Source organism: Stegostoma tigrinum, unplaced genomic scaffold, assembly GCF_030684315.1.
Source record: "Stegostoma tigrinum isolate sSteTig4 unplaced genomic scaffold, sSteTig4.hap1 scaffold_215, whole genome shotgun sequence".
Lineage (NCBI taxonomy): Eukaryota > Metazoa > Chordata > Chondrichthyes > Orectolobiformes > Stegostomatidae > Stegostoma > Stegostoma tigrinum.
This window is the reverse complement of record NW_026728152.1, coordinates 1-72089: the sequence shown is the minus strand read 5'-3', so window position 1 is coordinate 72089 and position 72089 is coordinate 1. Positions and strand designations below refer to the sequence as shown.

The 72089-nt window shown below is 46.3% G+C and overlaps 1 long non-coding RNA gene across 1 annotated transcript; it reads left to right on the top strand.

Moving 5' to 3' along the window:
- The first annotated feature begins 29850 nt into the window (after positions 1-29850).
- Positions 29851-67759, top strand: LOC132207935 (uncharacterized). The gene is made up of 3 exons (XR_009444024.1): positions 29851-29966; positions 34378-34490; positions 67569-67759. It is a non-coding gene; the product is annotated as an uncharacterized LOC132207935 (long non-coding RNA).
- Positions 67760-72089: the final 4330 nt, after the last annotated feature.

Sequence of the window (72089 nt, the reverse complement as noted above, 5' to 3'; positions counted from 1 at the left end):
TGCAAAGCCTTCCTTATTAACATCTGCACCAAAATAGGGAGAGCTGTTCCACAAACGAGGCAATCAACAACCTGTCATTCTCATGCTCACTGAGTCATAGCGGACAGACAATAACCCAGACACCACCATTACCACCCTGGGTGTGCCCGGTCCAACAGGACAGACCTGACAGAGATGGTAGCACAGAAACTACAGCCAAGAAGCAATTACCCTGCGAGTCCCTGGTTTTGATTCTAGCCCATATGAAGTCTGATGGCGTCAAATCAAACATGAGCAAGGAAACATCCCACTGATTACTACCTACAACCACTCCTCACCCTTTCTCCACAGCTGCTCCATGTTGAACATCACTTGGAGGTGGCATCGAGGGTGTTAAAGGCACACAGGGCTCTCTGGGTGAGGGACTTCACTACTAACTCTGCTCTGGACTGTTTCATTAAGTACCCTACTGATCGAATTGGTCAAGTCTGAAAGGACGAGCCTGCTTGACTGGATCTGCGGCAGGTGCTGAAAGAACCAACAAGAGGGAAAAATCTATTTGATCTTGTTCTTACCAAGAGGTGTCTGTCCCTGATTGTATTGGTGAGAGAGACCACTGCACAGTCTTTGCGGAGACAAAGTCTTGTTTTGGCTTTGAGTGTACCCTCCATTTTGTCATGTGGCACTAACACCATGGTAGATGGGACAGGCTTCAAACACATCTAGCAGCTCAAGACTGGGCATTCCAAAAGGGCATCAGCTTAAGACTGGGCATTCAGAAGGGGCATCAACAGCAGCGGAATTTTACTCTTACATCATCACATCCAGACATATCCCCCACTCTACCCTTACCATCAAACTAGGGCAACAACCCTTCTTCCGTGAAAAGGGCAGGAGGACATGCTAGAAGCAATGCCAGACATAGCTAAAAATGAGGTGTCAACCTGGTGAAGCCACAACATGGGACTACTTGCATGCCATTCAGTGATAGACAGAGCTAAGGTCAGCCCAGAAACAAATCAGCTCTAAGCTCTGCTTTCCCAGCACATCCAAACAGCTGACAGCAAACTGGGGCCACTGTCTTGATTAGTATAACCCCAACAATACTTGAGCAGTGTGACTCCAGCCCAGCTAAAACAACCCACTTGATTGGTACCCCATCCACCAACTTCAACAGTCATGCCCTCCAACCACAGGATGGACAGTGACAGCTACCATGTGGAAAAAGCAGTGAAATACTCTCTATAGCTCCTTTGACAGTACCTTCCAAATCTGCGACCTCTCCCAGCTCGAAGGATTGGGCCAGTAGATACATAGGATCACCACCACCTGCAGGTTCCCCTCCGAGTCACACATGATCCTGACTCAGAAATATTTATCATTATTCCTTCACTGTCAACTGGGGCAAAATCCTGGAAATACCTTTCATGTGGTGTTTCTACATTTCAGAACATGCAGTGATTCAAAAAATGCTTCTCACTACCTTCGCTGGAAGTCAAAGGTGATTATCGATGAACAATCAATGTTAATGTAGCCAGAGATTCCCAGGTCCCGTGAATGAATTTAAAAAAAATAGATTTCCTAACTTGATTCTGTATTCCTTACTACCCTTACCTAAATAAATAAACTCAGATTTGAGATTTTCAGTTGATCCTCACATTTAACAGCTTTTTGAGGGGGTTTGAGTTGGTGGGGGTGAGGTCCCAATTTCAGGATTCAACTCTGCAGTGGGTGAAGAAATGCTTTCTGACATCAGCCTGAACAGCCTAGCTCTAAGTTTAACATTATATTCCCTTATTTCAGACTGTATGACCAGAAAAAAATAGTTTCCCTTCATATACCTCATCAAATCATTTTAAGCAGATCAATTTGTAAACTCCCTAATCTTCTAAATTTGGGAATTAAGCCAAGTTTTTGCAGCCTGCCCCACACTTTAACTCTTGTAGCCCCAATATCATTGTGCAGACAAAAACATCCCAAATACCCTCTGATAATCTGGAATTGTTAAGCAAAGCTGACAGAAAAATATTGACCTACACTGTATTCAAACTTGGGCACTGCTACTGAATTTCTTGAAATAATACCATGAAATATTCAATCCAATGTTGAGGTTGAAATTGACTGATTCCTGGGATGGCAGGATTGTTGTGTGAAGAGAGTCAAGATCAATTAGAACTGTATTCAGTGCTGTTCAGCAGATTGGGGGTGGGGGGCGGGGAGGGGTGCGTCCGAAACACCTGTAAAATTCTAACTGGAATAGGCAGAGTAAACCCAAAGGATATTTCTGAGGAGTGGGGAGTTCAGAACCAGGAATGATAATGTAAAGATATGGGTAGGCCATTTAGGACTGAGATGAGGAGAGATTCCTTCACGCAGAGAGTGGTGAGCCTGTGGAATTCACTGCCAAAGAAATCAGCTGGGGCCAATACATTGAATATTTTCAAGAAGGAGACAAGCATAGTTCCTGCAGTGAAAGGGATGAGACAGTATAGTTAAAAGAGGGAACAGGGTACTTGAGTTGGATGACCAGCACGATCATAATGGCAGAGCTGGCTCAAAGGGCTGAATGGCCTACTCCTATTCCTATTTTTTTGTGTTTCTATCCAGAAAGGGTATAATAGAACAAAAACAAAGATGCTGGAAAAGCTCAGCAGGTCTGGCAGCATCTGCAAAGGGAAAAACAGAGTTAATGTTTCGGGTCCAGTGACCATTCCTCAGAACTCTTCAGGTTTTTTTAATATGGGAGTATGATAGAATTGGTTTTTGCCAGCTCAGTCTCATCATGGCCTTCTCAATGTTTCATCGTACAGGATATATTTCCTGACTCCTGTGTAGAATTATGTTGAATTTACAGCACAGAAACAGGCCATTCTGCTCAACTAGGGTAAGCTGCTATTTATACTTCGTATGAGTCCTCATACCTTCCTCATCTTCACTTTATCAGCACGTCCTTCTGCTCCTTTTTTATTCATGTACTTGTCTAACTTCCATTGTAAGCCCACCATTGTCAGTCACCATCATCAGCCATCCCTGCATTTGAGGATGATGTCTACTCAGGATTGCAAATTTCTGCTGTGGGTCTTCATGTGGCTGAACTGTAATCAACATGGCTTAGAGTAGGATTTCCAACCTTCTCGGATTTCTCTGGAATTCCTTGAGGATTGAAGATTGTGAGAGAAAAATCCAGGGACGTTGAAAATGGTGTTTCTTTGAATACTTCAATTTCTTAATGAAACAAATTTTGGAAATAGAGGAAAACAGTCCAGTACTTGGACATCTTGTGTGATTATAGTCCAAGAATATGTTCAGTGGCAATTCCGGTTGACAGTCATGCGGTAAAAGTTCTTTATCCTGGTAAAAGAAATTTCAATGTTTTGCAATGTGTTTTTGTAAAAAAATAACTCATGGGATGTTGGTGACAAAGTCGACATTTGCTGATCATTGTTTATTGAACTTGCGAAAGGGGCTGCCTTGCTGAATTGCTGGCAGTTTGTGCAGTGAAAGTGCTCTCAGTGATGCTGATAGATGGGGTGGTTTCCGAACTCATTGCAAAACATGCATTTACAATGCAATTTCTACACATGGAGCTCTGAAACCAGCTGGAACTCACTGATGTCAGGCCCAGCGAGCTCAGGACCCTCAATGTCAGTTTCATCCTATTGCAGCTCAAGGAGCGTGTAACCTTGAAATCAGAGCTAGGCTGTTCCAGACGTACTTCTTGAACAAAGGTTGCTGAAAGCATTGGAAAGCTCTTCCCCTCAAAACCTATCGAGGTGGGAGATCAATCCTTTTTGTCTGTTTGAGTTTGGAATGCATATTTATTGTTCATCCCTATCTGCGCTTGAGAAAAAGGTCATGAACTGCCTTCTTGAACGTCTGCTTTTGATGTGGTGTAGGACATCACAGTGTTGTCAGGGAGGGAGTTTGAAGGATCTGACTCAGCAGCAAAGAAGCAGCGATATAGTTCCAAGTACGTATAGTGAGTGATTTTAAGGTGGTGCTCCCATGAGTCAGTTCTCCTTGTTTATCTAAATAGTAGTGATCACCAGTTTGGAAGGTGATTGAGATTTTATAAGAGTCTTGTTGAAGCAAGTTGGGCTTTTGGAGTTAAATCAGAGAACAGTCATGATGTAATTGAACAGTGGAAGAAGTTCAAGGACTGAATGGCCTCCTGTTCTTATTTTCTGGACAGATAAAACGGAGCACGTGCACACACAACTCAACTTTCCTGTGTATGACTGACCGCCTCAGTCAAAAGGTTGAAAATTAAGTGTGAAGTAAAAGTGCCATTATAATTCACACAAAACCAAAGCAATCAATTTGTACGATTAAGCACCAACTTCCCTGTTTGAGTGCAAGTGTTCCTTCTCTTCATTGTTGAACTTTGATTGCATTTTTAAATTTTTTAAAATGACCTTTGGTTTGCTTAGTTCTTTAACTAAATGAGACATTAGATTTTCATCCCAAGTACAGAAAAACCTCATGCATAGATTGTTATGTGGCCTATTTTCAACCAGCTATTGTTTCAAATCTGGCCTTGCTACTGTTCCAGGCTGTCAGAAATCTAATGACTTTGTAGTATTTTATTCAGGAAAGCTGCTGCTGTTTCTAAGACACAAGGAGCCTAAAGGTTTACGGTGACTTAAATAGACCTGGCAACAGCAACACAGCAATGTCACATGCTGACTATCAGTTGTCACCCTTCTATTGACAAGTGTTTTTGTTTCCCATTGTAATTAGTTCCGTTCAATGCAATGTGTTTTCCTAGCTAGCTCAATGACGAGGTGAAGATCTCTGCCCTTAGAGTCCTGGATGATTGTCAAATAAACAGATATTCTGATCTGTCTTTATGAGAGCAGATTTTTCTTTAACTCTTGATTTATTTCTGTTTTGTTCAATCAACAAACTTCTGGTTTGGCAACATTTTTTGTTTCTCTCCGAGTGTGAATGTTATTGATAAGTGGACCAAAATGATGCTTTCCAGGATTAAGTAAATGCAGTCAAGTGTCTGGATGATCCTAAGGGCTAATCTTTAGGAACCTATCAGCAGAGCTGCTAAAACTGGCACGAACTAACAGATTCTGTACACTTCACATTCACTTGTCATCTGTAATCAAAGTTGCATTTGTATAGTGCCTTTGCCATAGCTACCAAGCCCCAAGGCATGTCAGAGGAGCAGAATCAAACAGGGAGCCATACTGAGTGAAAGAAAGTGTTTGAGAAGTATCTTATAGGAGGAGACAGGGATAAAGAGGTCTCTGGAATGAATTCCAAACCTCAGGTTGGAAATGGCTAAATGCTTGACCAGCAATGGGTCAAAGGAGTAAGGCTTGCACACAAGGCCTGAGTTGTAGGAGATCAGAGATCTGCTTGTTTAAGAGGAGGTTGTAGAAGTAGTGTCCTCATCAACTGACCAAATGCAGCTTTGCAGAATACCACACTGCCTACATGAAAATCTGTTGGATGTACTACTTCTACATATCTAAAGCCAGTAATCAACAGTAACAATGCATTTAGCTGTAGCTGCTCTTGTATGCTAAATGCTGATTTCTGATATGTGCTCATTTATCAGAGTGTGGCTAGAAGATGTTTTGATTTATCTCATGTAAAGTTTGAAGATCAGGTCCTCCTCACTGATAATTCAGTTCGTAGAATGCCCACAGAATGGAAGCAGACCATGCGACCCATTCAGCTCACACTGACCTTCCAAAGAGTATCCCACCCAAACCCAACCCCCTGTCACCGTAACCCTGCATTTCCCATGGTTAACCCACCCAGCTTGCGCATCCCTGGGCACTATGGACAATTTAGCATGGCCAATCCACCTAACCTGCACTTGTTTGAACTGTGGAGAAAACCAAAGCACCTGGAGGAAACCTACACAGACAGAGGGAGAACGTGCAAACTGCACACAGACACTCATCTGCGAACCTGGGTCTCTGGCACTTGAGGCCTAACCACTGAGTCACCATACTGCCCCTTCCGCTGTATATCAGAAACCCAATTTTTCTCCTTTATCTCATTGGTTCTACATTGCTACAGGCCAAGAAGCATTCTCATTTCCTTTGCCGTTTTCACAAGTTTCTTCCTGAGAGGTGGAAGGACTGTTCACACACAATAGCCAATGGCCTCAATCCAGTTTTTAGACGGCCCACTGGTCAGTGTTGAATCTTTTCAGAATGCCATCTTTGCATCTGTATATTCTGTTGGTGCAGAACCAATTTTGACAACAGAAAATGGGGTCTTGTTTGCTTCCAAATGTTTCGTGGCTATTTTGTGCTGGAGAATTGTGATAATAGCTGTATATTTGTCTTGGACTTCACCTCAATCCAAGCTGACCCAAAGCCCCGTTTGAGATTCTGTGAAATTCCAGCACTGACAGATTTAATGCAAAGAACGGCACAGATCCGTAACCATCGGCTTAACGGAGCTTTCATCAACTTAAGTTCAGAAGACTATTTTTAACTTCTCTCTAATCTGTCTATATTGCAGTATAATTTTTTTTCTAATGTTTCTACTGTAAAAATGAACTTGTATCCAAACAATGCAACATTGTTTTCCATGACCACTTAATGAATATATGGCAGAGATCCTGAAAGCTTGCAATCACGTCATTGTTATTATATTTTCGTCATATGAGGAATCCGATATTGTGCTCGATTTTTCATCTCCCTTTTGTCGTGATTCTATTCTGTATTGCAAACCATTATCTTCAAACCCAAAACAAACTACGCTTCCTGGCCACAGATTCCTTTTCCTGGCGTCTGTCAGAGGCTGGAGCCTGTTTGCGCACTCGGTGGTGTCATATGTGACTCTGAGTTGAGCTTCCAATCACTTATCCACAACGTAGAGTCAGACCTGCCCAATTCCCCCTTTGTAACATCATTTGATTTTGCCCCTCTGAGCTCTTTCCTACCACCAACGTCACCTCCAACCCACTCCTTTTTTGTGTCTCTGTTTGATTAAAACCTGTATAATTTTTTTTTAGTTCCCCACCGCATCCCAAAACCAGTTCAGTTCGTCCCCTCCCCCCACTGCACGACACAACCAGCCCAGCTCTTTCCCTCCACCCACTGCATCCCAAAACCAGTCCAGCCCGTCTCTGCCTCCCTAAACTTTTGGGATGCAGTGGGTGAAGGGGAAGAGCTGGGCTGGTTGTGTGGTGCAGTGGGGGGAGGGGACGAACTGGGCCCAGTTCGTCCCCTCCCCCGACTGCACCACACCCATCCCTTCCTCCCACCCCAAGCCACACCTCCATCTCCTACCTACTTACCTCATCCCACTTCCTTGACCTGTCTGTCTTCCCTGGACTGACCTATCCCCTCCCTACCTCCCCACCTATACTCTCCTCTCCACTTATTTTCTTTTCTCTCCATCTTCGGTGTGCCACCCCCTCTCTCCCTATTTATTCCAGAACCCTCACCCCATTCCCCTCTCTGATGAAGGGTCTCGGCCCAAGCGTCAGCTTTTGTGCTCCTGAGATGCTGCTGGGCCTGCTGTGTTCATCCAGCTTCACACTTTATTATCTTGGATTCTCCAACATCTGCAGTTCCCATTATCACTTTGCTTCACCTGCTGGTCTATTTTAGACATGACTGGCAGAACACTCTAAAGACATGAGCCCCTGGCGTTGCCTTCAATGTTCCAAGTGTCTTTCATGGAAACCCGTGGCTCCTTCATGATTGAAAATCAGTAAGTAAGTGGTCTCTCAGTGCATGCTGGAAACAACAGACTGGCATCAGGAAATGACGACAAAAGCTTTTGGTTTGTCGCAAACTCCTAAATGGCATCCTGATATCTGTCAGGCAAGCCACCACGCTAGTCTGCATTTGTTGTATTTTCTGCAGTGAACAACATTTCCACACAAGATGGTTGACATAAGCAGTAGGAACTGCAGATGGTGGAGAATCTGAGATAACAAGGTGTAGAGCTGGATGAACACTGCAGGCCAAGCAGCATCATAGGAGCAGGAGACCTGATGTTTCGGGCCTAGGCCCTTCTTCAGAAATTTCTGAAGAGGGGCCTAGGCCCAAAACGTCAGCTTCCCTGCTCCTATGATGCTGCTTGGCCTGCTGTGTTCATCCAACTCTACACCTTGTTATCTCTGGCTGAGATAGGAACAGGAACTGGACCTCAGTCTGTTACTCAAACTCTTCAAGTGCCTGAAACCACTGCACTGCTTGTAGGAGGGAGTAGCAGGGTTGTGTCTGGGCTCTTGCCTGGGGCTCACCCACTCCCATCTGTTTTCTTTCACTTTTTATTCTTTTTATTTCTGCTTTTTTTTCCTGGATTATCTTTTTGGCGTGTGAGTCACCCGGATTGACGTTGCAGTGAGCACGGGCCACGTGAAGACTGGCAGCTGCTTCCTGGCAGTCAGAAACCATGGCAATGGCATCAGGGACGTCCTCACGTGGGGCCAGCAGCTGCTGTGCACGCTTCAAGATGGCGGCACCGGCAAGACAACACCTTGGGTGAAGGCAGCCAGAGCGAGGCTCTTGGCGAGGTGGTCGCCAGCAGAGCCAGGGACTCCTAGATGTGGTGGGCCTAGAGTGGGAACTCCTGGCATCATCAAGGTGGCAGTGCGGGCAGGCACCGCTGATTGCAGGCCTGGAGCAGGGACCCCTGGTTATTGGCAAGGTGGCGACGGATTGCAATCGGGAATTCCCGTATGTGGTGCGATTATGTGTTGAGCACGGGACTTGGTGACAGTGATGTGAGCCCCGTGGCAAGGCTCCTGAAGAGTGGCGACACCTATGTTGGTGGACCTGGCACAGATGGTGCAAGACGGCGCAAGAGGGCTGGCAGTGCAGATGTCTTTGGTGAGCCGGCTCAGAGTCATCCTGGAGGCAGTGGAACAAAAACTTTCTTTTTATTCTCAGACCATCCATAATGGCACTGTATTGCGGAAACAGTTGGAGCTTTTCACTGTATCTTACCGTATTATTCACTGCAAGTGACAATAAATAATTCAATACAATTCACTGCGGGCAGCTAGAGGTGGGCTTTAAATATGGGTATAGCTACCATCACTGAAAACCCACCAATTAATAATGGACCAGGAGCTGTATGAAAATCTATCATGCTAGTACCGCTATAAAATACAAGACACAAACCGTTCAGTGTTGTTTTTTTACTTCGCTTAATGTCCATCACTTCCATTAAATTCAGCGTTCAGCAATTGTGCTTTCTGTGTTTGAATTTTCATTTGGAACGTTTTTGCATTTCTCACTGAAATTTCTTCACATGGCGCTTTCATCTTTTGGTGCTCTCTCTCTCTCTCTCTCTCTCTCTCTGAGTCTCTCCAGCAGCGTTAGCTGTTGCTTGTCCTTTGAATGCAGAAACTTGGTCATTTCTGCACAAACATGATGAAAAGGTTCTGTGTCTAAGGGGAAATCCATTGATACATCAGGACAGTTTCTGCAAGTTATTATCTCCTACCCTCAGAAGTGAAATTTATGAGATATATTGCCTGGTAGTTCAGGGGTTCAAATCCCACAGCAGGGGACGACATATAGAGTGCCACACTGCCTGAGGTATTGTAATTAAGATGAAACATTAACCCTCTCAGCTCGATGCAAAAAATCCCACATGTAATCATGGACATTCTTCTTGCTAATCTGGCTGGGATTTATTCCCACAATAAGTATCATGAAAGCAAACAAAAAAAAACAGATTTTCTAGTCGTTGTCATGTTACTGTGTGTGTGTTCTTATGTTTATTTTTATTCAGTTGTGGGACGTGGGCCATCACTATCTGGGTCAGCATTATTGCCCGTCCCTGGTTGCCCTTGGGAAGGTGGTGGTGAGCTGCCTTCTTGAACCACTGCAATCCGCATGCTGGAGGTTGACCCACAATGCTGTTAGGGAGGGAATTCCAGGCTTTTGACCTAGCAACAGTGGAAAAAAAAACAGTGATATATTTCCAAGTCAGGATGCTGAGTGGCTCGGAGGGGAACAGGCATGTGGTGGTGTTCCCATGTATTTGCTATGCTTGTCCTAGATGGAATTGGTAGTGGATTTGGAAGGTGCTGTCTGAGAGTCTTTGGTGAATTTCTGCAGTGCATCTTGTAGATAGTACAGAGTGCTGCTACTGAGTGTCAGTAGTCGTGGGAAAGGATATGGGACCAATCAAGCATGCTGCTTTGTCCTGGAAGGTGTCAAGTTTCTTGAATGTTGGAGCTGCACCTGTCCAGGCGAGAAGGGTGTATTCCATCATATTCCTGACTTGTGTCTTGTCGACGATGCACAGGCTTTAGGGAGTCAAGAGGTAAATTATTCACCACAGTATTCCTCGCCTCTGATGTGCTCTTGTAGCCAATCTATTTGTGTGCCAAGCCTAGTTGAGTTTCTAGTCAATGGTAACCCCCAGGAGATAATGGGAACTGCAGATGCTGGAGAATCCAAGAGAATAAAGTGTGAAGCTGGATAAACACAGCAGGCCAAGCAGCAGCTCGGGAGCACAAAAACTGACGTTTCAGGTGCAGACCCTTCATCAGAGAGGGGGATGGGGAGAGGGTTCGGGAATGAAAAGGGGGAGAGGGGGAGGCGGACCGAAGATGGAGAGAAAAGAAGATAGGTGGAGAGGAGAGTATAGGTGGGGAGGTAGGGAGGGGATAGGTCAGTCCAGGGAAGACGGACAGGTCAAGGAGGCGGGATGAGGTAGCAGGTAGGAAATGGAGGTGCGGCTTGAGGTAGGAGGAAGGGATGGGTGAGAGGAAGAACAGGCTAGGGAAGCGGAGACCGGCTGGACTGGTTTTGGGTTGCAGTGGGGGGAGGGAATGAGCTGGGCTGGTTTTGGGATGCGGTGGGGGAAGAGGAGATTTTGAAGCTGGTGAAGTCCACGTTGATTCCATTGGGCTGCAGGGTTCCCAAGCGGAATATGAGTTGCTGTTACTACAACCTTGGGGTGGCATTATTGTGGCACTGCAGGAGGCCCATGATGGACATGTCATCTGAAGAATGGGAGGGGGAGTTAAATTGGTTCGCGACTGGGAGGTGCAGTTGGTATACTGTATCCATTGTACCCTGTGTGGCGTCCTCTACATTGGGGAAACCAAGCGGAGGCTTGGGGACCGCTTTGCAGAACACCTCCGCTCGGTTCACAATAAACAACTGCAACTCCCAGTCGCGAACCATTTTAACTCCCCCTCCCGTTCCTCAGACGACATGTCCATCCTGGGCCTCCTGCAATGCCACAATGATACCACCCGAAGGTTGCAGGAACAGCAACTCGTATTCCGCTTGGGAACCCTGAAGCCCAATGGTATCAATGTGGACTTCACCAGCTTCAAAATCTCCCCTTCCCCCACCGCATCCCAAAACCAGCCCAGTTCGTCCCCTCCCCCCACTGCATCACACAACCAGCCCAGCCTGTCTCTGCCTCCCTAACCTGTTCTTCCTCTCACCCATCCCTTCCTCCCACCTCAAGCCGCACCTCCATTTTCTGCCTCTGAACCTCATCCCACCTCCTTGACCTGTCCGTCTTCCCTGGACTGGCCTATCACCTCCCTACCTCCCCACCTATACTCTCCTCTCCACCTATATTATTTTCTCTCCATCTTCGGTCCGCCTCCCCCTCTCTCCCTATGTATTCCAGAGCCCTCTCCCCATCCCCCTCTCTGATGAAGGGTCTAGGCCCGAAACGTCAGCTTTTGTGCTCCTGAGATGCTGCTGGGCCTGCTGTGTTCATCCAGCCCCACATTTTGTTGTCTTCCTTTAGTTTGTTGTTTGATTACGAAATATACATGGTGAAAGGATTACCACATAGCACATTTTGCAGCATACCACATTAGTGGCGCCGATACGGTCATCAATGTAACGGAGGAAGAGATGGGGTTTAGGGCCAGTGTAGCTATGGAAGAGGGATCGTTCCATGTAACCTGCAAAGAGGCAGGCATAGCTTGGGCCCATGTGGATACCCTGGCCACCCACTTTGCCTGTAGGAGGTGGGAGGATTTGAAAGAGAAGTTTTAGTTTTCAAGGACCGCAACTACCCCCCACCCCCCCCGCAGTGGTCGAAAACACCCTAGACCGGGTCACCCACATTTCCCACAACTCACCCCTCACACCCGCTCCCCGTAACAACAACCAAAACAGAGTCCTCCTCGCCCTCACGTACCACCCCACCAACCTTCGGATTCAATGCATCATCGCCGACACTTCTGCCATCTGCACTCTGACCCTACCACCGAAGACATTTTTTCCCTCGCCACCCTTAGGTGACTCCCTTATGCGCTCCACACTCCCCTCCAGCACCCCGTACACGCGGCACTTTTCCCTGCAACTGCAGGAAGTGCTTTACCTGTCTCGATACCTCCCCCCTCACCCCCATCCCAGGGGCCAAGAAGAAATTTCCACATCAAGCAGATGTTCACCTGCACACCTGCTAATGTGATATACTGTATTCGCTGTTCCCATTGTAGCCGCCTCTACATCGGGGAAACCAAGCGGAGGCTTCGGGACCTTTGCAAGTCACTAATGCACGAAAGAACTGCACCTACCAGTTGCGAACCGTTTCAACTCTCCCTCCCAATCCTCAGATTATATGTCCATCCTGGGTCTCCTGCAGTGCCACCAGAAGATTGCAGGAGCAGCACCTCATATTCCGCTTGGGAACCCTGCAGCTCAGTGGTATCAATGTGGACTTCACAAGCTTCAAAATCTCCCCTCCTGCTCCCGCAACCCAAAACCAACCCACCTATTCCATCCTGCCACCTCAAGCCCCACCCCCACCTCCTACCTACTAGCCTCTTCCCGCCCCCTTGACCTGTTCGTCCTCTCTGGACTGCCCTGTCTGCTCCCTAACTTCCCACCTGCACTCCATCCATGCTTCTTTGACCTGCCTGTCTCCTGTCCACCTATCTTTTCCTTTATCCAACTTCTATCCGCCTCCCGCTCTCTCCCTATTTATTTCAGAACCCCCTCTCCCTCCTCCATTTCTGAAGAAGTGTCTAGGCCTGAAACGTCAGCCTTCCTGTTGCTCTGATGCTGCTTGGCCGGCTGTTTTCGTCCAGCTGTACACCTTGTTACCTCAAAGAAAATCTCAGTGGCCCTGACCAGTTTTTCAATTCCTCTCACAAGGGAAGTACCAGAGGGTTGGAGAACAGAATGTGGTTTGACTTATCAAGATAAATGCAAAACTATTCAATTCCACTGGAGGTTTGAGATGCAGTGTTGATGTTTGTTCTATGTAGTAGCCTGGCCTTAACTTGTCCTGTGGTGAGATGTAATTTGAAGGGGATGCTGTGCTTTTTTTTTCTCGTTTTGGTACGGTATGTGTTACTTGACCTTGTCAGCCTATTTTATAGAGTCATAGTCGTACAGCGTGGAAATGGGCCCTTAGGTCCAACATAATCCCAAACTAAACTAGTCCCAACTGCCTCTTCGTGGCCCATATCCCTTCAGCCTTGTCCTATTTATAAACCTCGATCAGGTCACCTTTTATCCCCTTTGCTCCAGTGAAAAAAGTTCCAGCTGACCCAACCTTCCTTTATCACTGAAACCTTCCATGCTCAGCAACAATCTGGTAAATTTCTTCTGTGCCCACTCTTGCTTAATAATATCCTTCTAAAATAGGGCAACTGTAAATTTGTACTGTAGAAATCTTCAAGACGAGAAAAACATTAAAAGCAAACAAACCAGGAAATGAAGGGATCAAATTGTAGTTCAGGAAGTGGAAAAATGGAAGTGGCTTGAGTGCAGCATGTTCTGGACTAACGTGCACTGTAGTTCTGAAAGGGCATTGCACCGGTGTGAGTGGAATGTTGTAGATGAAATAGTGACTTGAATCTTCAAGTACGCTCTCTCTCCAATTGATGTTGGAAACTCCTTCATGTTTCTAATGACGAATCCCAGGTTTCGCTGCTGTTGTCTAGCTGATAGCCAGCCTTCAAACTGTTTCAAAGAGGAAAAGAACAAACAAAATTACAGCACAGGAACAGGCCCTTTGGCCCTCCAAGCATGCGCCGTTCCAGATCCTTGATGTAAACCTGTCGCCTGTTTTCCAAGGATCTGTTCCCTTTGCTCCCTGCCCATTCATGTTTCTGTCTAGATACATCTTAAATGACGCTATTGTGCCCGCCTCGAACGCCTGCGTTGACAACGCGTTTCAGGCACCCACGACTCTCTGCATGAAGAACTTTCCACTCATATACCTTAAACTTTTCCCCTCTCACCTTGAAATTGTGACGTCTAGTAATCCCCCCACTCTGAGATGGAAAGCTTCTTGCTATCCACCCTGCCTATACCTCTCATGATTTTGTCGACATCAATCAGGTCCCCCCCTTCAACCTCCGTGTTTCTCATGTAAATAATCCCAATCTACTCAACCTCTGTTCATAGCTAGTGCCCTCCATACCAGGTAACATCCTGGTGAACCTCCTCTGCACCATCTCCAAAGTATTCACGTCCTATTGGTAATGTAGCGACCAGAACTGTACGCCGTATTCCAAATGTGAATCAAAGTCCTATAAAACTGCAACATGACATGCCAACTCTTATACTTGATACCCCGTCTGATGAATGAAAGCATGCCGTATGCCTTCTTGACCACTCTATTGACCTGCGTTGCCACCGTCTGGGTGCAATGGACCTGAACACCCAGATCTCTCTGTGCATCAATTTTCCCCAGGGCTTTTCTATTTCCCGTACAGTTCGCTCTTGAATTGGATCTTCCAAAATGCATCACCTCGCATTTGCCCGGATTGAACTCCATCTGCCATTTCTCCACCTAACTCTCCAATCTGTCTATATTCTGCATTCTCCAACAGTCCCCTTCGCTATCCGCTACTATCTGTTTTGCATCGGTTTTGCACAAAACTAGATTTCTGTTCTATTTTTGCAAGTGAATTGTTTCAAATTAGTTGCTGTTCTTTGTAAATCACAATCATGAATGCACATCCAAGCAGTGGGGAGAGGGGGAGAATGGATTGGAGACGTCATGAAGTCGGAGATTTGTTATAATCAGCAAATATTGTCATGATAATTTTTAAAATTCACGAGCATGTCATTGATGTTGCTTTCTTGGGCTGCATTTGCTATCCATCCAGAATTGCTGTTGAGAAGGTTGTGGAGAATTGGCCTGTTGAATAGCTGCAATGCACGTGGTATGAATATATTAATGAACTACTGAGGACAGGAGATGAATTGCTTTTACTCAGTGGAAATGAAGTAACAGTCATACAGTTCCAGATCAGGATTCTGCTGATTTTGACAGGGAACATGCAGATTCTGGAGCTGCTGTTTAAATATTTTTGGGTGGTAGGGTTCACACAATTATCAGGTACTGTGGAAGGAGTTTGATGAATTGGTGCATTGTAACTCCCCATCTCAAACAACAGTTCATTCTAGATCCATTGTTAATTGTAAATTTTCAGTTCGACCGAAAGGAAAAACAGTATTGAGGGATATGGACCAAAGGCAATATGGAGGTAGGCCACAATTAAGTTATAACCTCATTGGATGGTAGAAAGTGTTTGAAGGGTTGAATGGCTGACTTGTTTTCCTATATCCTTACGTAAGAAGGGGGATCAATCAATGGGATGATTTGACTGCATTGCTGTCGTTTATCGATAGTGTTGTCGGAGTCGCACTCGTTCAGCTGAGTGAAGAGTATTTCATTGACACCCGGATTTGGAGTTTATCGGCAGTGGACAGATGTTGAGAAGTCTACTTGCTGTAGAATCTATTGTCTCTGATCTACGGTTCCAGTCACATTGATGAACATAGATCCAAGAACACTTCAGCAGAGGAACAGGCCCTTTGGCATGCAATGTTGTGCTAAACATGATGCCAAATTTAGCTAAAGCCTTCTGAATGTCCTTGATTCATATCCCTACATTCCTTGTATATTCATGTACGTATATAAAAGTGTCTTAAACGGCCCTATTGTATCTGCTTCCACAGCCACCCCGGCAGTGCTTTTCAGACTCCTACCACTCTCTGTATATAAGAATTGTCTCTGACATCTCCTTTGAACTTTCCCCCTCTCACCTTAAATACATGCCCCCAGTTTTAGACATTTCAAATCTGGGAGAAGGGTTACAGTCAGAATCTGTCTATGCATGTCATAAATTTGTAAACCTCTATCAAGTCTTCCCTCAACCTCTGCCACTGCAGAGAAAACAGCCTGAGTCTTTCCAGCCTCTCCTTTCTAGCTCAAGCCCTCAAATCCAGGCAACCTCTTTTGCACCGTATTCAAAACCTCCACGTCCTTCCTGTAACATGACGACCAGAATTGGATACAATTCTTAAGAGTGCAATACTTAAGGCCGAACCAAAGTGTTCTAAAGCTGGAACATGACATCCTGATTCTTGTGCTCGATTCCCGAACTAATAAAGGCAAGCATGCCATGCGTCTTCTTTGCCACTCTATCAACTTGTGTGGCCCCTTTCGGGGAGCTATGAACTGAATCCCAAGATCCCTGTGTACACAAATGCTGCTCAGGGTCCTGCCATTAACTGTATATTTTTCCTTAACATTTAATTTCCCAAAGTGGAGCACTTCACACTTAATGGATTAAAATTCACTTGCCATTTCTGCAATGGATCTGTATCCTTTTATGACTTTCTACCCTAACTACCACTCTACCAATCATTCTATTGTCTAAAAACTTACTAACCCATCCATCTATCTTGTCACCTCAGTCATTTTATATATATACCACAACAGCAGAGGTCCCAGTACAGATCCCTGCAGAACACAATAGTCCTGGATCTGCAGCCTAAAAAGCACGTTTCCACCACCACCCTCTGCCTTCTCTGGGCAAGCCAGTTGTGAATCCAAGCAGCTAAGTGACCACGGACCCCATGGATCTTAATCTTCTGGATGATCCTACGGTGAAGCGCCTTGTTTTAAGCCTTGCTAACATCCATGTCAACAATATCCACCACTCTATCTTCAATGATCACATTAGTTACCTCCTCAAAAAATTCAATCAATTTAGTAAGACATGACCTGCCCTGCACAAAGCCATGCTGACTGTCCCTAATTGGGCCATGCTGTTCCAAATACAGATAAATACAATCCCTAAGAATTCTGTCCAATAGCTTCCCAATGAACGATGAGAGACTCTCTAGTCTATAGTTTCCTGGATTGACCCGATTTACCTTCTTGAACAGAAGAAGAACATTTAGCAACTTGCTCGTCCTCAGTACATCTCCAGTGGTTACCAAGGATACAAAGATATTGCTGAATGCCCCGACAATCTCCTCTCTGACCTCGCTCAAAATCCTTGAGTAGATACCATTGGGTCCTGAGGACTTATCCACCTTAATGCTCTTTCTTGATCTCAAAATGCTGTTATCATATGAGCATGCTCCACACAAATCCCACTATCCTCCACACCCTTCGCCTGAGTGAATAGTGATGCACAGTACTCATTTCGGATCTTGCCCATATCCTCTGCTTCCGTACACAAGTTCCCTCCTTTATCCTGAATGATCCTACTTTCTCACTATTTATCCCCTTGTTTTTGATGTATGCACAGAATGCCTTGGGATTTCCTTCAACCCTCCTTGCCAAGGTCATTTCATCGCCCTTTCTTTTTCTGCTTTTTCTAATGTCGACCCTGTTCGATTTTAGTTTCCTAAACCTGACATATTTCTGTTTTTGTCCCTTTTGACTAACTTCACAACCTCCCCAATTATCCAAGGGTCTTTACCTCGCCATCCTTGTCCTTCCTCCTTCCTGATCCTAAACTCATAAGCAGGCCTTTAAACAATTCCCATATGGCAAATGTGACAGCTCCCCCCAATTAACACTCCCCAGCTCCTACCTAAAATTGATATAATTTACTCTCCCCCAAGGTCCTGACTTATCCTTCTTCATAGCAATCTTAAAATTGAAGGAGTTGTGATCACGATTTCCAAAATGCTTTCCCACACTTCTCACCAGTTACCTGACCAGGACAAAGTCCAGCATGGCCCATCTTCTATCCATATACTGTGTCAAGAAACTCTCTTGGATAGACTTAATTAAATTCTTAAGCTCACGGATTCTGTGACAGTCAAAGAGAAGCAGTGAATTTTTCTAACCTCATTTCCAACACCTGGCGCATAGCCTTGCATGGCTTGGATAGCACTTGTACATTTAAAACAAAAATGTAAGGATGATGTTCAGGTAAGGACATGGAATTTTGTCATGTGGTCATATTCTCTCTTGTTGGAGCTGATTGCTGTTTAGCACTTGTGTGGTGCAAATGTTAATTATCGTTTATCAGGCCAAGCCTGATCGTTGTGCAAGTCTCACTGTATTTTCTCATCGTTGATTTCACTGTTGGAAAAGTCATGAATTCTGCTGGACACCTGGACAATATTCAATGAACATTCATGTCTTCACTTTGGTTCAAATGAAGACATGACTTCAGCCAGTGCAGGTATCCAGTGAATGCCACTGACTCAATTTTCTATTCGTCTGCTTCACACCACATTCAATCAGAAGTTGCCAGGGTGGAAATGACAGATTGCAGTTTCCTTCCTTTTCAAGCTCAGGATCTCTGATCGTAGTTGTGGTAAATCCTGAATGAGGTTATGAGAAGTGTGAGCCTGACGAAAAGTAAACTGAGCCTTAGTGTGCAACTGTTTGACAGCACTGTCATCCAGATGTTGCATTACTTTGCTGATGATTGAGAATACATTGAGGCCATAATTGGTCAGCACAATTTGTCTGACTATTACATGATAGGTCATCTTTCTCTGAAATGTGAGTGTCGCAAGTGTTTAAAAATGTACTGGAAAACATTTACTGTTGGTGTGCTGACCTTGGGGCACATTGTTCCAATACAGTTTGTGGGATGCTGCCAGGTGCCATGGCATTTGCAGTATCCAGAACATTGTCTTGTCATTGCGTGAAATAACTTGAATTGCGTGTAAGTTAAGATCTGTGATGCCTCCTCAGGATGAGGGCAAGAAGATCATCCAGACTGATGCTCTGAATGGTTTCATCTGCCTCTTCACCTTTTGTTCGTAACATCTTGTAATAACTGCCATGTAGCCTGATGAGAAACTAAAGCTCATCTTGATTCATTTGCATTCGAAGGTGCCTATTTTTCACAAACAAAAGGACCCATCACTGAACGGGAAGTATGGAGAATGTTATAGACATCAGTGGTGAGACAATGGTGGATCTTGACCAGAAAACCATTGTTATGTTGGTGAAATGCAAACAAAAATCTATATGATGTAAACTTTATTGTCAGCTAATCCCTTTAACAAATGACAGATTCTGATGTTGGTTCCTGGAAAGCCTCCATTGTTGGAGGACGAGAAGCCGTATCCAATTGAAGCAGCACGGGCTTCTGCGATGACTGTGGAAACCACTGCTTATGCCTTGCTTCAAGCATTGTCAAGGAATGATACTGACTATGCAACACCGATTGCGAGGTGGCTAACGATGCAACAGAACTATGGTGGTGGATTTCACTCGACGCAGGTAAATGCTTGAGATCACAACAACAGGCATTCAGATATTTCCATTGATCATGTTACTAACTGGTGGTTGTTGCACTTTGCAATCAAACTGGGCACTGCATTTTCATCTGCAGGTTTGGTGCATTGGCACAAATACCAGTTCTTCAGTGGTGTTAATCCTTGGTTAAATTCTTACATGCACTTTGACTGTGCATCACTTTTCCTTTTGGCATTGTCCTTGAAAAGTGCCTGTTTCTGTAAACCTTCACTTGCTTGTCACAGGATCATTGAGGGACAGCATAATAGAGTGCCATGGCAATGGAACAGACCCTTCAGCAAATTGTATGTGCCCTCACAAGATGCAAGTCCCGAACTATTCTCATCACATTTCCCAGCACTCGACCCAGAGCCTTGTATGCCTTGGCATCGCAAATGCCCAATCAAAGACTTGTTAAATGTTATCATGGTTTCTGCCTCTACCACCCACACAGTCGGTGCGTTCCACATTCTCACCACAGTTTGGGTGCAAAAACAAGTAAGTTTCCTCAAGAGATAGTAGGAACTTGCCAATGCTGGAGAATCTGAGAGAGCAAGGTGTCGAACTGGATGAACACTGCGGGCCGAGCAGCATCAGAGAAGCAAGAAAGCTGACGTTTCAGATCGAGACCCTTCTTCAAAACCCAGGGAGGAGAAGGGGATTCTGTAAAAAATAGTGAGAAGTTGGGAGGCAGACAGAAGATGAAGAAAGGAGAAGATAGGTGAACTGTCCCGTGCTGTCCACTCACTGTCCCCTGCTCTAGAATCAGAGAATTGTACAGAATTGAACAAGCACTTCATTCCATTGTGTCTGTAACCACTGAAGCCACACTAAGTTCACATTCGGCTCATGTTCTAGCAATAGGCCTATTGCCTTGAATGTTATTTCATTTTACGTGCTGTACCAACCCTTTTTCTTTAACGTGAAAAGATTATCCACCTCAACTGAAGTCCCAGACAATGAATTCCAACCCCCCAGCACCTTCTGGGTGTCTTTTCTTTCCTGAAATTCCTTCTGCGCTTTTAGCTTAAATGTATGTATCTCTTCCTCCACCACCACCGCCCCCCGACCGACCCCATTATGGACCTTCTTTTTACCTCGCCCCTACCCATATTAATCTAAACAATTTTTTCAGGACCTCCTTCAACCTTCTCTACTCGAAAGAAAACAATCCAACCTTATCCAGATAAAACAGTGATGCTAGAGACAATGGGAACTGCAGATGCTGGAGAATCCAAGAGAACAAAGTGTGGAGCTGGCTGGACACAGCAGGCCAAGCAGCATCTCGGGAGCACAAAAGCTGATGTTTCAGGTCTAGACCTTTAATCAGAGATCGGCAACAGTGATGCTGCCCGGCCTGCAGTGTTCCTCCAGCTCCACATTGTGTGATCTCAGACTCCAGCATTGGCAGTTATTGCTAACGCAAACTTATCCAGACTCTCCAAAGAGTTAAAATGCTTCACCCCCTCAGAACATCCTGATGAATGTCCTCCACACATGCTCAAATGCAAACACCTCCTTTCTATAATGGAGAGACCAGAACTGCACTGAGCACTTCAGCTGGGGCCTAACAAAAGTCCTGTACAGCTCTTGAGCTTTCTGAACTGTCCCTTTAAGCTGCCATTCCATGTTCAGGAATCTGTGGACAAGCACCCCAAGATCACACCATTCCTCTGATCTTCCTCGTGTCCTGGCATTTCTTTGAATGATTCCTTGCCTTGTTAGTTTGTCCAAATTGCCTTCTTGATCAGGGTTAACATTCCATCTACCGTTGACCTGCCCATTTGACCAATCTGTAACTTTGGATTCAACTTGCTGTATTTTCCTGGACCCCCCGAGCTTTACCTTCTTTGCCACGCTCCCATTTGGGACCCTGTCCAAGTCTTTGCTGAAATCTATTTTCACTACATCAACTCCCATCTGCACACTCTGTCACCTCTTTGAAAGAATCATCTAAGTTTGTGAGGCGTGACCTCCCTCTGACAAAGCTATGCTGACGGTCGCTGATCAGACCCCACTTCTTGAAATGGAAATTACGTCTGCCGTTCAGAATTTTCTCCAATATTTTCCTATCTACTGATGTGATACTCACCGGTCTGTAATACTCTGCTTTATGTTTGTCACGCATTTTGATAAGTGGAACTATGTTACCTGTTCTCCAGTCCTTTGGTACTTTTGAAAGCTCTGTATGAGGGCGAGTGGAATTTTTTCTCTCATCTCCCTGGGCATCGTGGCATACACCTCATCCAAACCTGGGATTTGTCCAATTTTAAATTCACCAAAACACCTAACATCTCCCCAGTCTCTGTTAATTCTGTCCGAGAATTGTGTGCTCCTTCTCACATGTAAAAGCTGATGTGAAATTCTCGTTTAACACCTGACATTGCCCTCCAGTTCAAACCGTTCATTTGCCTCTTCATCCCTAATGAGACCTGGTTTTCCCTGGGTTTTCTCTTTCCGTCTGAGACACTTGTAGATGATTTTGAGATTCTCCCTCATCCTAATCTTGGTCACCAGTGTTCTGTTGCCCTGTATTTGTTCTCTGATTTGCTGTGACGAGATGCCCCTGCACACTATACATCATCATCATCATGGTGGTTTCTCGCAGATATGGATGACACTCTCCCACTCTCAGGCTGAATTGACCGCCGGCTGCACAGACCGATGCAGCTACCGTCGGCTCTGTTGCACTCGGGGCAGAAGGCAGTCGTGGGAAGGGGTGAGGGAGGTGTTGGTGTGGCTGCATGGCTTCCGCTGCTTCCAAAGGCAAGCCGCAAAGTGTTTGATGCCTTCCCAGGTGCTCTTCAGGCTTTGGGCCGTCTTAGGCCGGCGATTCCCAAGTGTCTGCAGGAATGTCGCACTTCACCATTGAGGACTTGAGTTTATCACCGAGTGCTTCCTCTGCACATCTGGGTCTCGCCTGCTTTTTTGAAGCTGGGATGAGAACATGGGGAGAGTCTCGTGTCAGTCATACAGATGAAGTGTCCAGCCCATTGTAGCTGATCGAGGATGGTCAGTGCCTCAGTGCTGGGGATGTTGGCCTGGTTGACGTTAGTGCGTCCACAGGGGCTCTTGTTCCCTTGATGACTGTTATACACCTCCCTATTCCTTTTTATCTGGTCAAAGAACAAAGAAAATTACAGCACAGGAACAGGCGCTTCGGCCCTCCAAGCCTGCGCCAGATCCTATTGAAAGTAGCGTGTTGATGCATTTGTGTCATAGAACATAGAACATAGAACAGTACAGCACAGAACAGGCCCTTCAGCCCACAATGTTGTGCCGACCATTGATCCTCATGGATGCACCCTCAAATTTCTGTGACCATATGCATGTCCAGCAGTCTCTTAAATGACCCCAATGACCTTGCTTCCACAACTGCTGCTGGCAACGCATTCCATGCTCTCACAACTCTCTGCGTAAAGAACCTGCCTCTGACATCCCCTCTATACTTTCCACCAACCAGCTTAAAACTATGACCCCTCGTGCTAGCCATTTCTGCCCTGGAAATGATTGTGTTTTGTTTGAGTCCTAACATTCAAAGCAGTGCAAGAATGTCTTTGTGCAGCAGGCAAGGTGTCATGGGATTGAGCCTTCATACACTTGCAAGATGTTGAAAATTTGCCATTATTTATTAAAACACTGATAAATTTCCATGATCAACATTTCTGTTACACGGCAATGATTATCCCGTGGCATGTAAAATCAGAAAGATTCGATAAAATGAGACTGGGTCATGCCCGAGTCTTGCGGAGTTGGGTCAGCATGCAGGGAGAATGTTTGCATTTCATGTATGTGGAAGTACTGAAATATTTCCATGAATCTAAAAGTCACTTTTCCCTTCATTGAAGGACACAATCATTGCCTTGGAAGCTTCATTTTGATATGACATTGCATTTCTGAAGAGGGAAGAAGAAATCAACATGCAAATTCAATTCCATGGTTTTGGAAGTCCCATTGAGAACACGATTCATGTGCGCTGGCATAATGCTCTGACCGAGAAAGAATCGAAGGTGAGTTTGTAGTTTGGAAGATCGCAGCAATTTATGCATCAACTTCTTCATCAATAATGTTCCATTGCTTTCAAACTGCATTTTCCACTCTGCAAGATAATAACTGTTAGAACAAGCAACAGGATGGGTAGATGGGCTATGGGGAATGCAATGGCACAAAACCCAATCCATTCGACAACATATTTCAGATATGTCGACAAATTAAATATTCCAGCAGAGGGATAAAACAAGGAAGATGAGAGTGAGGAGGCAAGAGTTCTGATGACAAAAGAACACGAACTTAACTTGATCCATTTGAGCAAAAAAGCAGGCACACAAACAAATAATCAGCTAACAATGCACATGTGCAACGGAGGCTACAGGGGGACTAAGAATGCCGAATTGTTGTCATGCATATTGCTGAAAGGGTGATTGAAACAGATTCTGTGGTAAATTTGAAGAAATACAGATAATGCATCTCAGGATGTTGGAGAAAGAACATTTATTGACTGAGGCAAATTGTATTGCCCTTTTCAGGAGTTATTTGGGTCAAAATGAATTCAAAGACTTTCTTCTGTGCTGAAAGCTTTAGCTTAGTTGCAGCTGGATCACAATTTCTGTTCCTGGTAGTATTTAGCAAACTGTTAAAAGTGAATGTCACTGCACAGAATTCCAAACATGACTGCAATCAGTAGAGAAAATATCCAGGGGGTATGATGAGTTGTATCCTCTCATGTTGAACAATGCAGCTACAGATACAATGGAGGCACTGATGATAATCTTCCAAGAATCCTTAGATTGTGGAAAATTCTCAGAGGATTGAAAGATTGTGAACATAACACCTTTATTACAAAGATACTTCAATAAAATAGTGAGCAAGTATTGCCAATTTAGGTCAACCTGGGAAGATGTTCATGCCGGCAATGAAAGATGAAATAACAGGGTACTGAGTGTGCTATAACATCCTACAGAGTTAACATCCTTTCATAAAGGGGAAATAATACTTGACAAACTTGCTACAGTGCTTTGAGAAGGAAACAAACATTACTGACGAAGGACCACCAGTTGATGTCGTACATTGAGATTTCAACAAAGCATTTGATAAGGTACAGCTCATAAGGTGTCTCAAAAGAAAAGAGCCCACGTGTTCAAGCGTAGTATGTTAGGATGGACAGAGGACTGCATCGTACATAGAAGTAGAGTCGTAGCAGCAAGATGGTAACTGACAAATCATGTACGGCCACAGAGCGAATGCCGCGGATGCCATACACCTAATGTTGACTGGGTTGATTTCGGAAATGGCGTAGGGGATTGCCATGCTTAGGAAAGCTGGGCGGGCTGGGACGACATTCATTGGAGTTTATAAGATTGAAACAAATCTTATTTTTTCAACATTTAAGATGCTTAAGAGGCTTGATAGTGTATATCCGTAGAGATTACTCCCATTGTGAAAGATTTTACGACCAGAGGCCACATTTTCAAATTGGTTGCCTATTAATTTAGGGGAAGAATTACTTCTTTCAGGTTGTAGCAATCTATTGAACACTTTGGCAGAGAAGGTTTTAGAGGTAATGCCATTAATTATATGCTCGGCTGAGATGGCCAGGTTAATTGTTAAATCAAGGAACAACGACAATGAGAAAAGGGTAGTCTTTACAGCGGAAGATACTTCAAGGATCCCCTTATTACTAAAGAATACAGGGAGGAATTAAACACATCACTACCACACCATCACTACCATGAGAGAAGTTGCAGTAGACAATCTAATGGAGTAAAAGCAGATTAGACTCTTTGCCGTGATGGTTTACTTTCTAAGATTCTGAACAATGAGCTTCAGAGTCGGTGTATGCATTGATTGTAATTTCCCAAAAAGTTTTAGATTCGAGAGTAGCATCTGAGGGCTGGAAAAATGCTGATGTGACATTCCTATTTAAAAAGGAGAGAGGCAAAAAGAAGATAACTACAACCGAACCAGCCTAACATCTATTGTTGGAAATATGTGGTGATCAACTGTGAAGAAAATAATAGCAGGACATTTGGAAAATCAGAATCTAATCAAACAGAATCACCACAGCCTGCTGAAAGAGAAATTATGTCTGGCTAATTTGTTTTGGTTTTTGGAGGAAGTTTTGGAAGGAGAATTAGTAGAGGAAAACCAGTAAATGTGTTGTGTTTGGACTTGGAGAAAGCATTTGAGAATGTACTCAAAAGTAATAAGCTGAGAGCTGAGGTTTTGAAGGTAGTATATTGCGATGGTTCAGTATGCTTTGCATGTTCTGGAAGGAGAGATCACATCTCGAGTGAAATGCACCAAATGACTATATATTTTGGGGAACTTGGTGGCAATGTGGCAAGTCAGCGCAGAGGGTAAGAGGTGCCATTTGCTTGCTTTTTTTTGCCTGATAGTTCGTAAGCAGTTTTTGTTGAGACAGGGTGAATTGAAGCCAGAATCAGGGACCGAGAGGGTGAACCAGGTTCATTGGTTGGTGATCGCTACTGGTTTAAGAATCTATTATCGGTAGCTTTCAGATTGAAAGTAAATCGGAGAAATATTTACAGGCTACAAACTAAAAGACCAGAATGTTTTCAAATCAAATTAAGATCCAAGTAATTGAAATGGAGATGCCAGGCCAGATGATGATTTATTCCTACATGACGGGGGAGTGGTCAGACCCCATACTCCAGCTCAGGGTTGATGAACTGGAATCTCAGTTTCGACCAATCAACAAATCATGTGGGGCAGAGTTACCAGGGAATGCTGTGCTTCAGGAGGCAGTCACACACCTTAGATTAACTAGCTGAAACTCGGTCAGTGGCCAGAGACGTGAGAGTGTGACAAAGAACAGGGCAGGTGGAAGGATCCAGGATGTAGTGCAGAAGGAACCTTGGCCTTTGATCTTATCTAACAGGTTTGAGATTCTTTCTTCGTGTGTGGATGAGAGTGCAGGGTATAGGGAAGATGAGTAAACTGACTGTAGCACTGTGGTACAGGGGGGACATTCAGGAGGGGATAAAAAGTGAAATGTAGTTATAATCAGAGGTAGTGTAGTTTGGGGAATGAACACTGTTCGTTGTGACTAGGATCGAGAGTCTCGAAAGTAGTGTTGCCTGCCTGGTGCCCAGGTTCAGGATATTCCATCTCGGCTACAAAGGAACTTGAAGTGGGAGGAGTAGAAATCCAGCTTTTGTGGTCCACACAGGTACCATTGATATGGAAGAAAGAGGAAAGAGGTTCTGCTGAGGGATTATGAGCACTGAGGTGCTGAATGAGAAAGCAGAACCAGAATGGTAATAATCTCTGGATTATTATCTGAGCAATTTGGCACGGTGTGAGCATCATTATAGATGCAAATGCATTGTTCAAATGGTGGCATGGCAGAAATGTGTTTGAATTCATGGGACATTGGCATCGGTATGGGGAAGGAGGGAGTCGTTCTGTTGTTATAGGCTCGACGAGAATCATTTTGGGACAAGTATCCTGGCAAAATACAGAGCTCGGTCTTGGGGTAGGGCGTTAAAATAAAAAGTGTGGAGCGGGTGAGCTCAGTTGCATGGAAAATTGTGGAAAGAGTTAGAAGCTGGTAAGTGCTCAGCAAAGTTTCCAGAGCAAGTAATAGGACAAAAAGTATCGAAATGGTCAGGAATCTCACTTCAGCTGCAGCAGATAAGAAGGGTGGCTGTAAATGCCAGACTGAAGATCTTGTATTGAATTGCAGGGAGTGTATGAAACAAAGTGAATGAGTTTGTGGAGCAGATTGAAATTGACAGATACATCACTCTGGGTATCACAGAGAGGTGGTTGTTAGGGGATAAGTGTTGGGAACGAAATATCCAATGATTCATGTCCGATAGAAAGAACAGGCAAGTGGACAGAGATAACAAAGCGTGGAGCTGGATGAGCACAACAGGCCAAGAAGCATCTCAGGAGCGTAAAAGCTGACGTTTCGTGCCGAGACCCTTCTACTTGTGTGTGTTCGTCCTGCTGTGTTCATCCAGCTCCACACTTTGTTATCTTGGATTCTGAAGCATCTGCAGTTCCCATTATCTCCGATACAAATGGACAGAGATGCCAGGGTTGGCTTGTCAGTAAGAAATGAGGTCGCGCTGAAGGAACCACAGCTCTTGTGCTTGTTTATTAATGACTTGGAGGAAAGAGGTGCATGTGCTGTGGCTAAATTTGTAGATGACTGAAAAAATATTAAGAAAGACAAGGCATGGCACAGAAACAGAGATTTACCAGGATGTGACTTGGATCGGAATGTATTAGCTGTAAGGTGGGTTTGGTGGAAATGTTGTGTCGTGATAAATGTAATGAGATCAACCATGATCTCAGCGAATGATGGAGGAAATTCAATGGGCCAAATGACTTTTTTTCTGAGTCTTCTTGTTTGACAATGCATTCATGAAGGCGTTTTTTTTTTCTCTCTTGGATAAGATTTGAAAATGAAATGTATACACTTCCTTTTCATCTGGGAATAAATAACTGTTCTGAACGATTTCCATTGACGAATAGCAATCTGACAAGCATCACAATGTAAAGAGATTTTTAGCTTCTTTTTAATTGTAAATGTATTCTTTGGAATTAATTCGGCATATATTATTTACGTCTCAGGAAGTATGTTCATCACTGCATCTCAAAAAGTGGTGTGTTGTGTGACAACAGCTTTTTAAAGATCACTTCAATGGTTGTAACACGCATTAAATTACACTGTTGGCCAATCTGTCCATGATTATTTCATTATCTTATGTTTCAAACAGACAAGGAAATATTGGTGATGCAATGAAGAGTTTGATTCTCAAATATAATTGTTGTTATAGCTTCCGCTTGGAAGAAAGTTTCACATCAAGTTGACTGGTCAAGTAAATGGGACACTGACTGTGAGCACTTTGAATGTTCGAGTTATTCCTAAAATGAAAGTTCTGACCTTGATGATTTCTCTTTCATGCAGATATGAAGAGACTATTTTAAAATATCCTCTAGGTTAGTGGTTCAGGCATAAAAGTGCAATATGTATATTTAAGTATATACATGTACATGCGTAATCTGAAAAGATAATGAGTATAAATCACTTGTTACAAGGTGAGAATGAGTTATCCGGATAGTAAGAACTGCCAATGTTGGTGTCTGAGATAACACATTGTGGAGCTGGAGGAACACAGCAGGGCAGGCAGCATCAGAGGCTCAAGAAAGGTGAGGTTTTGGGTCAGGACCCTTCCTCAGAAATGGAGGGTGGAAGGGAGCTCAGAAACAAACAGTGTGGAGGGGGAGGAGGTGCTGGGGAAGGTAGGTGGGATGGTGATAAGTGAGTACTATCCAGATTGGAACAGATTTCCCCCAGCGGGTATTGAATATGAATTCCAAATCACTCTCAAAATCTCAGTGACTGTTAACATTCATGTTTTTTGTCTGTGTGTTTCAGTAATTGCATGACAGTTTGAATGGTTCTTTGAGAGTGAGGAACCTGTGGACTCTCACACACCAAGATGGAATTTAGTTCAAAGAGTGACTTCAAAATAGTTGCTTGCTTTTAAAATCTTGACCATTTTTGCTGTCCAGTTGAATGAATTTAGCTTCATACTGCTTCAATAGGAATTAGTGTTTAATAGGAACATATTTGTGAAACTTACAGTTCCGTAAGTTTTAGCATAAACTGGTGCAGCCTTTCGGTGCTTGCAAAAAGGCTCACCTCTCCGTTAATACCGAAGGAAAATTGGAGTTTAAAAGTAAGTTCACCCGCTGTCAGGGAATGAAATGATAATGTTGACTCAAATATAATTTTTAAGAAAGTAATATATTTGTGAAACACTAAACTCCAATTAAAATTTGGATCTGCTTGTTTTACACATGGTTGGATATTGGATTCATTTTAAATGAGGGTGAAGATCACTTTAAATCCAGCATATTTGTGAAGAAAAGAAATAGCATGTCAAATAAAATTAACTGCATGACTCTACATAGCCCTATATGTAGAATTTCGTTCTGAACTATGAGACAGTTATGATCCCGTACTCCCTCAGTGCTCATGGCAAGACTAAGACTCCTGTTTGACGTGCTATGCACTGCATTGAATGACGGCGACATCAGATTCATTGATGCTTGAGAATCAAAAGAATATGACGATAAGATTTAAAATCAAAAACTCATTGAACACTTCAACGAATGTATTACAGGAAGGTGGGGAAAGCATGTATGACTAATAGAAGGTGGTGGCACAGATCAAGTAGACCTGTGTGCTAAAACTTATGACAAATTTCACATTGAATGGAACAGTTTAAACAGGCTGGAGGAAGCAGACATGCCAGCTCAAACTTGTTGAATTTGTGCATTCTGTTCGTAAACATCAGCAAAATTGTGGGAAACATGTTTATTCTTTCTCTTTTATTGCACAGAAACATACAATTAGACTGTTTTGATGAGGAACTTCAAGATTACGAGTCCCGTCCATTTGACTCAGAGTTTGGTACCATAGGTTGGTACGATCTTCGTTGGAGAAGGAAAAGGGATGTTCCAGATACAGAAAATAATCAAACCATTTACTACAAAGTCCGTTTCTGGTTAGTATTAATTAATGCAGTTAACATTTTTAGATCGATATGATTGCACAATGGAGTCAATAAGAAAATTCCATCTGATATTCCACAAATTTTAACCGGATATTAAAGCTGCTGATTTCTTTTTCATGCTGTCTGCTGCTTTTAAGAATGGTTGTCTTACTGTCAAAATGTTTAGCTTTGACTCCATGGCTTCTTCCATTTGCTCACATTGAAACACATGTTTCTTCAGCCAAAAATGTTCGTTTACCCAGTGTAGCTCGACCAACCTTCCCCTGTGGTCGTTCCCCTGAAATCCCCTGCGGTCGCTCCCCTGAAAAACAAGTATACCGTTTTGGATACTGTTCCGGGGGACGACTTACCAGGGGCATGCAGTAGGGTGCAGGTCTCTGGCACAGAGTCTGTCCCTCTTGCACAGAAGGGAAGCGGGGATAGGAAGAGAGTGATAGTCATTGGGGACTCAATAGTTGGAGGGACTGATAGAAGATCTGCCGGGAACGAAAGAGACTGACGATTGGTGTGTTGCCGACCAGGAGCCAGGGTCCGTGATGTCTCGGATAGTGTGTTTAGGGTCCTGAGGGGAGAGGGTGACCAGCCCCAAGTCGTGGTCCACATAGGCACCAGCGACGTAGGTAGAAAGAGGGATAGGGATGCCAGGCAGGATTTGAGGGAGCTAGGGTGGAAGCTGAGAGCTGGAACAAAGAGCGTGGCCATCTCTGTTTGTCACCCGTACCACGTGATAGCGAGGCCAAGAACAGGGAGAGATTTCAGCTGAAGACGTGGCTGCAGGGATGGTGCAGGTGGGAGGGCTTCAGGTACATGGACAATTGGGGCTCATTCTGGGGAAGGTGGGACCTGGACAAACAGGACGGTCTCCACTTGAACCAGAGGGGCACGAATATCCTGGGTGGGAAATTGGCTAGTGCCATTCGGGTGGATTTAAACGAGCTCAGAAGGGGGATGGGAAACTGAGGTGTAGTCCTAGTACACAGGAGGATGAGCGTAGGGAGGACATGGTCAGGACCTCACTGTCACAGGAGTGTGCTGGCAGACAGCAAGCATGATTGAAGTGTGACGACTTTAATGCCGGGAGTATCCGGAATAAGTTAGGTGAGGTTGCAGCTTGGATAGGTACCTGGGACTTCGATGTTGTGGCCATTTCGGAGACATGGATAGAGCAGAGTCAGGAATGGATGTTGCAGGTTCCAGGGTTTAGATCTTTGATTAAGGTCTGGGAAGGTGGTAAAAGATGGGGAGGTGTGGCTTTGTTGGTCAAGGACAGTATAACGGCGGCTGAAAGAACCTTTGAGGACTCGTCTACCGAGGTGGTATGGGCTGAGGTTGCCAAGGAAGGTTTGTCGACTGAGTCAGTATGGGTGGAAGTTCGGAACAGCAAGGCAGCAGTCACCTCACTGGGGGTTTTCTACGGCCACCAAATAGCAGTTGAGAGATCAAAGAACTCATTGGCCGGCAGATAGTTGAAAAGTGCAAACATAGCAGGGTTGTTGTTCAGGGTGACTTCAACTTTTCCAATATAGATTGAAACCTCCTGAGTGCAGATGGTTTGGATGGTGCCGTTTTTGTCAGGTGTGTTCAGGAGGGTTTCCTTACTCAGTATGTGGACAGGCCGACGAGGCGGGAGGCCATTTTGGATTTGGTGCTCGGCAATGAGCCAGGACAGGTGTCAGATATCGTGGTGGGAGAGCACTTTGGCGACAGTGACTACAACAGCCTCACATTTACCATAGCCATGGAAAGGGAAAGGAGCAGTTACCAGGGGAAGATATTTAACTGGGGAAAAGGAAACTATGATGCTATCAGACAGGAGTTGGGAAGTACAGATTGGGAGCAATTGTTCCACAGAAAGGGCGCAGCAGACATGTGGAGCTGTTCAAGGAGCAGTTGTTGCGAGTGATGTATGAATTTGTTCCTCTGAGACAGGTAAGAAGGGGTAAGATTAAGGAGCCTTGGATGACGGGTGCAGAGGTGCTTCTTGTCGAAAAGAAAAAGGCAGCGTACGTAAGGTGGAGTAAGTGAGGGTCTAGCACAGCTTTAGAGTATTACAGGCCTGCTCGGAAGGAGCTCAAAAGATATTGCCTGTACAATTGTTACCTGTTACAACCTTTGCGTCCACGCTTGCTCATTCAATGGTGTCAAGATGCCAGCAGTGAGTGTACCTTCTCCATCCCCTAATGCCGTCAGCTCACACAAGACATAGTCCTTACTTAAAATCTTCTGATCAAACAAAGTTCATTGTTTTAGACATTTTAGTTACCTGTCATGAAACGAAAACTGATTCTGACTGGCGTGAACTGCAGTGCAAATGAATATAATCTGCGAAACGAGATTCCTTATGGGCTTGCATCCGCTAGAAATGATTGCTTTTCAAAGACGTTGCATACATACATTTATTTCTCCTATCACCTTAGATTATATTTTTGTTTGTGCGTGTTGTGTGGGCTTCCAGTCAGGCCCATAAACACAGGTTGATGCAGTGACTGTTATAACACGGTATTGAAGGAGAATTTGTGATCTTTGGAGTTTCATTCCAGTGTATGAAGGAGTGCATCATCAAACCACTCCAGATCTCTACTGGTGACTATATTGTTGCAAGTTTTCAAGTGTTACCAATGGTCACATAAAATATGGCCTTTTTGTTGTTGCGCTATTCATCTTAACTGCACCATATCTAGTATTTAGGCTTGGAAACAATTTCTATTTTTTTGATTTACTTATTCAAAATCATTTATGATTGTTGTCGTGATATCTACGATATGTTATTTTGATTGGACATAGAGGATTGGATCTGTCTTAATGGAAATAATGTATGCGCTTATAAAAGCCCTTCTGGGCAAGGTAGTTGCTCAGTGGTTAGAGCTGCTCATGCACTGGGGAGCCAATTGAGATTCCAGTCTTGGGTAACTATCTGTGTGGAATTGACATGTCCTCCCCGCGTCTGCGAGGGGCTTCTGCCAGGTGCTGCAGTTTCCTCCCATTGTTCAAAGATGTGCAGGTCCTTACATGTGATTTGTGAAGCATTTCTTAAATGTTTCAATCCTGCCAGCATCCAGTGCCTTGGACAAAATAACTGGAGGTGAATAAAAGATACTGTGCCTTTTGACACCATTTCCTGCTGGATTTTCATCAATCCTGCTTTATATCGGTGACAACTTCCATGACCTTTTTTGATGCTCTGTCTGAATTGACAGTCTACTTCCAAATATTTGTTGTGTAGTATTACAAGGTCTCTGCTACAGCATACCCATGAATGCCCACTTCAAAAGACACTTCCATATCAGAGAAACCCTACAGTGTGGAAACAAGCCCCTTTTGACCCAACAAGTCCACAGCCACCCTCCAAAGAGCATCTCACCCTGACTCATTCCCCGACCCTTTCCTCAGTAACCCTACATTTCCCATGACTAACACACCTAATCGACACATCCCGAAACACAATGGGCAAGTTTGGCATGGCCCATACAACTAGCCTGCACATCTTTGGACAGTGGGAGGAAACCAGAGCACCCAGCAGGAACCCATGCAGGCATGGGCAGAATGTACAAACTCTGCACAGAAAATCACGCAACGGTGGGATCGAACCTGGGTCCCTGGCGCTGTGAGTCAGCAGTGCTAACCACTGAGCCACCGTGCTGCCCTTGGAGTTAGACAGAGCTTGCTTGTTCCTGGGTGGCCTCAAACTGCCAACCTCCACTTAGTGGCAAAAGTGCTGACCAACTGCACTCATCTTCACTGGTTTTTGCTTTTTATCATTGAATTCAATCCTTCAAACTCTATGATAAATATTTAAATTTCCATTGATATGTGAGGGTTGTTTTTAGTACGCAGTATTGGTTTATTATGTTTCATTGGTACATCATGAATACTGTATGTATATGCAAATGGGCAAGTTGGTAATGATGCAGTCCGCAGACCTGGAGGATAATAACACTGTCCTTCAATCGCCCACGATGCCCTCTGCAAATTGGTAGAAAACAAAAATTTCTATAAAATTAATCTCTCCTCCCGTCAGTCGATCAAAATTAATTCAGAATTTTGTACAGGCCAATAACTGTAAGATTACACGGGCCTAAATAAAATTACTGGCTCATATTAGTTCAGTAAAGTGAAAGGGCAACAATAGAGGTAGTAGGAACTGCAGATGCTGGAGAATCTGAGATAAGAAGGTGTAAAGCTGGATGAACACAGCAGGTCAAGCAGTATCATCCAGCTCTACACCTTGTTATCTCAGATTCTCCAGCGCCAATTTTCTGAAGTAGGGTCTCGTCCCGAAACATCAGCTTTCTTGCTCCTCTGATGCTGCTTGGCCTGCTGTGTTCATCCAGCTCTCCACCTTGGGCAACAATAGAGTATGCTTTAAGTCACTAGATATGTTACGTGGGTTTGTCTTCCTTAGGGTGGAGTTAGTGGAACCGAAAAAGATGTCTCCCTCACAGCGTTTGTGACAAGAGAATTGCATTGTTCCTTGGCGGCCTTTCAACAGAAGAATATTCAGAGATTTCACGAGTGGTAAGAATGTAACTTCTTTTACTTCTCTTTATCTCACTTTTTCCAAAATTGGAAAATAGATTTTAGAAATAACATCGAGCTGATGAAGTGTGAAAAGAAGAATAATTCCAAGCAGTGGTGGGAGTTGGTCAGTGAGGTGGGAGGAGTGGATAGGTGGGAGAGAAGGCGGACAGGTCATGGAGGTGGGGATGAGTGGAGGAACTAGTCTTGGGATGAGGCTGGCGGGTGGGGAGATTTTGAGGGTGGCAAAGTCCATATTGAGGCCATTGAGTTGGAAGCTCCCGAGGCGGAATATGAGGTGCTGCTCCTCTAGTTTCTGGGTGGTGTGATTGTGACACTGGAAGAGGCCCAGGATGGACATGTCGTCCAGGGAATGGGAGGGGGAGTTGAAGTGATGCAATGATTTGGATATGAAAATAGGTGTGGTTAGTAAGTTGCCCAATGATTGAAGGTGTAGTAGCCAGCCAAGGAGGTCACCTCAGAATGCAATGGGACATTGACAAGGGCCAATAAACTGAGGAGTGGCAGATGGAGTTGAAATTAGACAAATGTGAGGTGCTACATTTTGGAAAGGCAAATCAGGGCAGCATGTATACACTGAAGGTTGTGGGGAGTGTTGCTTAATAAAGAGACGCTGGAGTGCAGTTTCGTAGTTCCATCAAAGTACAGCCACCGGTAAAAAGGATATTGAGGAGACATTTGGTGTGCTCGCCTTTATCGGTCAGTGCATTTAGAATAGGAGTTAGGAGATCACTTAGCAGCCATATAGGATGTTGGTTCGGCTGCTTTTGGAATACTGCAATCGCTTTTGGTCTCCTTGCGAGAGGAAGGATGTCGGCGCAACATTGAGGGCCGAAGGGCCTGTTCTGCGCTGGATTGTTGTATGTTGTAAACTTGAAAGGGTTCAGAGAAGATCTACAAGGATGTTACCAGCATCGGAGGTTGAAGGTATGCCGTGGGCTTGAACAGGCAGCGATTACTTGGAACTTTGGAGTTCAGGGCTGACCATATAGAAGTTTGTACAATTACGAGGGACGTGGATAGAGCGAACAGCCAAGATCTTTTCCCCGGGTTGCTGGAATCCAAAACTGGAGAGAATAGGTTGAAAATGAGAGAGGGAAGATTTAAAATGGACCGGATTTTTTTCATAGTGGTGCATGTATGGAATGAGCTGCCAGAGGAAGTGGTGGAGGCTTGTACGTTTAAAAGGCATGTGGATGGGTATAATAATAGGATGGGTTGAGAGGAATATGGGCCAAATGCTGGCAAATGGGACTAAATTAATTTAGGATATCCGGTCAACATAGACAAATTGGGCCAAAGGATCTGTTTCCCTACTGTACATCTCTCTGATTCTAAGTGTCTTTTTTCTGAACCACGTGGCCCATAATTAGAAAAACTTGAATCAGGATTTGGGAATGTGACAATTCTAATTGGATCTGTTTGATGAAATTAACTCTGTAGGTAATGGTGGTTGAATTATGATTTATAAAATTTGAGTTTATTGCAGCATCTTATAGATTAGAGGAGACACAGGTAATCAAAATTGAAAATCAAAACTTGGTAAAATTTTGCATTGGAAATACATGACCAGCCATTGGAGGAGATTCATGACCATTGCATTCAAGTGGCAACAACAAATGCGATTCAGTGACTCAGTGAAACGGGATGTAGTGACTCAGTGAAATGGGATGCAGTGACTGAGATAAATGGGATGCAGTGACTGAGGTAAATGGGATGCAGTGACTGAGTGAAATGGGATGCCGTGACTGAGATAAATGGGATGCAGTGGCTGAGGGTAATGGGATGCAGTGACAGATGGAAATTGAATGCAGTGAGAGAGTGAAATTGGATGCAATGACGGTGGGAAATGGGATGTAGTGACTGAGAGAAATGGGATACAGTGACTGAGGGAAATGGGATGCAGTGACTGAGTGAAATGGGACGCAGTGACTGAGGGAAATGGGATGCAGTGACTGAGGAAATGGGATGCAGTACCTGACGGAAATTGAATGCAGCATCAGATGAGAAACGGGATGCAGTGACTGTGTGAAATGGGATGCAGTGACTGGGTGAAATAGGATGCAGTGAATGAGTGAAGTGAGATGAAGTGACTGATGGAAAGGAGATGCAGTGACTGAGTGAAATGTGATGCAGTGACTGAGTGAAATGTGATGCAGTGACTGAGTGAAATGTGATGCAGTGGCAGAGTGAAATGGGATGCAGTGACTGTGGGAAATGGGATGCAGTGAATGAGTGAAGGGAGTTCCAGTGACTGATGGAAATTGAATGCAGTGTCTGATGCAAATGGGATGCAGTGACTGAGTGAAATGGGATGCAGTGACTGAGTGAAATGAGCTGCAATGACTGTGTGAAGTGGGATGCAGTGCCTGAGGGAAATGAGATGCAGTTACTGAGGGAAATAGGATGCAGTCCATTTTGGAAATGGGATGCAGTGAGTGATGGAAATGGGAGGCAGTGATTGAATTAAATGGGTGCAAGTGACCGTGGAGATGGCATGCAGTGACTTGGGGAAAGGAGATGCAGTGACTTTGGAAACGGGATGCTGTGACTGAGGGTAACGGGTTGAGGCGGCGAAGTGAAATGGGACGCCGTGTCTCTGTGAAATGTGATGCGGAGACTGTGGGGAAATGGATGCAGTGACTGAATGAAATGGGATGCAGTGACTGAGTAAAATGTGATGCGTTGACTGATGGAAAGGAGATGCCGTCACTGTGGGAAATGGCATGCAGTGACTGAGTGAAATGGGGAGCTGTGAATGAGTGAAATGGGAAGCTGTGAATGAGTGAAATGGGCTGCAATGACTGAGTGAAATGGGGTGCAGTGACTGATGGAAATGGGATGCAGTGACTGAGGGAAAGGAGATGCAGTGACTGAGGGGAATGGGATGCAGCAACTGAGTGAACTGGGATGCAGTGACTGTGTGAAATGGGATGCAGTGACTGAGTGAACTGGGATGCAGTGACTGACTGAACTGGGATGCAGTGACTGAGTGAACTGGGATGCTGTGACTGAGTGAACGGGGATGCAGTGACTGAGTGTCCTGGGATGCAGTGACTGAGTGTCCTGGGATGCAGTGACTGCTAAATGGGCTGCAGGGTCTGTTGGAAATGGGATGCACTGACTGAGGGGAATGGGATGCAGTGACTGAGGGGAATGGGATGCAGCGACTGAGTGAACTGGGATGCAGTGATGAGTGAAATGGGATGCAGTGACTGATGGGAATGGGATGCAGTGACTGAGGGAAATGGGATGCAGTGACTGAGGGAAAGGAGATGCAGTGACTGAGGGGAATGGGATGCAGCGACTGAGTGAACTGGGATGCAGTGACTGTGTGAAATGGGATGCAGTGACTGAGTGAACTGGGATGCAGTGACTGACTGAACTGGGATGCAGTGACTGACTGAACTGGGATGCTGTGACTGAGTGAACGGGGATGCAGTGACTGAGTGTCCTGGGATGCAGTGACTGAGTGAAATGGGATGCAGTGACTGCTAAATGGGCTGCAGGGTCTGTTGTAAATGGGATGCACTGACTGAGGGGAATGGGATGCAGTGACTGAGGGGAATGGGATGCAGCGACTGAGTGAACTGGGATGCAGTGATGAGTGAAATGGGATGCAGTGACTGATGGGAATGGGATGCAGTGACTGAGGGGAATGGGATGCAGTGACTTGAGGGGAATGGGATGCAGTGACTGAGTGAACTGGAATGCAGTGACTGACTGAAATGGGATGCACTGACTGACTGAAATGGGATGCACTGACTGAGTGAAATGGGATCCACTGACTGAGGGAAATGGGATCCACCGACTGAGGGAAATGGGATCCACTGACTGAGGGAAATGGGATGCAGTGACTGAGTGAAATGGGATGCAGTGAATGAGTGAAATGGGAAGCTGTGAATGATTGAAATGGGCTGCAGTGACTGAGTGAAATGGGGTGCTGTGACTCTGTGAAATGGGATGCAGTGACTGAGGGAAAGGAGATGCAGTGACTGAGGGGAATGGGATGCAGCGACTGTGTGAACTGGGACGCAGTGACTGAGTGAAATGGGATACAGTGACTGAGTGAACTGGGATGCAGTGACTGAGTGAACGGGGATGCAGTGACTGAGTGTCCTGGGATGCAGTGACTGAGTGAAATGGGATGCAGTGACCGTTAAATGGGCTGCAGGGACTGTTGGAAATGGGATGCAGTGACTGAGGGGAATGGGATGCAGCGACTGAGGGGAATGGGATGCAGCGACTGAGGGGAATGGGATGCAGTGAATGAGTGAAGTGAGGTGCAGTGACTGATGGAGATTGAATGCAGTGTCTGATGCAAATGGGATGCACTGACTGAGGGAAATGGGATGCACTGACTGAGGGAAATGGGATGCACTGACTTAGGGAAATGGAATGCACTGACTGAGGGAAATGGGATGCAGTGACTGTGGGAAATGGGATGCAGTTACTGAGGGAAATGGGATGCAGTGACTTTTGGAAATGGGATGCAGTGAGTGATGGAAATGGGAGGCAGTGATTGAATGAAATGGGTGCAAGTGACCGTGGAGATGGGATGCAGTGACTTGGGGAAAGGAGATGCAGTGACTGTGGAAACGGGATGCTGTGACTGAGGGTAACGGGTTGAGGCGGCTAAGTGAAATGGGACGCCGTGTCTCTGTGAAATGTGATGCGGAGACTGTGGGGAAATGGATGCAGTGACTGAATGAAATGGGATGCAGTGACTGAGTGAAATGTGATGCGTTGACTGATGGAAAGGAGATGCCGTCACTGTGGGAAATGGCATGCAGTGACTGAGTGAAATGGGAAGCTGTGAATGAGTGAAATGGGATGCCGTGACTGATGGAAATGGGATGCCGTGACTGATGGAAATGGGATGCAGTGACTGAATGAAATGAGATGCAGTGACTGAGGGAAATGAGATGCACTGATGTAGGGAAATTGGATGCACTGGGTGAGTGAAATGTGATGCAGTCACTGAGTGAAATGGGATGCACTGGCTGAGAGAAATGGGATGCAGTGACTGAGGGAAATGGGATGCAGTCACTGAAGGAAATGGGATGCAGTGACTGAGGGAAATGGGAAGCTGTGAATGAGTGAAATGGGAAGCTGTGAATGAGTGAAATGGGCTGCAGTGACTGAGTGACATGGGTGCAGTGACTCTGTGAAATGGGTTGCAGTGACTGAGGGAAATGGGTTGCAGTGACTGAGTGAAATGGGAATCTGTGAATGAGTGAAATGGGAAGCTGTGAATGAGTGAAAGGGGATTTTGTGACTGAGTTAAAGGAGATGCTGTGACTGAGGGAAATGGGATGCACTGTCTCAGTTCAATGAGATTCACTGTCTCAGTTAAATGGGATGCAGTGACTGAGTGAAATGCGATGCAGAGACTGTGGGAAATGGGTTGCAGTGACTGCAGGAAAGGATTGCAGTGACACTGGGAAAAGGGAGCCAGTGACTGAGTGAAATGGGATGCAGTGACTGTGTGAAGTGGGATGCAGTGACTGTGGGAAATGGGATGCAGTGAATGAGTGAAGTGAGATGCAGTGACTGATGGAGATTGAATGCAGTGTCTGATGCAAATGGGATGCACTGACTGAGTGAAATGGGATGCACTGACTGAGGGAAATGGGATGCACTGACTGAGGGAAATGGGATGCACTGACTGAGGGAAATGGGATGCAGTGACTGAGGGAAATGGGATGCAGTTACTGAGGGAAATAGGATGCAGTGACTTTTGGAAATGGGATGCAGTGAGTGATGGAAATGGGAGGCAGTGATTGAATGAAATGGGTGCAAGTGACCGTGGAGATGGGATGCAGTGACTTGGGGAAAGGAGATGCAGTGACTGTGGAAACGGGATGCTGTGACTGAGGGTAACGGGTTGCAGTGGCGAAGTGAAATGGGACGCCGTGTCTCTGTGAAATGTGATGCGGAGACTGTGGGGAAATGGATGCAGTGACTGAATGAAATGGGATGCAGTGACTGAGTGAAATGTGATGCGTTGACTGATGGAAAGGAGATGCCGACACTGTTGGAAATGGCATGCTGTGAATGAGTGAAATGGGAAGCTGTGAATGAGTGAAATGGGCTGCAGTGACTGAGTGAAATGGGGTGCTGTGACTCTGTGAAATGGGATGCAGTGACTGAGGGAAAGGAGATGCAGTGACTGAGGGGAATGGGATGCAGCGACTGTGTGAACTGGGACGCAGTGACTGAGTGAAATGGGATACAGTGACTGAGTGAACTGGGATGCAGTGACTGAGTGAACGGGGATGCAGTGACTGAGTGTCCTGGGATGCAGTGACTGAGTGTCCTGGGATGCAGTGACTGAGTGTCCTGGGATGCAGTGACTGAGTGAAATGGGATGCAGTGACCGTTAAATGGGCTGCAGGGACTGTTGGGAATGGGATGCAGCGACTGAGGGGAATGGGATGCAGCGACTGAGGGGAATGGGATGCAGTGAATGAGTGAAGTGAGGTGCAGTGACTGATGGAGATTGAATGCAGTGTCTGATGCAAATGGGATGCACTGACTGAGTGAAATGGGATGCAGTGACTGAGGGAAATGGGATGCACTGACTGAGGGAAATGGGATGCACTGACTGAGGGAAATGGGATGCACTGACTTAGGGAAATGGAATGCACTGACTGAGGGAAATGGGATGCAGTGACTGTGGGAAATGTGATGCAGTTACTGAAGGAAATGGGATGCAGTTACTGAGGGAAATGGGATGCAGTGACTGAGGGAAATGGGATGCAGTGAGTGATGGAAATGGGAGGCAGTGATTGAATGAAATGGGTGCAAGTGACCGTGGAGATGGGATGCAGTGACTTGGGGAAAGGAGATGCAGTGACTGTGGAAACGGGATGCTGTGACTGAGGGTAATGGGTTGAGGCGGCTAAGTGAAATGGGACGCCGTGTCTCTGTGAAATGTGATGCGGAGACTGTGGGGAAATGGACGCAGTGACTGAATGAAATGGGATGCAGTGACTGAGTGAAATGTGATGCGTTGACTGATGGAAAGGAGATGCCGTCACTGTGGGAAATGGCATGCAGTGACTGAGTGAAATGGGAAGCTGTGAATGATTGAAATGGGATGCCGTGACTGATGGAAATGGGATGCCGTGACTGATGGAAATGGGATGCAGTGACTGAATGAAATGAGATGCAGTGACTGAGGGAAATGAGATGCACTGATGTAGGGAAATTGGATGCACTGGGTGAGTGAAATGTGATGCAGTCACTGAGTGAAATGGGATGCACTGGCTGAGAGAAATGGGATGCAGTGACTGAGGGAAATGGGATGCAGTCAATGAAGGAAATGGGATGCAGTGACTGAGGGAAATGGGATGCAGTGACTGAGTGAAATGGGAAGCTGTGAATGAGTGAAATGGGAAGCTGTCAATGAGTGAAATGGGCTGCAGTGACTGAGTGACATGGGTTGCAGTGACTCTGTGAAATGGGTTGCAGTGACTGAGGGAAATGGGTTGCAGTGACTGAGTGAAATGGGAATCTGTGAATGAGTGAAATGGGAAGCTGTGAATGAGTGAAAGGAGATTTTGTGACTGAGTTAAAGGAGATGCTGTGACTGAGGGAAATGGGATGCACTGTCTCAGTTCAATGAGATTCACTGTCTCAGTTAAATGGGATGCAGTGACTGAGTGAAATGCGATGCAGTGACTGTGGGAAATGGGTTGCAGTGACTGCAGGAAAGGATTGCAGTGACACTGGGAAAAGGGAGGCAGTGACTGAGGGAAATGGGATGCAGTCACTGAGTGAAATGGGATGCAGTGACTGAGTGAAAGGGGCTGCTGTGACTGAGTGAAATGGGATGCAATGACTGAGGGAAATGGGATGCAGTGATTGAGTGAAATGTGATGCAGTGACTGAGTGAAATGGGAGGTAGTGACTGACTGAATTTAGGAGGTAGTGCCTGAGTGAAATGGGATGCAGTGACTGAGGGTAATGGGACGCAGTGACTGAGTGAAATAGGATGCACTGTCTCAGTTGAATAGGATTCACTGTCTCCGTTAAATAGCATGTAGTGACTGAGTGAAATGGAATGCTGTGACTGAGTGAAATGGGATGCAGTGGCTGAGTGAAATGGGAAGCAGTGGCTGATTGAAATGGGATGCAGTGGCTGAGTGAAATGGGATGCAGTGACTGAGGGAAATGGGATGCTGTGACTGAGGGAAAGGAGACGCAGTGACTGTGGGAAATGGGTTGCAGTGACTGAGGAAAATGGGAGGCAGTGATTGAGTGAAATGGGATGCAGTCACTGAGTGAAATGTGATGCAGTGACTGAGTGAAATGGGATGCAGTGACTGAGTGAAATGGGATGCAGTGACTGAGGGAAATGGGATGCAGTGACTGAGGGAAATGGGATGCAGTGGCTGAGTGAAATGGGATGCAGTGGCTGAGTGAAATGGAATGCAGTGACTGAGGGAAATGAGACGCATTGACTGAGGGAAATGAGATGCATTGACTGAGGGAAATGAGATGCATTGACTGAGGGAAATGAGATGCATTGACTGAGGGAAATGAGATGCATTGACTGAGGGAAAGGAGATGAAGTGACTGTGGGAAATGGAATGCTGTGACTGAGGGTAATGGGATGCACCGTCTCAGTTCAATGAGATTCACTGTCTCAGTTAAATGGGATTCAGTGACTGAGGGAAATGGGATGCGGTGACTGAGGGAAAGGAGACGCAGTGACTGTGGGAAATGGGTTGCAGTGACTGAGGAAAATGGGAGGCAGTGATTGAGTGAAATGGGATGCCGTGGCTGAGTGATGTGGGATGCAGTGGCTGAGTGATGTGGGATGCAGTGGCTGAGTGAAATGGGATGTAGTGGCTGAGTGAAATGGGATGCAGTGGCTGAGTGAAATGGGATGCAGTTCCTGACGGAACTTGAATGAAGCGTCAGATGAGAAACGGGATGCAGTGACTGTGTGAAATGGGATGCAGTGACAGAGTGAAATGTGATGCAGTGACAGAGTGAAATGTGATGCCGTGACTGCGTGAAATGTGATGCCGTGACTGCGTGTAGTGTGATGCAGTGACTGCGTGAAATGTGATGCAGTGACTGCGTGAAATGTGATGCAGTGACTGCGTGAAATGGGATGCAGTGTCTGCGTGAAATGGGATGCAGTGTCTGCGTGAAATGGGATGCAGTGACTGTGGGAAATGGGATGCAGTGACTGTGGGAAACGAGATGAAGTGACTGTGTGAAATGTGATGCTGTGACTGTGTGAAATGTGATGCTGTGACTGTGTGAAATGTGATGCTGTGACTGTGTGAAATGGGATACAGTGACTGTGTGAAATGGGATGCAGTGACTGAGTGAAATGGGATGCAGTGACTGAGTGAAATGAGCTGCAATGACTGTGTGAAGTGGGATGCAGTGAATGAGTGAAGTGAGGTGCAGTGACTGATGGAGATTGAATGCAGTGTCTGATGCAAATGGTACGCAGTGACTGAGGGAAATGGTACGCAGTGACTGAGGGAAATGGTATGCAGTGACTGAGGGAAATGGGATGCAGTGACTGAGGGAAATGGGATGCAGTGACTGAGGGAAATGGGATGCAGTGAGTGATGGAAATGGGAGGCAGTGATTGAATGAAATGGGTGCAAGTGACCGTGGAGATGGGATGCAGTGACTTTGGGAAAGGAGATGCAGTGTCTGTGGAAACGGGATGCTGTGACTGAGGGTAACGGGTTGCAGTGGCGAAGTGAAATGGGACGCCGTGTCTCTGTGAAATGTGATGCGGAGACTGTGGGGAAATGGATGCAGTGACTGAATGAAATGGGATGCAGTGACTGAGTGAAATGTGATGCGTTGACTGATGGAAAGGAGATGCCGACACTGTTGGAAATGGCATGCTGTGACTGAGTGAAATGGGAAGCTGTGAATGAGTGAAATGGGAAGCTGTGAATGAGTGAAATGGGCTGCAGTGACTGAGTGAAATGGGGTGCTGTGACTCTGTGAAATGGGATGCAGTGACTGAGGGAAAGGAGATGCAGTGACTGAGGGGAATGGGATGCAGTGACTGAGTGAACTGGGACGCAGTGACTGAGTGAACGGGGATGCAGTGACTGAGTGAACGGGGATGCAGTGACTGAGTGAACGGGGATGCAGTGACTGAGTGAAATGGGATGCAGTGACCGTTAAATGGGCTGCAGGGACTGTTGTAAATCGGATGCAGCGACTGAGGGGAATGGGATGCAGTGACTGAGTGAACTGGAATGCAGTGAATGATTGAACTGGGATGCAGTGCCTAAATGAAATGGGATGCAGTCACTGTTTGAAATGGCATGCTGTTACTGTGGTTAATGCGATGCAGTGACTGAGGGGAATGTGATGCAGTGACTGAGGGAAATGGGATGCAGTGACTGAGGGAAATGGGATGCAGTGACTGAGTGAAATGGGATGCAGTGACTGACTGAAATGGGATGCAGTGACTGAGGGAAAGGAGATGCAGTGACTGATGGAAATCGGATGCAGTGACTGATGGAAATGGGATGCCGTGACTGATGGAAATGGGATGCCGTGACTGATGGAGATGGGATGCAGTGACTGAGGGAGATGGGATGCAGTGACTGAGTGAAATGGGATGCAGTGACTGTGTGGCATTGGGTGTGGTGATTGATGGAAATACATTCACTGTCTCAGTTGAATAGGATTCACTGTCTCATTTGAATAGGATTCACTGTCTACGTTAAATGGGATGCAGTGACTGAGTGAAATGGGATGCCGTGACTGAGTGAAATGGGATGCCGTGACTGAGGGAAATGGGATGCCGTGACTGAGTGAAATGGGATGCAGTGACAGATGGAAATTGAATGCAGTGAGAGAGTGAAATTGGATGCAATGACTGTTTGGAAATGGGATGCAGTGACTGAGAGAAATGGGATGCAGTGACTGCGTGAAATGGGATGCAGTGACTGCGGGAAATGGGATGCAGTGACTGTGGGAAACCAGATGAAGTGACTGTGTGAAATGTGATGCTGTGACTGTGTGAAATGGGATGCTGTGACTGTGTGAAATGGGATGCAGTGACTGTGGGAAATGGGATGCAGTGACTGTGGGAAATGGGATGCAGTGACTGAGTGAAATGGGATGCAGTGACTGTGGGAAATGGGATGCAGTGAATGAGTGAAGTGAGATGCAGTGACTGATGGAAATTGAATGCAGTGTGTGATGCAAATGGGATGCAGTGACTGAGTGAAATGGGATGCGGTGACTGAGTGAAATGAGCTGCAATGACTGTGTGAAGTGGGATGCAGTGACTGTGGGAAATGGGATGCAGTGAATGAGTGAAGTGAGATGCAGTGACTGAAGGAGATTGAATGCAGTGTCTGATGCAAATGGGATGCACTGACTGAGTGAAATGGGATGCAGTGACTGAGGGAAATGGGATGCAGTGACTGAGGGAAATGGGATGCAGTGACTGAGGGAAATGGGATGCAGTTACTGAGGGAAATAGGATGCAGTGACTTTTGGAAATGGGATGCAGTGAGTGATGGAAATGGGAGGCAGTGAGTGATGGAAATGGGAGGCAGTGATTGAATGAAATGGGTGCAAGTGACCGTGGAGATGGGATGCAGTGACTTGGGGAAAGGAGATGCAGTGACTGTGGAAACGGGATGCTGTGACTGAGGGTAACGGGTTGAGGCGGCTAAGTGAAATGGGACGCCGTGTCTCTGTGAAATGTGATGCGGAGACTGTGGGGAAATGGATGCAGTGACTGAATGAAATGGGATGCAGTGACTGAGTGAAATGTGATGCGTTGACTGATGGAAAGGAGATGCCGTGACTGTGGGAAATGGCATGCTGTGACTGAGTGAAATGGGAAGCTGTGAATGAGTGAAATGGGATGCCGTGACTGAGGGTAATTGGATGCCGTGACTGAGGGTAATGTGATGCAGTGACTGAGTGAAATGGGGAGCAGTGACTGATGGAAATGGGATGCTGTGACTGATGGAAATGGGATGCCGTGACTGATGGAAATGGGATGCAGTGACTGAGTGAAATGGGATGCAGTGACTGAGTGAAGTGGGATGCAGAGACAGATGGAAATTGAATGCAGTGAGAGAGTTAAATTGGATGCAATGACTGTGGGAAATGGGATGCTGTGACTGAGAGAAATGGGATGCAGTGGCCGAGTGAAATGGGATGCCGTGACTGTGTGGCATTGGGTGTAGTGATTGATGGAAATACATTCACTGTCTCAGTTGAACAGGATTCACTGTCTCCGTTAAATGGGATGCCGTGCCTGTGTGAAATGGGATGCCGTGACTGAGTGAAATGGGATGAGGTGACAGATGGAAATTGAATGCAGTGAGAGAGTGAAATTGGATGCAATGACTGTGGGAAATGGGATGTAGTGACTGAGAGAAATGGGATGCAGTGTCTGAGTGAAATGGGTTACAGTGACTGAGGGAAATGGGATGCAGTGACTGAGTGAAATGGGATGCAGTGACTGAGTGAAATGGGATGCAGTGACTGAGGGAAATGGGATGCAGTGACTGAGGAAATGGGATGCAGTGACTGCGTGAAATAGGATGCAGTGAATGAGTGAAGTGAGATGCACTGACTGATGGAAAGGAGATGCAGTGACTGATGGAAAGGAGATGCAGTGACTGAGTGAAATGTGATGCAGTGATGGAGTGAAATGTGATGCAGTGACTGCGTGAAATGTGATGCAGTGACTGCGTGAAATGGGATGCAGTGTCTGCGTGAAATGGGATGCAGTGTCTGCGTGAAATGGGATGCAGTGACTGCATGAAATGGGATGCAGTGAGTGAGGGAAATGGGATGCAGTGACTCAGTGAAATAGGATGCCCTGACTGAGTGAAATAGAATGCCATGACTGAGTGAAATAGGATGCCCTGACTGAGTGAAATGCGATGCAGTGACTGCGTGAAATGGGATGCAGTGACTGAGGAAAATGGGATGCAGTGACTGTGGTAAATGAGATGAAGTGACTGTGTGAAATGTGATGCTGTGACTGTGTGAAATGGGATGCAGTGACTGTGGGAAATGGGATGCAGTGACTGAGTGAAATGGGATGCAGTGACTGAGTGAATTGCGATGCAGTGACTGTGGGAAATGGGATGCAGTGACTGAGGAAATGGGATGCAGTACCTGATGGAACTTGAATGCAGCGATAAATGATAAACGGGATGCAGTGACTGTGTGAACTGGGATGCAGTGACTGCGTGAAATGGGATGCAGTGAATGAGTGAAGTGAGATACAGTGACTGATGGAAAGGAGATGCAGTGACTGATGGAAAGGAGATGCAGTGACTGAGTGAAATGTGATGCAGTGACTGCGTGAAATGTGATGCAGTGACTGCCTGAAATGTGATGCAGTGACTGCTTGAAATGGGATGCAGTGTCTGCGTGAAATGGGATGCAGTGACTGCATGAAATGGGATGCAGTGATTGAGGGAAATGGGATGCAAGAACTGAGTGAAATAGGATGCCCCGACTGAGTGAAATAGGATGCCCTGACTGAGTGAAATAGGATGCCCTGACTGAGTGAAATGCGATGCAGTGACTGACGGAAATTGAATGCACTGACGGATGGAAATTGAATGCAGTGAGAGAGTGAAATTGGCTGCAATTACTGTGGGAAATGGGTTGTAGTGACTGAGTGAATTGGGATGCAGTGACTGAGTGAAATGGGACACCGTGACTGAGTGAAATAGGATGCAGTAACAGAGTGGAATGCATTGCAGTGACTGATGGAAATTGAATGCAGTGACTGATGAAAATTCAATGCAGTGACTGCGAGAAATGGGATGCAGTGACTGCCTGAAATGGGATGCAGTGACGGCGTGAAATGGGATGCATTGACTAAGGGAAATGGGATGCAGTGACTGTGGGAAATTGGATGCAGTGACTGTGGGAAATGGGATGCAGTGACTGTGGGAAACGAGATGAAGTGACTGTGTGAAATGTGATGCAGTGACTGTGTGAAATGGGATGCAGTGACTGTGGGAAATGGGATGCAGTGAATGAGTGAAGTGAGATGCAGTGACTGATGGAAATTGAATGCAGTGTGTGATGCAAATGGGATGCAGTGACTGAGTGAAATGGGATGCAGTGACTGAGTGAAATGGGATGCAGTGACTGAGTGAAATGGGATGCAGTCACTGAGTGAAATGGGATGCACTGGCCTGAGAAATGGGATGCAGTGACTGAGGGAAATGGGACGCAGTGACTGAAGGAAATGGGATGCAGTGAGTGAGGGAAATGGGATGCAGTGACTGAGGGAAATGGGTTGCAGTGACTGTGGGAAAAGTTTGCAGTGACTGTGGGAAAAGGGAGGCAGTGACTGAGTGAAATGGGAAGCTGTGAATGAGTGAAATGGGAAGCTGTGAATGAGTGAAATGGGATGCCGTGACTGAGCGTAATGTGATGCAGTGACTGAGGGTAATGTGATGCAGTGACTGAGTGAAATGGGGTGCAGTGACTGATGGAAATGGGATGCGTGACTAAGTGAAATGGGATGCGGTGACTGAGGGAAATGGGATGCGGTGACTGAGAGAAATGGAATGCGGTGACTGTCGGGAATCGGGTGCGGTGACTGATGGAAATGGATGCACTGTCTCAGTTGAATAGGATTCAACGTCTCTGTTAAATAGGATGCAGTGACTGAGTGAAAAAGGATGCAATGACTGAGTGAAATGGGATGCAGTGGCTGAGTGAAATGGGATGCAGTGACTGAGGGAAATGAGATGCAGTGACTGAGGGAAAGGAGATGCAGTGACTCTGGGAAATGGAATGCTGTGACTGAGGGTAAGGGGATGCACCGTTTCAGTTCAATGATATTCACTGTCTCAGTGAATTGGGATGCAGTGACTGTGGGAAATAGGTTGCAGTGACTGAGGGAAATGGGACGCAGTGACTGAGGGAAATGGGATGCACTGACTGAGTGAACTGGGGTGCAGTGACTGAATGAAATGGGATGCAGTGACTGAGGGAAATGGGATGCAGTTACTGAGGGAAATGGGATGCAGTGACTGAGTGAAATGGGATGCAGTGGCTGCGTGAAATGGGATGCAGTGGCTGCGTGAAATGGGATGCAGTGGCTGCGTGAAATGGGATGTAGTGACTGAGGGAAATGGGACGCCCAGACTGAGGGAAATGGGACGCAGTGACTGAGGGAAATAGGATGCAGTGACTGACTGTAATGGGATGCAGTGACTGAGTGTAATGTGATGCCGTGACTGTGGGGAATTGGGTATGGTGATGATCGAAATGGATTCACTGTTGCAGTTGAATAGGATTCACTGTCTCCGTTAGAAGGGATGCAGTGACTGAGTGAAATGGGATGCAGTGACTGAGTGAAATGGGATGCAGTGACTGAGTGTAATGGGATGCAGTGACTGAGTGTAATGGGATGCAGTGACTGAAGGAAATGGGATGCAGTGACTGATGGAAATGGGATGCAGTGCCTGAGTGATATGGGATGCTGAGACTGAGTGAAATGGGATGCATTGACTGATTGAAATGAGATGCAGTGACTGACTGAAATGGGATGCAGTGACTGACTGAAATGGGAGGCAGTGACTGCGTGAAGTGGGACGCCGTGACTGAGTGAAATGGGATGTAGTGACTGAGTGAAATGGGATGCAGTGACTGAGTGAAATGAGATGCGGTGACTGAGTGAAGTGGGGTGCAGTGGCTGCGTGAAATGGGATGCAGTGACTGAGTGAATTGGGATGCAGTGACTGAGGGAAATAGGATGCAGTGACTGAGTGAAATGAGCTGCAATGACTGTGTGAAGTGGGATGCAGTGACTGATGGAGATTAAATGCAGTGTCTGATGCAAATGGGATGCACGGACTGAGTGAAATGGGATGCACTGACTGAGGGAAATGGGATGCACTGACTGAGGGAAATGGGATGCACTGACTGAGGGAAATGGGATGCACTGACTGAGGGAACTGGGATGCAGTTACTGAGGGAAATAGGATGCAGTGACTTTTGGAAATGGGATGCAGTGAGTGATGGAAATGGGAGTCAGTGATTGAATGAAATGGGATGCAGTGACTGAGTGAAATGTGATGCGTTGACTGATGGTGCAAGTGACCGTGGAGATGGGATGCAGTGACTTGGGGAAAGGAGATGCAGTGACTGTGGAAACGGGAAGCTGTGACTGAGGGTAACGGGTTGCAGTGGCGAAGTGAAATGGGACGCCGTGTCTCTGTGAAATGTGATGCGGAGACTGTGGGGAAATGGATGCAGTGACTGAATGAAATGGGATGCAGTGACTGAGTGAAATGTGATGCGTTGACTGATGGAAAGGAGATGCCGACACTGTTGGAAATGGCATGCTGTGACTGAGTGAAATGGGAAGCTGTGAATGAGTGAAATGGGAAGCTGTGAATGAGTGAAATGGGCTGCAGTGACTGAGTGAAATGGGGTGCTGTGACTCTGTGAAATGGGATGCAGTGACTGAGGGAAAGGAGATGCAGTGACTGAGGGGAATGGGATGCAGTGACTGAGTGAACTGGGACGCAGTGACTGAGTGAACGGGGATGCAGTGACTGAGTGAACGGGGATGCAGTGACTGAGTGAACGGGGATGCAGTGACTGAGTGAAATGGGATGCAGTGACCGTTAAATGGGCTGCAGGGACTGTTGTAAATCGGATGCAGCGACTGAGGGGAATGGGATGCAGTGACTGAGTGAACTGGAATGCAGTGAATGATTGAACTGGGATGCAGTGCCTAAATGAAATGGGATGCAGTCACTGTTTGAAATGGCATGCTGTTACTGTGGTTAATGCGATGCAGTGACTGAGGGGAATGTGATGCAGTGACTGAGGGAAATGGGATGCAGTGACTGAGGGAAATGGGATGCAGTGACTGAGTGAAATGGGATGCAGTGACTGACTGAAATGGGATGCAGTGACTGAGGGAAAGGAGATGCAGTGACTGATGGAAATCGGATGCAGTGACTGATGGAAATGGGATGCCATGACTGATGGAAATGGGATGCCGTGACTGATGGAGATGGGATGCAGTGACTGAGGGAGATGGGATGCAGTGACTGAGTGAAATGGGATGCAGTGACTGTGTGGCATTGGGTGTGGTGATTGATGGAAATACATTCACTGTCTCAGTTGAATAGGATTCACTGTCTCATTTGAATAGGATTCACTGTCTACGTTAAATGGGATGCAGTGACTGAGTGAAATGGGATGCCGTGACTGAGTGAAATGGGATGCCGTGACTGAGTGAAATGGGATGCAGTGACAGATGGAAATTGAATGCAGTGAGAGAGTGAAATTGGATGCAATGACTGTTTGGAAATGGGATGCAGTGACTGAGAGAAATGGGATGCAGTGACTGCGTGAAATGGGATGCAGTGACTGCGGGAAATGGGATGCAGTGACTGTGGGAAACCAGATGAAGTGACTGTGTGAAATGTGATGCTGTGACTGTGTGAAATGGGATGCTGTGACTGTGTGAAATGGGATGCAGTGACTGTGGGAAATGGGATGCAGTGACTGTGGGAAATGGGATGCAGTGACTGAGTGAAATGGGATGCAGTGACTGTGGGAAATGGGATGCAGTGAATGAGTGAAGTGAGATGCAGTGACTGATGGAAATTGAATGCAGTGTGTGATGCAAATGGGATGCAGTGACTGAGTGAAATGGGATGCGGTGACTGAGTGAAATGAGCTGCAATGACTGTGTGAAGTGGGATGCAGTGACTGTGGGAAATGGGATGCAGTGAATGAGTGAAGTGAGATGCAGTGACTGAAGGAGATTGAATGCAGTGTCTGATGCAAATGGGATGCACTGACTGAGTGAAATGGGATGCAGTGACTGAGGGAAATGGGATGCAGTGACTGAGGGAAATGGGATGCAGTGACTGAGGGAAATGGGATGCAGTTACTGAGGGAAATAGGATGCAGTGACTTTTGGAAATGGGATGCAGTGAGTGATGGAAATGGGAGGCAGTGAGTGATGGAAATGGGAGGCAGTGATTGAATGAAATGGGTGCAAGTGACCGTGGAGATGGGATGCAGTGACTTGGGGAAAGGAGATGCAGTGACTGTGGAAACGGGATGCTGTGACTGAGGGTAACGGGTTGAGGCGGCTAAGTGAAATGGGACGCCGTGTCTCTGTGAAATGTGATGCGGAGACTGTGGGGAAATGGATGCAGTGACTGAATGAAATGGGATGCAGTGACTGAGTGAAATGTGATGCGTTGACTGATGGAAAGGAGATGCCGTGACTGTGGGAAATGGCATGCTGTGACTGAGTGAAATGGGAAGCTGTGAATGAGTGAAATGGGATGCCGTGACTGAGGGTAATTGGATGCCGTGACTGAGGGTAATGTGATGCAGTGACTGAGTGAAATGGGGAGCAGTGACTGATGGAAATGGGATGCTGTGACTGATGGAAATGGGATGCCGTGACTGATGGAAATGGGATGCAGTGACTGAGTGAAATGGGATGCAGTGACTGAGTGAAGTGGGATGCAGAGACAGATGGAAATTGAATGCAGTGAGAGAGTTAAATTGGATGCAATGACTGTGGGAAATGGGATGCTGTGACTGAGAGAAATGGGATGCAGTGGCCGAGTGAAATGGGATGCCGTGACTGTGTGGCATTGGGTGTAGTGATTGATGGAAATACATTCACTGTCTCAGTTGAACAGGATTCACTGTCTCCGTTAAATGGGATGCCGTGCCTGTGTGAAATGGGATGCCGTGACTGAGTGAAATGGGATGAGGTGACAGATGGAAATTGAATGCAGTGAGAGAGTGAAATTGGATGCAATGACTGTGGGAAATGGGATGTAGTGACTGAGAGAAATGGGATGCAGTGTCTGAGTGAAATGGGTTACAGTGACTGAGGGAAATGGGATGCAGTGACTGAGTGAAATGGGATGCAGTGACTGAGTGAAATGGGATGCAGTGACTGAGGGAAATGGGATGCAGTGACTGAGGAAATGGGATGCAGTGACTGCGTGAAATAGGATGCAGTGAATGAGTGAAGTGAGATGCACTGACTGATGGAAAGGAGATGCAGTGACTGATGGAAAGGAGATGCAGTGACTGAGTGAAATGTGATGCAGTGATGGAGTGAAATGTGATGCAGTGACTGCGTGAAATGTGATGCAGTGACTGCGTGAAATGGGATGCAGTGTCTGCGTGAAATGGGATGCAGTGTCTGCGTGAAATGGGATGCAGTGACTGCATGAAATGGGATGCAGTGAGTGAGGGAAATGGGATGCAGTGACTCAGTGAAATAGGATGCCCTGACTGAGTGAAATAGAATGCCATGACTGAGTGAAATAGGATGCCCTGACTGAGTGAAATGCGATGCAGTGACTGCGTGAAATGGGATGCAGTGACTGAGGAAAATGGGATGCAGTGACTGTGGTAAATGAGATGAAGTGACTGTGTGAAATGTGATGCTGTGACTGTGTGAAATGGGATGCAGTGACTGTGGGAAATGGGATGCAGTGACTGAGTGAAATGGGATGCAGTGACTGAGTGAATTGCGATGCAGTGACTGTGGGAAATGGGATGCAGTGACTGAGGAAATGGGATGCAGTACCTGATGGAACTTGAATGCAGCGATAAATGATAAACGGGATGCAGTGACTGTGTGAACTGGGATGCAGTGACTGCGTGAAATGGGATGCAGTGAATGAGTGAAGTGAGATACAGTGACTGATGGAAAGGAGATGCAGTGACTGATGGAAAGGAGATGCAGTGACTGAGTGAAATGTGATGCAGTGACTGCGTGAAATGTGATGCAGTGACTGCCTGAAATGTGATGCAGTGACTGCTTGAAATGGGATGCAGTGTCTGCGTGAAATGGGATGCAGTGACTGCATGAAATGGGATGCAGTGATTGAGGGAAATGGGATGCAAGAACTGAGTGAAATAGGATGCCCCGACTGAGTGAAATAGGATGCCCTGACTGAGTGAAATAGGATGCCCTGACTGAGTGAAATGCGATGCAGTGACTGACGGAAATTGAATGCACTGACGGATGGAAATTGAATGCAGTGAGAGAGTGAAATTGGCTGCAATTACTGTGGGAAATGGGTTGTAGTGACTGAGTGAATTGGGATGCAGTGACTGAGTGAAATGGGACACCGTGACTGAGTGAAATAGGATGCAGTAACAGAGTGGAATGCATTGCAGTGACTGATGGAAATTGAATGCAGTGACTGATGAAAATTCAATGCAGTGACTGCGAGAAATGGGATGCAGTGACTGCCTGAAATGGGATGCAGTGACGGCGTGAAATGGGATGCATTGACTAAGGGAAATGGGATGCAGTGACTGTGGGAAATTGGATGCAGTGACTGTGGGAAATGGGATGCAGTGACTGTGGGAAACGAGATGAAGTGACTGTGTGAAATGTGATGCAGTGACTGTGTGAAATGGGATGCAGTGACTGTGGGAAATGGGATGCAGTGAATGAGTGAAGTGAGATGCAATGACTGATGGAAATTGAATGCAGTGTGTGATGCAAATGGGATGCAGTGACTGAGTGAAATGGGATGCAGTGACTGAGTGAAATGGGATGCAGTCACTGAGTGAAATGGGATGCACTGGCTGGAGAAATGGGATGCAGTGACTGAGGGAAATGGGACGCAGTGACTGAAGGAAATGGGATGCAGTGAGTGAGGGAAATGGGATGCAGTGACTGAGGGAAATGGGTTGCAGTGACTGTGGGAAAAGTTTGCAGTGACTGTGGGAAAAGGGAGGCAGTGACTGAGTGAAATGGGAAGCTGTGAATGAGTGAAATGGGAAGCTGTGAATGAGTGAAATGGGATGCCGTGACTGAGCGTAATGTGATGCAGTGACTGAGGGTAATGTGATGCAGTGACTGAGTGAAATGGGGTGCAGTGACTGATGGAAATGGGATGCGTGACTAAGTGAAATGGGATGCGGTGACTGAGGGAAATGGGATGCGGTGACTGAGAGAAATGGAATGCGGTGACTGTCGGGAATCGGGTGCGGTGACTGATGGAAATGGATGCACTGTCTCAGTTGAATAGGATTCAACGTCTCTGTTAAATAGGATGCAGTGACTGAGTGAAAAAGGATGCAATGACTGAGTGAAATGGGATGCAGTGGCTGAGTGAAATGGGATGCAGTGACTGAGGGAAATGAGATGCAGTGACTGAGGGAAAGGAGATGCAGTGACTCTGGGAAATGGAATGCTGTGACTGAGGGTAAGGGGATGCACCGTTTCAGTTCAATGATATTCACTGTCTCAGTGAATTGGGATGCAGTGACTGTGGGAAATAGGTTGCAGTGACTGAGGGAAATGGGACGCAGTGACTGAGGGAAATGGGATGCACTGACTGAGTGAACTGGGGTGCAGTGACTGAATGAAATGGGATGCAGTGACTGAGGGAAATGGGATGCAGTTACTGAGGGAAATGGGATGCAGTGACTGAGTGAAATGGGATGCAGTGGCTGCGTGAAATGGGATGCAGTGGCTGCGTGAAATGGGATGCAGTGGCTGCGTGAAATGGGATGTAGTGACTGAGGGAAATGGGACGCCCAGACTGAGGGAAATGGGACGCAGTGACTGAGGGAAATAGGATGCAGTGACTGACTGTAATGGGATGCAGTGACTGAGTGTAATGTGATGCCGTGACTGTGGGGAATTGGGTATGGTGATGATCGAAATGGATTCACTGTTGCAGTTGAATAGGATTCACTGTCTCCGTTAGAAGGGATGCAGTGACTGAGTGAAATGGGATGCAGTGACTGAGTGTAATGGGATGCAGTGACTGAGTGTAATGGGATGCAGTGACTGAAGGAAATGGGATGCAGTGACTGATGGAAATGGGATGCAGTGCCTGAGTGATATGGGATGCTGAGACTGAGTGAAATGGGATGCATTGACTGATTGAAATGAGATGCAGTGACTGACTGAAATGGGATGCAGTGACTGACTGAAATGGGAGGCAGTGACTGCGTGAAGTGGGACGCCGTGACTGAGTGAAATGGGATGTAGTGACTGAGTGAAATGGGATGCAGTGACTGAGTGAAATGAGATGCGGTGACTGAGTGAAGTGGGGTGCAGTGGCTGCGTGAAATGGGATGCAGTGACTGAGTGAATTGGGATGCAGTGACTGAGGGAAATAGGATGCAGTGACTGAGTGAAATGAGCTGCAATGACTGTGTGAAGTGGGATGCAGTGACTGATGGAGATTAAATGCAGTGTCTGATGCAAATGGGATGCACGGACTGAGTGAAATGGGATGCACTGACTGAGGGAAATGGGATGCACTGACTGAGGGAAATGGGATGCACTGACTGAGGGAAATGGGATGCACTGACTGAGGGAAATGGGATGCACTGACTGAGGGAACTGGGATGCAGTTACTGAGGGAAATAGGATGCAGTGACTTTTGGAAATGGGATGCAGTGAGTGATGGAAATGGGAGTCAGTGATTGAATGAAATGGGATGCAGTGACTGAGTGAAATGTGATGCGTTGACTGATGGTGCAAGTGACCGTGGAGATGGGATGCAGTGACTTGGGGAAAGGAGATGCAGTGACTGTGGAAACGGGATGCTGTGACTGAGGGTAACGGGTTGCAGTGGCGAAGTGAAATGGGACGCCGTGTCTCTGTGAAATGTGATGCGGAGACTGTGGGGAAATGGATGCAGTGACTGAATGAAATGGGATGCAGTGACTGAGTGAAATGTGATGCGTTGACTGATGGAAAGGAGATGCCGTCCCTGTGGGAAATGGCATGCAGTGACTGAGTGAAATGGGAAGCTGTGAATGAGTGAAATGGGATGCCATGACTGAGGGTAATTGGATGCCGTGACTGAGGGTAATGTGATGCAGTGACTGAGGGTAATGTGATGCAGTGACTGAGTGAAATGGGGTGCAGTGACTGATGGAAATGGGATGCGTGACTGAGTGAAATGGGATGCGGTGACTGAGGGAAATGGGATGCGGTGACTGAGGGAAATGGAATGCGGTGACTGTCGGGAATCGGGTGCGGTGACTGATGGAAATGGATGCACTGTCTCAGTTGAATAGGTTTCAACGTCTCCGTTAAATAGGATGCAGTGACTGAGTGAAATGGGATGCAGTGACTGAGTGAAATGGGATGCAGTGACTGAGTGAAATGGGATGCAGTGGCTGAGTGAAATGGGATGCAGTGGCTGAGTGAAATGGGATGCAGTGACTGAGGGAAATGAGATGCAGTGACTGAGGGAAAGGAGATGCAGTGACTCTGGGAAATGGAATGCTGTGACTGAGGGTAAGGGGATGCACCCTTTCAGTTCAATGAGATTCACTGTCTCAGTGAATTGGGATGCTGTGACTGAGGGAATGCAGATGCAGTGACTGTGGGAAATAGGTTGCAGTGACTGTGGGAAATGGGACGCAGTGACTGAGGGAAATGGGATGCACTGACTGAGTGAACTGGGGTGCAGTGACTGAATGAAATGGGATGCAGTGACTGAGGGAAATGGGATGCAGTTACTGAGGGAAATGGGATGCAGTGACTGAGTGAAATGGGGTGCAGTGACTGATGGAAATGGGATGCGTGACTAAGTGAAATGGGATGCGGTGACTGAGGGAAATGGGATGCGGTGACTGAGAGAAATGGAATGCGGTGACTGTCGGGAATCGGGTGCGGTGACTGATGGAAATGGATGCACTGTCTCAGTTGAATAGGATTCAACGTCTCTGTTAAATAGGATGCAGTGACTGAGTGAAAAAGGATGCAATGACTGAGTGAAATGGGATGCAGTGGCTGAGTGAAATGGGATGCAGTGACTGAGGGAAATGAGATGCAGTGACTGAGGGAAAGGAGATGCAGTGACTCTGGGAAATGGAATGCTGTGACTGAGGGTAAGGGGATGCACCGTTTCAGTTCAATGATATTCACTGTCTCAGTGAATTGGGATGCAGTGACTGTGGGAAATAGGTTGCAGTGACTGAGGGAAATGGGACGCAGTGACTGAGGGAAATGGGATGCACTGACTGAGTGAACTGGGGTGCAGTGACTGAATGAAATGGGATGCAGTGACTGAGGGAAATGGGATGCAGTTACTGAGGGAAATGGGATGCAGTGACTGAGTGAAATGGGATGCAGTGGCTGCGTGAAATGGGATGCAGTGGCTGCGTGAAATGGGATGCAGTGGCTGCGTGAAATGGGATGTAGTGACTGAGGGAAATGGGACGCCCAGACTGAGGGAAATGGGACGCAGTGACTGAGGGAAATAGGATGCAGTGACTGACTGTAATGGGATGCAGTGACTGAGTGTAATGTGATGCCGTGACTGTGGGGAATTGGGTATGGTGATGATCGAAATGGATTCACTGTTGCAGTTGAATAGGATTCACTGTCTCCGTTAGAAGGGAAAAGTGACTGAGTGAAATGGGATACAGTGACTGAGTGTAATGGGATGCAGTGACTGAGTGTAATGGGATGCAGTGACTGAAGGAAATGGGATGCAGTGACTGATGGAAATGGGATGCAGTGCCTGAGTGATATGGGATGCTGAGACTGAGTGAAATGGGATGCATTGACTGATTGAAATGAGATGCAGTGACTGACTGAAATGGGATGCAGTGACTGACTGAAATGGGAGGCAGTGACTGCGTGAAGTGGGACGCCGTGACTGAGTGAAATGGGATGTAGTGACTGAGTGAAATGGGATGCAGTGACTGAGTGAAATGAGATGCGGTGACTGAGTGAAGTTGGGTGCAGTGGCTGCGTGAAATGGGATGCAGTGACTGAGTGAATTGGGATGCAGTGACTGAGGGAAATAGGATGCAGTGACTGAGTGAAATGAGCTGCAATGACTGTGTGAAGTGGGATGCAGTGACTGATGGAGATTAAATGCAGTGTCTGATGCAAATGGGATGCACGGACTGAGTGAAATGGGATGCACTGACTGAGGGAAATGGGATGCACTGACTGAGGGAAATGGGATGCACTGACTGAGGGAAATGGGATGCACTGACTGAGGGAAATGGGATGCACTGACTGAGGGAACTGGGATGCAGTTACTGAGGGAAATAGGATGCAGTGACTTTTGGAAATGGGATGCAGTGAGTGATGGAAATGGGAGTCAGTGATTGAATGAAATGGGATGCAGTGACTGAGTGAAATGTGATGCGTTGACTGATGGTGCAAGTGACCGTGGAGATGGGATGCAGTGACTTGGGGAAAGGAGATGCAGTGACTGTGGAAACGGGAAGCTGTGACTGAGGGTAACGGGTTGCAGTGGCGAAGTGAAATGGGACGCCGTGTCTCTGTGAAATGTGATGCGGAGACTGTGGGGAAATGGATGCAGTGACTGAATGAAATGGGATGCAGTGACTGAGTGAAATGTGATGCGTTGACTGATGGAAAGGAGATGCCGTCCCTGTGGGAAATGGCATGCAGTGACTGAGTGAAATGGGAAGCTGTGAATGAGTGAAATGGGATGCCATGACTGAGGGTAATTGGATGCCGTGACTGAGGGTAATGTGATGCAGTGACTGAGGGTAATGTGATGCAGTGACTGAGTGAAATGGGGTGCAGTGACTGATGGAAATGGGATGCGTGACTGAGTGAAATGGGATGCGGTGACTGAGGGAAATGGGATGCGGTGACTGAGGGAAATGGAATGCGGTGACTGTCGGGAATCGGGTGCGGTGACTGATGGAAATGGATGCACTGTCTCAGTTGAATAGGTTTCAACGTCTCCGTTAAATAGGATGCAGTGACTGAGTGAAATGGGATGCAGTGACTGAGTGAAATGGGATGCAGTGGCTGAGTGAAATGGGATGCAGTGGCTGAGTGAAATGGGATGCAGTGGCTGAGTGAAATGGGATGCAGTGACTGAGGGAAATGAGATGCAGTGACTGAGGGAAAGGAGATGCAGTGACTCTGGGAAATGGAATGCTGTGACTGAGGGTAAGGGGATGCACCCTTTCAGTTCAATGAGATTCACTGTCTCAGTGAATTGGGATGCTGTGACTGAGGGAAAGCAGATGCAGTGACTGTGGGAAATAGGTTGCAGTGACTGTGGGAAATGGGACGCAGTGACTGAGGGAAATGGGATGCAGTGACTGAGTGAAATGGGATGCAGTGGCTGACGGTAATGGGGTGCAGTGACTGAGTGTAATGGGGTGCAGTGGCTGAGTGAAATGGGATGCAGTGGCTGAGTGTAATGTGATGCCGTGACTGTGGGGAATTGGGTGTGGTGATGATCGAAATGGATTCACTGTTGCAGTTGAAAAGGATTCACTGTCTCCGTTAGAAGGGATGCAGTGACTGAGTGAAATGGGATGCTGTGACTGAGTGTAATGGGATGCAGTGACTGAGTGTAATGGGATGCAGTGACTGAAGGAAATGGGATGCAGTGACTGATGGAAATGGGATGCAGTGACTGAGTGATATGGGATGCTGAGACTGAGTGAAATGGGATGCATTGACTGATTGAAATGAGATGCAGTGACTGACTGAAATGGGATGCAGTGACTGACTGAAATGGGAGGCAGTGACTGCATGAAGTGGGAGGCAGTGACTGAGTGAAATGGGACGCCGTGACTGAGTGTAATGGGATGTAGTGACTGAGTGAAATGGGATGCAGTGACTGAGTGAAATGGGATGCGGTGACTGAGTGAAGTGGGGTGCAGTGGCTGCGTGAAATGGGATGCAGTGACTGAGTGAATTGGGATGCAGTGACTGAGGGAAATAGGATGCAGTGACTGAGTGTAATGGGATGCCGTGACTGAGGACAATGAGATGCAGTGACTGAGGGAAATGAGATGCAGTGACTGAGGGAAATGAGATGCAGTGACTGAGGGGAAGGAGATGCAGTGACTGTGTGAAATGGGTTGCAGTGACTGAGGGAAATGGGACGCAGTGACTGAGTGTAATGGGAAACACTGACTGAGTGAACTGGGACACAGTGACTGAGGGAAATTGGAAGCAGAGACTGAGTGAAATGTGATGCAATGACTGAGGGAAATAGGATGCAGTGCCTGAGTGTAATGGGACGCAATGACTCTGGGGACATGGGATGCAGTGACTGTCTGAAATGGGAGGGTGTGACTCACTGAAATGGGAGGGTGTGACTCACTGAAATGGGAGGGTGTGACTCACTGAAATGGGAGGCAGTGACTCACTGAAATGGGAGGCAGTGACTGAGTGAAATGGGATGCAATCACTGAGTGAAATGGGATGATGTGACCGTGGGAAATGGGATGCAGTGACTGAGGGTAATGGGAGGCAGTGACTGAGTGAAGTGGGATGTAGTGGCTGAGTGAAATGGGATGCAGTGACTGACGTAATGGGAAGGAGTGAATGAGGTAACAGGGATGCAGTGCCTGACGGGCCTTGGGGTGCAGTGACTGAGTGAAGTGGGATGCAGTGACTGAGGGAAGTGGGATGTAGTGACGAATGGAATTGGAGTGCAGTGACCGCATCAGATTTGGAACTGGGTCATGAGCCTGGCCAGGTGTTAGATTTGGAAGTAGGTGATCACCTTGGTGATAGCGATCACAATTCTAAGATAATAAACTGCCAACCTCAGCGATCACAATTCTGTTATGTTTACCTTAGTGATGGAAAGGTAGAGGTGTACACCACTGGGCAAGAGTTATCTGGGGGAAAGGCAATTCCGATGAGATTTGGCAAGATTTTGGGAGCATAGGATGGGGAAGGAAACTGCAAGGGATGGGCACAATAGAAATGTAGAGCTTATTCAAGGAAAAGTTCCTGTGTTTCCTAGATAAGTATCTACCTGTCAGGCCGGGAGGAAGCTGTAGAGCGCGGGAGCCGTGGTTTACGAAGGAAGTGGAATCTCTGGTCAAGAGGAAGCAGAAGGCTTCTGTTACTACAAGATGTGAATGCTCAGTCAGGGTGCTTGAGGGTTACAAGGTAGCCAGGAAAGACCGAAAGAGAGAGCTCAGAAGAGCCAGGAGGAGATTTGAGAAGTTGTTGACGGATAGGATCAGGGTAAACCGTAAGGTTTTCTATCGGTATTTAAGAAATAAAAGAATGAGAAAAGTAAGATTAGGCCCAATCAAGGATAGTAGTGGGAAGTTGTGTGTGGAGTCAGATGAGATAGGGGAAGCGTGAAATGAATATTTTTCAACAGTATTCACTCTAGAAAACGACAATGTTGTCGAGGAGAATACAGAGATACAGGCTACTGGACTAGGTGGGATTGAGGTTCACAAGGAAGAGGTATTTGAAATCCTACAGAGGGTGAAGACAGCTATGACCCCTGGGCCGGATGGGATTTATCCTCGGATCCTCGGGGAATCCAGGGAGGAGATTGCCGAGCCTTTGGCATTGATCTTTAACTCATCATTGTCTGCAGGAATAGTGCCAGATGACTGTAGGATAGCAATTGTGGTTCTCCTGTTCAAGAAGGGGAGTAGAGACAACCCTGGTAATTGTCGGCCAGTGAGCCTTACCTCAGTTGTCGGTAAAGTGTTGGAAAAGGTTCTAAGGGACAGGATTTATAATCATCTAGAAAAGAATAAATTGATTAGGGATAGTCAGCACAGTTTTGTGAAGGGTAGGTCGTGCCTCACAAACCTTATTGAGTTCTTTGAGAAGGTGACCAAACAGATAGATGAGAGTAAACCGGTTGATGTGGTGTATATGGATTTCAGCAAGGCGTTCGATAAGGTTCCCCATAACAGACTATTGTACAAAATGCAGAGGAATGGAATTGTGGGAGATATAGCAGTTTGGATCGGAAATTGGCCTGCTGAAAGAAGACAGAGGGTGGTAGTTGATGGGAAACGTTCATCCTGGAGACCAGTTTCTGGTGGTACCGCAAGGGTCGGTGTTGGGTCCACTGCTGTTTGTCATTTTTATAAATGACCTGGATGAGGGCAGTGAAGGATGAGTTAGTAAATTTGCAGACAACACCAAGATAGGTGGAGTTGTGGATAGTGACAAAGGATTGGTTGCAGAGAGACACAGATAAGCTGCAGAGCTGGGCTGAGTGGTGGCAAATGGAGTTTAATGCAGACAAGCGTGAGGTGATGCACTTCGGCAGGAGTAACCAGAAGGCAAAGTACAGGGCTAATGGTAAGATTCTTAGTAGTATAGATGAGCGGAGAGATCTCGGTGTCCATGAACACAGATCCTTGAAAGTTGCCACCCAGGTTGACAGGGCTGTTAAGAAGGCATACAGTGTTTTAGCTTTGATTAATAGAGGGATCGAGTTCCGGAACTAAGAGGTTATGGTGAAGCTGTACAAAAGTCTGACGCGGCCGCATTGGAGTATTGTATACAGTTCTGGTCACCGCATTATAAGAAGGATGTGGAAGCTTTGGAAATGGTGCAGAGGAGATTTACTAGGATGTTGCCTGGTATGGAGGGAAGGTCTTACGAGGAATGGCTGAGGGACTTGAGGCTGTCTTCATTAGAGAGAAGAAGGTTGAGGGGTGACTTAATTGAAACATATAAAATAATCAGAGGGTGAGATAGGGTGGATAGGGAGAGCCTTTTTCCTAGGATGGTGATGGTGAGCACGAGGGGGCAGAGCTTTAAATTGAGGGGTGAAAGATACAGGACAGATGTCAGAGGTAGTTTCTTTACTCAGACAGTAGTAAGGGAATGGAACGCTTTGCCTGCAACGGTAGTAGATTCGCCAACTTCAGGTACATTTAAGTGGTCATTGGACAAGCATATGGACGTACATGGAATAGTGCAGGTTAGATGGGCTTGAGATCGGCATGACAGGTCAGCACAAGATCGAGGGCCGAAGGGCCTGTACTGTGCTGTAATGTTCTATGTTCTATCTTCTATGGCTAGCTCTCCCTGTGCTCCATGTGATTTAACTTCCCTACTGGACTACTGTGAGGAACCTTCTTGAACACCTTACTGAAACCCATATACGTCCATGTTTCTGCCTTAATCAATGCTCTTCATTACTACTTGAAAAAACTCATTCAAATTACATGAGTTATGATTTCCTGTGCACATGTGTCCTCGGATCCCATGGACTGTTTCCTGTTCTAACAGTCTTCAAATGGGGAATCTTGTCAAAAGCTCTGCTGAAGCCCAAGTAGACTGTGTCAAATGCATTGCCCTCATCCACACACCTAGTTAGCTCTTCAGTCATAGTTTCATAGAGTCATACAGCACAGAATCAGGACCCTCACTCCTAATCATCTGTACTGATCAGGTGTCCCAAACTTAACCGGTCCCATTTACCTGCGTTTGGTATCCGTCTGAACCTTTCCTCATTGTGTACCTGTCCAAATGTCTTTTAAATACAGAAATTTTATCTGCCTCTACCACGTCTGTTGGCAGCTCATTGCATTCACGCACCACCCTCTGTGTGGGAAAAGTTGCCGGTCGGGTCACTTTTAAATCTTTCCCCTTTCACATTTGAACCTACTCCCTTCTAGCTTTGGACTCCCCTCCCTTGGTTATTCCCCTTATCAATGCCCATCATGATTTTTTACACCTCTGGAAGTCACCCCTTCATCTCCGATACTCCAGGGAAAAAGTCCGAGCCTATCCACCACTCCTCGTAAACCCTCCAGTCCCGGCAATGACCTTTTGTAATTATTTTTGCACTCTGTATAGTTTAACAGCATTCTTCCTACGGCAGGGTAACCAGAATTCACTGAAGTATTATGACATAGAACATAGAACATTACAGCGCAGTACAGGCCCTTCGGCCCTCGATGTTGCGCCAACCTGTGAATCCAACCTGAAGCCCATCTAACCGACACTATTCCATTACCATCCATATATTTAGCAATGTTCATTTAAATGCCCTTAAACTTAGCAATCTACTCCTGTTGCAGGCAGGGCATTCCGCACCCATACTACTCTCTGAATAAAGAACCTCCCTCTGACATGTGTCCCATATCTTCTCTCAATTTAAACCTATCTCCACTCGTGCTCACCATCACCATCGAGGAAAAAGACTATCGCTGTCCACCTATCTAATCTTCTGATTATCTTGTATGTCTCTATTAAGTTGCCTCTTCACCTTCTTCTGACAAAAACAGCCTCAAGTCTCGAAGCTTTTCCTCATAAGACCTTCCTTCCACACCAGACAAGATCCTAATAAACCCCCTCCAAATCCTTCCGATAATGTGGCGATCAGAACTGTACGCAACAGTCCAAGCGCGGCCGCACCAGTGTTTTGTACAGCTGCAACATGACCTCATGGCTCCGAAACTCAATCTCTGTACCAATAAAACCTAACATGCCATACGCCTTCTGAACAAGCCTATCAATCTGCGTGGCAACTTTCAGGGATCTACGCACATGGACACCGAGATCTCTCTGATCATCCACACCACCAAGATTCTGGGCAGCACGGTGGCTCAGTGGTTCGCACTGCAGCCTCGGGCAATTGTCTGTGCGAAGTTTGCACGTTCTCCCCGTGTCTGCTTGCATTTCCTCCTGGTGATCCGGTTAAGGCGGATAAGGGAGGGGAGGGGAATATGTGTCTGGTGGCGGCATCCTGCTGGTGGTGGTGGAAATGGTGCCTGAGGTTGGTATGGATGTGGGTATGTGGGTTGATAGGTAAGGTCAAGTGGAACCTTATTGCTATCTTGGGAGGGAAGAGAAAAGGTGAGGGCAAAAGTGCTGGGTTGGACACAGTTGAGGGCCCTGTCGACCACGGAGCCGGAGAATCCTCAGTTGAGGAAGAAGATGGACATTTTGGAGGCTCCCTTGTTGATGTTGGCCTCATGAGAACATGTTCGATGGAGATGGAGGAAGTGAGAGAAGAGGTTGGAGTCTTTACAGAAAGTGGGGTGTGAGGATATATAGACCAGGTAGCTGTGAGAGTCAGAGAGTTTGTAATGGGTATTAGTGTGAAGCCTACCCCCAGGAATGGAAGCAGAAATGTTGAGGAAGGGAAGGGTAGAGTCAGAGGTTGAGCAGGTGAAAGTGAGGGCAGGATGGAAATTGGAGGCGAAGTTGATGAAGTTTTCCAATTTCAGACAAGAGAGAGAAGCAGCCGGATCATATCATTGATGTATCGGAGAAAGTGTTGTGGGTGGGAATGTTCCACGTACCCCGTGAAGAGACAGGTTTAACTCGGGCCCACGCAGGTGCCCGGAGCTGCTCCTCTTACCCGAAGAAAATGAGAGGAGTTAAACAACAAGTTGTTGAGGGTGAGGATGAGGTCGACCAAGTGGAGGAGGGTGGTGGTGGGAGGGCATGTTCAGGTCTTTGCTCCAAGAAGAAGGGGACAGCCCTAAGAACCTCCTGGTGGGGAATGGATGTGTAAAGGAATTACACGTTCATGGTAAAGAGGACGCAGCTGGAACCGGCAAACTGATGTTCTTAAAACTGCGTAAAATATCAGAGTATTTCTGGATGTACGTGGGCAGTGCTTGGACCAGGGGACAGAAGATTGAGTCAAGGTCGGAAGAGATGAGTTCTGTGGGGCAGGAACAGGCTGAAACAATGGGTCTGCCAGGACAGTCTCATTTGTGGATTTTTAGGGGGACGTAGGAGCAACCTGTGGGGAGCTGTGGCCTTTCAGCTTGGAAACAGAGGGGGAAGATCACCGGATAGACCAAGATCAGTTACTGTAGTAGATACAATGGCCCGGTGCGGTCATGGTCCAGGAGAAGTCGGAGGAGGTATCTGAGAGCTGGCGCTCAGCCTCTGCAAGGTAGACTTCAGCTCACCAGACCACAACAGCACCACCTTATCGGCAGGCTTAATAACAAAGTCAGGGTGAGATATGAGTGCGTGGAGGGCAGTCAGTTGGGCAGGACGTAGGTTGGGTTTGGTGCAGGGAACAGAGAAATTGAGGTGATAGCACGTCGACAGTTCTCAATGAACAGATTGAGTGCACCTGCATCCCCACCTTAACAATTCTGCACTGAGGGGTGCCATTAACTGTATATTTTTCTGTAATAGTTGATTTCCCAAAGTGGAGCATCTCACATTTAATGGATTAAAATCCACTTGCCGTTTCTGCAACTGATCTGTATGCTTTTATGACGTCTACACTCATCCTGATTCTCCCAATCATTCTATTGTCTGCAAACTTGCTAACCCATACATCTATATTTTCACCTCAGTCATTTTGTATAGACCACAAACAGCAGAGGTCCCAGCACAGATCCCTGCGGAACACCAATCGTCCTGGATCTACAGCCTGAAAAGCACCATTCCACCTCTTGCCTCTGTCTTCTCTGGGCAAGCCAGTTGTGAATCCAAGCATCCAAGCCACCATTGACTCGGTGCATCTTAATTTTCTGGATGATCCTATCATGAGGCACCTTGTTGAAAGTATTGCTCAAATCCATGTCAACAATATCCACTGCTCTACCTTCATTGATCACATTCGTCACCTCCTCAAAAAATTCAGTCAAGTTAGGAAGACATGACCTGCCCTGCACAAAGCCATGCTGACTGTCCCAAATGAGGCCATGCTGTTCCAAATACAGATAAATACAATCCCTAAGAATTCTCTCCAATAGCTTCCAATGAACGATGAGAAACTCGCTAGTCGAGAGTTTCCTGGATTGACCCTATTTCCCTTCTTGAACAGAAGAAGAACATTTAGCAACTTGCTAATCCTCCAGTACCCCTCCAGTGGCTACCAAGGATACAAAGATATTGCTGAATGCCCCGACAATCTCTTCTCTCACCTCGCTCAAAAACCTTGAGGAGATACCATTGGGTCCTGAGGACTTATCCACCTTAATGCTCTTTCTTGATTTCAAAATGCTGTTATCACATGAGCATGCTCCACACAAATCCCACTATCCTCCACACCCTTCGACTGAGTGAATAGTGATGCACAGACTTAATTTAGGATCTTGCCCACATCCTCTGCTTCCAAACACAAGTTCCCTCCTTTATCCTGAATGGTCGTACCTTCTTGCTATTTATCCCCTTGTTTTAGATGTATGCACAGAATGCCTTGGGATTTCCTTCAACCCTCCTTGCCAAGGTCATTTGATCGCCTTTCTTTTTCTGCTTTCTTTATGTCAGCCCTGTTCGATTTTAGCTTCGTAAACCTGACATATTTTTGTTTTTCCCTTTTGACTAACTTCACAACCTCCCCAATTATCCAAGGGTCTTTTACCTTGCCAGCGTTGTCCTTCCTCCTTCCTGATCCTAAACTCATAAGCAGGCCTTTAAACAATTCCCATATGGCAAATGTGACAGCTCCTCCCAATTAACACTCCCCAGCTCCTACCTAAAATTGATATAATTTACTCTCCCCCAAGGTCCTGACTTATACTTCTTCATAGCAATCTTAAAATTTAAGGAGTTGTGATCACTATTTCCACAATGCTTTCCCACCCTTCTCACCAGTTACCTGACCAGGACAAAGTCCAGTATGGCCCATCTTCTATCCACATACTGTGTCAAGAAACTCTCTTGGATAGACTTAACAAATTCAGCCTCATTTAAACTCTTGTTGTAAGGGAGTCCCAGTCAATACTGGGGAGGTTAAATTCACTGACTGTGACAACTCTGACTTATTGCATTGTTTCAAAAGCTGCCTACATATTTGTTCCTCAGTGTGTCAGTGGCAAAAGGGGAGCAGGCTATTAGTTTAATCTGATCAGAGTGATTGTGTCTATCTTATTTTTGAACGCTACCTCTGTTGCCTCAGTGGGCAAGCCCTCCAGAATGTCCTTTCTAGGTACAGATGTAACATTTCCCACAGGTTAGGAGTGCACCTCCTTCTTTGATCTTCCCCTCTATCTTGTCTAAAGCAATGAAACCCTGGAACATTGAGCACCCAGTCCGGTCTCTGTCTCAACCAAGCCTCTGTAATGGCCTCAACATCAGAGTCCCATGTACTGATCCAGGCTCTGAGCTCATCTGCCTTACCTGTAATACTCCTGGCAGTGAAATAAACATATTTCAGCTTGTTCGTGCCATCATGTTCATGTACCTGTCTCTGACTGCCATTCTTTTCTGATTTATTGGTCCCAGCATGTACCTGCCATCAATTCATCTACTTGCTGACCTGCTGCTCTGGTTCCCAGCTGCCTGCCAGTCTTTAAATCCTCCCAAGTAGCACTAGCAAACCTCCCTATGAGGGTATTTGTTCCCGTTCAGTTTAGGTGCAACCCATCCCTCTTACACAGGTCACCCCTTGCCCAAGAAGCGGTCGCAATTATCCATGAACCTGAAAGCCTGCCCCCAGTACCAGCTCCTTAACCAATGCATTCATCTCACCTATCTTTCTCTGACTTAACTCACTGACATGGGGCACTCGTGGCAACCCATAAATTATTACCCTCTAGGTCCTGCCTTTCAGCCTCTTTGCTAACTCCTTGTACACAGTCCACAGGATCTCATCCCTCTTTCTACCTACGTCATTGGTACCAATGTGCACAATGGCCTCTGGCTGCTCACCCTCCCCCTTAAGAATTTCTTGCAACCACTCAGAGATGTCCTTGACCTTGGTACCAGGGAAGCAACACACAGCCCTGGTATCTCAAATGTGGCCACAGAAACTATGCCCCCAACGAATGAGTCTCCAACCACGATCACTCACTTGGATTTGCCTGACCCTGTCCCACAGCAGGGCGGTTTGTACCACGGACCTGGCAGCTGCTGATTATATAACCGTTCCAGTTTAGTTTTAGATCAGTGTTAACCTTGATGAAGTGGATAGCCAAGCACCTCAGTGGGCGACAGTACGGGAGAATTAAATTCTTAAGCTCACGGATTCTGTGAGAGTCAAAGACAAGCACTGAATTTTTCTTACCTCATTTCCATGGAATTTTGTGATATGGTCATATTCGCTCTTGTTGGAGCTGATTGCTGCTTCGCACTTGTATGGTGCAAATGTTACTTATCGTTTATCAGGCCAAGCCTGATCGTTGTCCAAGTCTCACTGTATTTTCTCATCGTTGACTTCACTGTTGGAAAAGTCATGAATTCTGCTGGACACCTGGACAATATTCAATGAACGTTCATGTCTCCACTTTGGTTCAAATGAAGACATGACTTCAACCAGTGCAGGTATCCAGTGAATGCCACTGACTCAATTTTCTATTCCTCTGCTTAACACCACATTCAATCAGAAGTTGCCAGGGTGGAAATGACAGATTGCACTTTCCTTCCTTTACAAGCTCAGGATCTCTGATCATATTTGTGGTAAATCCTGAACGAGGTTACGAGAAGTGTGGCATGACGAAAAGTAAACTGAACCTTAGTGTGCAGCTGTTTGACAGCACTGTCATCCAGATGTTGCATTACTTTGCTGATGATTGAGAATACATTGAGGTCATAATTGGTCAGGACAATTTCTCTGCCGATTGCGTGATAGGTCATCTTTCTCTGAAATGTGAGTGTTGCAAGTGTTTAAAAATGTACTGGAAAACATTTACTGTTGGTGTGGCGACCTTGGGGCACATTGTTCCAGTACAGTTTGTGGGATGCTGCCAGGTGCCATGGCATTTGCAGTATCCGGAACATTCAGTCTTGTCATTGCATGAAATAATTTGAATTGCGTGTAAGTTAAGATCTGTGATGCCTCCTCAGGATGAGGGCAAGAAGATCATCCAGACTGGTGAATGGTTTCATCTGCTCCTTCACCTTTTGTTCGTAACATCTTGTAATAACTGCCATGTAGCCTGATGAGAAACTAAAGCTCACCTTGATTCATTTGCATTTGAAGGTGCCTATTTTTCCCAAACAAAAGGACCCATCACTGAGCGGAAAGTATGGAGAATGTTATCGACATCAGTGGTGAGATAATGCTGGATCTTGACCAGCAAAACCATTGTTGTGTTGGTGAAATGCAAACAAAAATCTAGATGATGTAAACTTTATTCTCAGCTCATCCCTTTCTCAAATGACAGATTCTGATGTTGGTTCCTGGAAAGCCTCCATTGTTGGAGCCGTATCCAATTGAAGCAGCACAGGCTTCTGCGATGACTGTGGAAACCACTGCTTATGCCTTGCTTCAAGCGTTGTCAAGGAATGATATTGACTATGCAACACCGATTGCGAGGTGGCCAACGATGCAACAGAACTATGGTGGTGGATTTCACTCGATGCAGGTAAATGCTTGAGATCACAACAACAGGCATTCAGATAGAACATAGAACATAGAACAGTACAGCACAGAACAGGCCCTTCAGCCCACAATGTTGTGCCGACCATTGATCCTCATGGATGCACCCTCAAATTTCTGTGACCATATGCATGTCCAGCAGTCTCTTAAATGACCCCAATGACCTTGCTTCCACAACTGCTGCTGGCAACGCATTCCATGCTCTCACAACTCTCTGCGTAAAGAACCTGCCTCTGACATCCCCTCTATACTTTCCACCAACCAGCTTAAAACTATGACCCCTCGTGCTAGCCATTTCTGCCCTGGGAAATAGTCTCTGGCTATCGACTCTATCTATGCCTCTCATTATCTTGTATACCTCAATTAGGTCCCCTCTCCTCCTCCTTTTCTCCAATGAAAAGAGACCGAGCTCAGTCAACCTCTCTTCATAAGATAAGCCCTCCAGTCCAGGCAGCATCCTGGTAAACCTCCTCTGAACCCTCTCCAAAGCATCCACATCTTTCCTATAATAGGGCGCCCAGAACTGATGTTGATGAAAACATTGCTGCAT